This window comes from Pyrus communis, chromosome 8 (genome assembly GCF_963583255.1).
Source record: "Pyrus communis chromosome 8, drPyrComm1.1, whole genome shotgun sequence".
Taxonomy (NCBI): domain Eukaryota; kingdom Viridiplantae; phylum Streptophyta; class Magnoliopsida; order Rosales; family Rosaceae; genus Pyrus; species Pyrus communis.
This window is the reverse complement of record NC_084810.1, coordinates 16,971,844-17,043,932: the sequence shown is the minus strand read 5'-3', so window position 1 is coordinate 17,043,932 and position 72,089 is coordinate 16,971,844. Positions and strand designations below refer to the sequence as shown.

Here is a 72,089-nt window from a genome sequence, read left to right as displayed (position 1 = left end):
AGAGATTTTTCACAAAATGACCATAATGATTGATAGTAGACAAACTCACTCAATCTCAAAAAGCATTTTAGACTAAAAACACACCCACAACAATAAATTATAGAAATCCACTTCAAGTGCTCAAGTGGAGGGAGAAAATTTCCATCTCTCCACTTGTGCTTTTTAATTGATTCTCAATGTAAAATTCCTTTTAACAAAAAAAGATATTTAAGTTTGAGGTTTTTTTTTTTTTTTTTTTTCCCTTTCTTTCTAGTGTAATATTATTAAAACTAATGAAGAGCCTAATTTTAATCCTTAAACCAATAACCGCTCCAACTAGAAGTTGGTTTTCTAGAATTCACATATATTCCAAACTAAAAGTTGGATAAAATTGAAATCGTTCATATGTATTTCATTTCATATCATCATGATTAGCCAAGTCATGTTTCAACTAATGATTGTGAACTTACTAATACTTCTTTACAAATTAGTTATTGATGTACTCAATCTAGTAGTAGTGACAACTCCAATAGTTTTAGTTAGATGGGATTGCATCAATATTGTGATCCCATCCATATGATTTGGTACGAAAGTGAGCCAAATGACACGATATGTCCATGCATATATAATATGCATTTCGGCTATATTTAGCATCCGTGCATTTAGCCCCATTTGATAAGTTCTTAACCATTAGACTAAATCTAATGGATTTCAATCAGTCCATATCAACATAATTGTATTAGAATAAAACACACAATTTACACCGTATCATTCACTCGTCTCTTGTTCCCTGTTCTTTTCCTCACCCTTCCCTACCTAGTACCTCCTGCTTATTTTCCTGTTTACAATTTTCGACTTCATATCTCATTTGACAAACCAAAAGTTTTCCAATTTCCCCAACCCCCATTTTTTTCCAATCTCAGTTTCATAGCCCAAAGTGCCACTTCTTTTTTTGTTCTTGAAATAATTGTTGCAAGGAAATATGATAAAACAAAGGAGCGAGAAAGATGAACTGAAAAAAAAGAAGAAGAAAAGGAGGTGACAATTTGAAGTGGTGGAAAGGGAGTAGGATTCTCTCCCCTCCTATTCTCATCCTCTTCCCTCCCCTCCTCTCACATATTGTTTTTTGTCTTATTATCTCTATAAAAAAATCAATATAAGATGTTGACGTGGCTAAACCGTAACTATTCAAATAGGAGGGAAGAGAAGAGAAGAGAAATTAGGAGAGGAGAGAATCCTCCTCCGGTGGAAAGATATAGGGAAGAAAGGGATTGTCCATGAGTCATGATTGTTTGGTTTTTAAAACGGTGACATGACTATTCAATGGTTAACGTTGGTTTTTAATGAATCTAATGGAGGCCATGATCTATTCATAGGTTTACGAATATGATGAAAAATCGCAGGAGATTGGGAAGGATGATGAAACTGACAAAGAGGGAGAGACGGTGAGTGCTACTGTGAAAATGGTCGAATACAATTATTCTGCCGTGGATTGATTCAAATCCTGTAAAATAATTTAATGGTAAAGATTTTGCTAAATGCAACTAGATTAAATGTAGAGACTCGGAATACATATTGTATTTAGGATAGTCACTATCAAACATGCTTCATCCACTACATAACTACCTAGTGTATATTTCAAAAGGTAGAGGGGAAATTTTGGATATTTTAAAATAGGTTAAGTACGGATAGCTACTTAATTTTGTAAAACATTTCAAATAATTACTCATGTATAGAAAATTAGACATCCGTTATGTTACCAACATTAAGTTGATGCGAGTTTCACTCTCACGTCATTTGTAGAGCTCTAAATTCCTAAACCGACGCCGTTTTTAACTAGATAAATTTAGCATTTGTCTTGGTTAAGAGGGGAAAGAGAGATCATATAGATTGAATTATATGTTGGTGATATATAGTAATTGATATTAACAGTTATGCATGGGGTCCAACCCTTTTATTGCCCACGTACTCTTTGCTTCCAACCCTTAACAACCATACAAAACATGTCACATGTGGATATATATTGACGTGGTTGTTGTGTTCTCAAAAGCAAAGCTATCAGCCTTTCTATTCTACACCCTTCCACTACAGTCCAGTAAACTGGGGACATTTCTGCTTGGTCTGGTACTGCAAAGGAAACATCCATTAAGATCAAGGACCGGAAGGACGACAATGTGAAAAAGGAAGGGCAGAGCTATATACATCAACAAGAAAAGGATTTGGAAGATGGGTAACCCAATACATTTTTACGTATCTCTCTGTCTCTTTGTCATTGTCCATATGCGGAGAATAATTTGGCAACCATTTTCTTTGCAATTAGTCTTTTCTTTTCCGTACATTTTCTGGATTGTTGGTAAGGGAGATACTTCTGTCCCCTCATAAAAAAGTGGCATTGCAAAATTGAGTCCTGCGTTGATCTACCCACGGAATTTAAAGAACCCACATGCTTCACCGCTTGTGTGGGCCCCATTAATTCCTTTGAGTTTCATTCTTGCGAACGTACTCCCCAGGCGGGATACTTAACGCGTTAGCTACAACACTACACGGATCGATATGTACAACGCCTAATATCCATCGTTTATGGTTAGGACTACTAGGGTATCTAATCCTATTTGCTCCCCTAGCTTTCATCTCTCAGTGTCAGTGTCGGCCCAGCAGAGTGCTTTTGCCGTTGGTATTCTTTCCGATCTCTACGCATTTCACCGCTCCAACAAAAATTCCCTCTACCCCTACCGTACTCCTGCTTGGTAGTTTCCACCACTTGTCCAGGGCTGAGCCCTGGGATTTATACTATTGCTTGATTATTAGGAGAACTATCTTTGTCAATGACTGATCTGTTTTTTTTTTGTTGTTAATTAAGTATAGTAATAGCCTAAATAATTAAAGATGATATTGTAATTTACATTAACTCACCTTCTCTGCCACTCCTTTTTTTAATCTTGTTATGTAATAATAGGTTAAATAGGTAAGAGTTCTCTTAATAGACTTATAGTAAAGATAAAAGAAAACGCATGCATAATGGATCTTCCACACATGTATGGAAGTATATTAGGTTTCAACTCGTATTTGATTATGTATGAATGATGAGTGAATTTTTGTACGCATGTGGGGCTCTTTTTCATTGCTCGGGGTTTTTCCCAAATGGTTTATCGGAGTAAAGTTTTTTTTCTGAGCCCGACTCCACACATGTACCTTATATACGTTGTTGACGTATTTTGATTGAATGATATCCATTTTTGCTTTTAAAAATGTTATAAATCTCCTTATTAACTAACTTTTGATATGATGACAATTTTTTTTTCATAATGTTATCAAAATAGAAAGCCACGAGGTTAGATAAGATTTTGATTTTAGCCATTTGATTAGGTGTTAGAGTGCTTAAATATTAAACGTTGTTAATCACTTGAACTAACTTAACCCAAAAGAGAAAACAAAAAATAATCATAAGCATTATAGATGATAAGTGAGCTAGTGAGTGAGCGGCAGAAGAACGTGAATGTTCACGTATTCAAGGACCCATGCATGCAAAGAGGTAAGCAGATGTGCCATTACGAGAAAAACAAGATGCATGCAGAAAAAGCTGTGGGGTTTGGCCTGCCTCAAAACTAAATTAATCGAGGCCAGCATGTGGATTTCATAATGTGTACTACTTGAAAACCTAATAAATTATGAGACCATGTTATGATTGCTCATTAAAAAAAAGTCATGTAGTTCCAATTTTTATTGTCAAATATATGCAACTAACTTCAAAGACATAATAGCATGTTAATATAATGAGAAAAATAATTTTCACACTCATTTTTTCTTTCTATGTACTTTTTTTGTTTTTGTTATTCTTTGATTTATTTACTCTAACGTTTGAAAAGAAAATAAGTGCAAAGGAACAACAGGGATGAGAAATCCCGACCCAATAACTAATAAGCTAAGAGGTTGTAATGTGATGGTCAACACTAAGCCGACATTATAACCTTATCGAAGGGTGACGTTACAACACCAACTTAATGATGAAAGCCATAATAAGGAATTAACAATGTAAATAAACTTGAACCAAATGTTCTTTATTAAATTCAAATGTCAACTACCCTGCAAATCATAAGCAAACCCCCTACTTGGAGACACAGGTCAAGAGATATAATCTCATTAATATCACATCATTCCAGCTCAAACAGTATTTCATACAACAATTAACACAATGTAGTACAATGCTATGCATAATCAAAAGTATGATCATGCAATTATTACAACTAGATAAAATAAACAGAAAAGATCATCACCCAAGTCTATAGGTGAAAGCTTTACTACCAAGTCTACTCATCTCCTTGAGCGGATCAAGTTTATCTAGTCAAAATCATTTGAACATACTAACCTCCGTTTTGAAATCACATATATGGTCAAAAACTACATAATAGTAATACTACCATAATACTTATAAAATTCATATCACTACGCTCGTCATATAAAAAAAGTAATTCAATCAAACTCACAATATAAATCAAACAGTATAGCAAGCAGGTAAAGTAATATCTACCTGATCGATGACTAGCGTCTAATAGCGTATCTAGCCTGTGAAATCCCGTTCCCGGATTTCACTGTTATAATCTACATATTTGTATTATTGAGATTTTATATTAATTTATTTGAAATTAGATTTCAATAAACTAGTAACAAGGAGTGAAGTTTGGAAAATTATTATTTACTCGTTGACCTTTTGAAGTCACAAGTAACATTTTTGAATAGATCTCGAACCCACGAACGCATAGGCGAAAGCTGTTTGTAAGTTCGAATTATAACGGTATAGTTACGGACGTTTAAAATTGTGAACTATAGATTGTGGGAATTATTTAATTCCCGCATGTGGGTTAAAGGTTGAGTTAGTTTAATAAAAAGGGAACCAATCAGATTTTTAAAAAGGGAGAAACAGCCCAATCAGAGGAAAGCAAGGAGGGGGAAAGGAGAGAGACCCGAGTTGGGTCATTTTTGACCCGCGAAACTCCAATTTTGACCCGGCCATATCTCCTTCATCCGAACTCCGTTTGGGTGATCTTGGTGTCCATGGAAAGCCCTTGATGAGCCCTATATCTTTGTAGTGTTAGATTTCCCAATTTCTTTCCCATTTTTCCATTTTGAAGCCACAAACCCATGGGTCTTCCGGCGGTTTTATCCCTTTTCCCGGTGGTTCCGGCAAGTTTCACCGTCCATGACCACCACCAAAAGACTCCCCTCAACCCCAGGAACAAAGCCCAAGCGGTGTTGGAGGCGTCGGGGTTCGATTGGAAGCCGAATTTGAAGCACACCCACCTTAGGGTTTCGGCGGTTCGTGGCCAGTTTGGGGTGTTTTCCGGCCAAATTGGCCTAGGCCGCAGGTATAAAGTTTACTATACTCATTGAAATCTTCATTTCTGTAAAATTTGGTAATTTTTGGAAATAGTTGGATTTTTCCGGCAAGTCGGGGCGGCCGACCGCCACCCACGGCGGCGTGTGGCCAGGGGGCCGTCGATGTCATTCTTAGGCTAAATTAGATGCCTTGAGCTCAGTTTTGGTAATTGTATGACATAAGTTGATGGTTGAAACCTAAATTCTCTACGATACATTAATTGGTAAAACTGCGAATCGACGATCCGACCGTTGGATTGTCACCAAACTTTAACATATGTGATATGGTTATTATCTTAATTTCTTATATTAGTATCATTTGCGAATATGAATTGGTATTATAATTATGATTTCTATTGAAATGTGAATTTTATATATTTAGCCATAGACCTATGCTAATTAACTATGATTTGGCTTGTGTATTGATGTTGTGATATATATATATATATATATATATATGTATGTGTGTGTGTGTGTGTGTGTGTGTGTGTGTGTGTGTGTGTGTGTGTGAGAGATTAACATTTTAATAATGTGAATGATAATTATGATGAATGTTATAACAATTACGGGATCTAAATATTGTTTGATAATTATTTGGATATGCTTGCCAACTGAATACCTATGTGAACTTGGCATTACTACTTAGCATGAGATGAAGATGGAAGTCAGGAGATGAGTTGGGTTCTTTATTAGATTTTTAGTAGAATTAGTAATTAAAGGAATTCCTTGTGTTGTGCTTCATATAGCTGGATGCTGGTTGATATGTGGAATCAATAGTAGGTATGTGTATAATTATGTTTAATGTGTGTGATGATGAGATTACACCACGTAGTTGTGGTACATGGGTGGTCCTGCTTGGTATATCCGTGATGGGGGACCATATGTATTTAAGGGTGATCATGCTTGGTATATCCGCTATAGGTGATCACTGCCTACACGACGAGTTTATGCCTATGGTCTTGCTTGGTATATCCATGATGGGGGACCATATGCATTCTAGAGGTGATGATGATTGGTTGTACATGGTACATTTTTAGGCGATCATATTTGGTTTGGTTCTGTTGAGTGGTCCGAAACCTGAGGTTGTTGGATTTCGTAGAGTGGTCTGAAATGAGAAGTAGGCTTGGCCTAACTGTGTCACTCTAGCCTTAGTTATATATATATATATATATATATATATATATATATATATATATATATATATATTTGTGTCAATGATTTCGAGAATCTTATGAATTCAGTTAAAAAAGATGTTGGACGTCTGAGTGACTCCTTCGGGATTTTTATGATTCGATTATGATTTGATAAGGTATGAATTTATAAGATATGAGAATGATGGTTATTACTTTGATCAAATTAATTAATTAATGCAGCTAGAGAATGGTTTTGTGTTTCGTCGGCTCTTAAATATGATGCGTGTTGTGAATTGCGATATCATGATGAGACATAATGATTTATATGTTGGATGAGAGAGAATTCATGTTTTCATGGGGATTGGTTATGTAACATGATGAGTCCAGGAATTACATGTTGTCAAGTTATATTGAATGATGGAGGAACACTATGCTTTTCTGTTTGAACTTAGTGGAATAAACGTCTGATTTTGTGTTAATGAACTACGAATGTCTTGATCCCTATTTGAGGGTACGTAGGCAGTCTAACGAGGAGGTTAGATGCAGCCATAAGGTAAACGAAAGATTTCTTTGCAATTTGATTCTCGAATTGTGATTGCCATATTCCTGAGACGGGATATGTGAGTTATACGAGTATTTGGGTGACGTCACGTGTCGATCCTGGACGTATATCGGGATCGGGGTGTGACATAGCCTCTACTAGAAATATCGGTATCTACAATAGTTCTACAGTCATAGTTAACTATACAATATTTATGATGACTGTTGGGGGACTTTTAGGTCAAGGTGGACTTGGGCTTTGAGAACGTCATTTTGTCTCCCTTGGTACGGATTCGTAACAAGTCCGGGGATATCTCGAAAGAGTTAGCTTGTTAGCTTGTCTTAAAAAATACCCCGGTAACATCAACGACTCGAAGATAGCATGATTGATCAAGATAATGACTTGCTCAAGCGAAGCGTGGTGTGGAAGCTAGAAGATTATTAGTTTACATGAGAAAGAAAGGGTTTGCATGGTTGCATGACATTCATAGTTGCATGATTTGGACTTTCCTGGGGTGATAGTAAGGCTTCTAATGACTAAGATCTTCAATAAAAGGCTGTAAAAATTACTAAGGTTGCATGGATGATGATGCTTGAGGCTTAGAGTGTGTTTTTGGGCTAGATGGAACTCTCTGGGCTTATTTGCTGGGTGGTTCTCTCCCTTGTGTTCTCTTCTATCTATCTCTGTGTTACTCTACGTGTTCTTTCATTCTAATGGCTTCTCTTATTCCTTTTAAGATGAAGGGTTCTTTTATAGGCTTCAAAGGAATCTTCCTTTATGGCTTGGTTTTCCCCTCTTTTCTCCCCAAGCCTCATATTATTCCCTTTTTGGTGTAAGATAACTGCACTGCTGATATCTTCAATTTGCTTCTTCCCGAGATGTGTCTTTCCCAAGACGGCCTTTCGCAGACTCTACTTCTGGTAGTGCGACTCATGGCTTTCGCGTGTTGGTTATCTATGCAGGCTGGGAAGGGAAAGTCAGCATTAAATGCCTAACTTGCTGGGCTTAACATGCATTTAATGCAAGAATCTAGTTTAATCCTAACTAAGGGAGTTGGTTTGTTAGAGAAAGGGGCAAACTAGGCTATTTCTCTCTCAATGATGTTTGCATAAAATACAAAGGGCTTGGATCTTTGGGCCCCCAAGCAACCTAAAATCTTCCATGACCCTGATTCCACATAGGCCCGATAATCTTCCATAACCATCCACACCACAATCCACTTAATAAGCCACAAATACGTGACTTAGGCTTAGCATGAATAATGACTAAGGAAGCATGGCATGATGAGTAGGCATGAGCATGGCGTGAATATCCGGCTTAATCACCGTGACATGGCATGTTGATAAATATATTCCTTGTCAATCCTGCACCTTGGCATGTATTTGTGCTTGATTGTAGGCTTTGCATGACAATTGAGCCTTGAGACTTAGTTGGATTGGTTTGTGACATATTTGGGCCCCAACAATGACCATGTGGTGAAAATAAATTATCATAGTCTCAAGATATCAATTAGAATCCGAATAGATCTAAGTCTCCTAAAAAACTAAACAATTATAGTAATATGCATTAACATATAAATAGTTTACTTTAAAATGTTAAGTTTTGAAGGGATCCACTCACAAGTAAGCTGAGTGTCCTTCCTCATTAGGCTTCTTGCATGATTCACCCTTTTTATGAACATAATTTCAAAACTACTATTTAGAAACAAAATTTGCACAAACGCAGGGCGCCACACGATTTAGAACACCAAAAAACCCATGGGTAGGTCACGGGTCCTGTACGCTCCACCATGCGCCGCCGTGCTTCTGCCACGTGCCACCTCACGTCGCATCACTGGTGTCACACACTGCCGTCTCGGTTCGGCGAGTAAGTGTCACACTAGCTGCTATTGGTGCCATATCAACTAGTTAAAACAAAGTTAACGGAATATACCTTCTCCATCGGTATGCCGTTAGAGCTAATGGTTTCTCTACAATCGCTAGTCGTCGAAGCCGCGCCAGAAATTGTAGAATCCCAAGTTATCGTCCCCGAATCAAAATGAGTCAGAATCAACGCATTTTTTTTACCAGAAATTATGTCAAAATCTCACAAATGGATTAGAAACTCACCACAAACGAATTTGGGACAATTAAGGGATGAATCCACCTCCTATTCAACTGAAACTCATTGTGTTTCGTCGCCGAATTCTAAAAACGAAGACAGTGAGCATGCATGTAAATTCCATATGTTTTCTAGCTCGAAATCCACATGCAAATGAAGGATTAGTTACCTAGGATTGGTTCCAACTGAGTTGAGCACCACTAGTCACGAACTCGACAGAGTTTGGCTGAAGTGCTCGTCGGAAACTGGAAAACATGCATAGTAAGTTGTAGAATCCGAATACAGTCATCACTATTACAACCATTACTGTCATCACCATAGCCATTACATTTATGACCATGGTCAAAGACTCAAATTAAACCCTGGATTGACTGAACTGCTTGAACCAGAATTCCGGGAACCCCGTTTTGAAGGCGTCGTTTCATTCATCTTTTCCATCGTGTTTTGTATGTATTTATAAGGCATATTATGATGTTCTGATCTCTAATGGGGAAGGGTGGATGTGCGGAGATGTGTGGAGAGTCGAAGAAGGAAACGAGGTGCGGGGAGTTGAAAAGAAAATAATTTTTTATTTTTATTAATTTTTAAAAATTTTTAATATCCATGTGGCGTCCAATCATTGTCTATGTGGGCACCACGACATCAAATAACGGAGGTTCTGATGGACAACTTAATAGATGTATGAAAGTGTCCCATAATTATGACTTTAGGTACTAGACTGAAACGAAAAAAACTTGATGTATGAAATATTGAAAACCAAGAAACTTCATGCAAATGAAGGATTAGTTACCTAGGATTGGTTCCAACTGAGTCGAGCACCACCAGTCACGAACTCGATAGAGTTTGGCTGAAGCTGCTCGTCGGAAACTGGAAAACATGCATAGTAAGTTGCAGAATCCGAATACAGTCATCACTATTACAACCATTCCAGTCATCACCATAGTCATTACATTTATGACCATAGTCAAATACTCAAATAAACCCTGGACCGACTAAACTGCCTGAACCAGAATTCCAGGAACCCAGTTTTGAAGGCGTTGTTTCATTCATCTTTTCCATCGTGTTTTGTATGTATTTATGAGGCATATTATGATGTTCTGATCTCTAATGAGGAAGGGTGGATGTGCGGGGATGTGTGGAGAGTCGAAGAGGGAAACAAGGTGCGGGGAGTTGAAAAGAAAATAATTTTTTATTTTTATTAATTTTTTAAAATTTTTAATATCCATGTGGCGTCCAATCATTGTCTATGTGGGCACCACGACATCAAGTAACGGAGGTTTTGATGAACAACTTAACAGATGTATGAAAGTGTCTCATAATTATGACTTTATGTACTAGACTAAAATGAAAAAAACTTTATGTATGAAATGTTGAAAACCAAGAAACTTCATGGTAGTAAACTAAGATTAAGGCTATCTTTTATATGTGTTGACAAATCAATGATCTTGCATGGGTTTATAAGTAGATTGAGCTATTATCTGTATTAACTATTCATTTTATGATGAAACTTTAATTTTTTTCAATATGTTTAATTAAATTAAAAGAAATAATATATATCTGCTAGCTGAATGACAAAACAAACATGAACCAACGGAACCCACCAATAACTAAGGTTGCTCGGAGTTAGATAATCCATCAAATGTTGATTAAGTGTGGAACCCATCTTGGGCACAACGTGATTACTCAAGTTCATCAACATTTGGTTGGGGCATCGAACTAACCATAATAGTATTAGTGCTAATAATATAATAAGACAATATGCACCCTTCATTTTTATAAACCGAACAATTGGATTATACAAAGTGTACTGTCGCCGACATGGTTGACAACAGTCAAGTCAAGACATATTTTTATGGATTTTTCAGTTTGAAATCTTCTTTTGGTCGGAATAATGAGGGATGACCAACGTGTTTAACAGGCAACTGGGGTTTTTTATTTTTCTTATGTGTTAAACAGGCTAAAATGATTTATTAATTATTCCAATTTACTTTTTGTTAAAATAATCAAGAAAGTTTAATTAGATGGCCGATTCCATGCATTTTGAAAAATGTGCTATTTGTTAATACCAGAAAACTCATTTTTTAACAAGCATTTATAGGGCCGGTTTGTAAATGTTTCTTTAGAAAACGCTTATGTTTAGAAAATTTTCAATTGTAGTGCTTCTATTAGAAGCACTGAGAAATTTTTGATAAAAATGTAAGTGATTCTTGGAAGATCACTTGAATTGCTTTTTAAATAAAGCACATAATTGATAGTTCTTCCAATTTTAAACACATAAACACTTATAACATTTTATGTTAAACGTGGTCAAGATCGTTTTTGATGATCCAAAATTACTCTTAATTATTTTAAATATACTTTCAACCATGCTCATGAAAAAGAGAAGGGTGGTTGAAAAGGTATTTGAATTGAAGCCTTCAATTGCTTTAGAACAAAGAAGACTCGATCTATTTAATTACCAAAAAAGCTAAATCTACCTATGATAAAGTGACAAATTTGGAATTAAAAACTCACTCAAGTGTTGATTTGAGGCAAACTTAATAAGATATAACCCCACTATTATACAACTACATTTTTCAAGATTTCGGTTCACACATAGATTTCATGAGCCAAATGCACCTATCTAAAAGGTAGAATTTTAATATCTTTTAAGTCCATCAAGGGCGTGACTTCATTCTCTTTCTTTCATGAATTCAATACTATTTGGTTTTTACTTTTTCGTGATGCCAGCTAACTTCAATCTCAAATCTCCTATATTAATTTGCCATTGTTATATCAATGTGAGTAGAGCTGATAATATCTCTTAATCTAATATTAAACTACATAAAAATAATGGTTTTCAAATCAACCTGTTAACGAGTTAGGTCATTATCGAATAACCCATTAGGCATGATAATTTCTCGCATGACTTGTTAATCCGACACGACCCATTAAGATAATAAAGTTGAAATGATACGATTCATTAAGATAATAAGTATGACACGAAACGACACAACATGACAAACATAACATTTTTGTCATGCCTAATTGTCAGTAGCTAGTGAGTTTTTACACTCACATGTAGATTCGTTTTCTGTGCTCTTCTTTTTATTTAATATTCTTAAATTTTCTTTTGATTTGTTTGATTTTAAGACTCTAATTCCTGTACCAATTAACTAAATACTATATCCTAGAAAGAACTTGTTTGTATCATAATGGCCGACTATATATATCTTCCATAAAAGTGAGATTCATGTTAAATATATCTGTACACGTAAGTTTTACTTTCATATAACAATGTTATAAAACCATAAAATGAATATGATTACTCATAATCTAGTACTTGTAACTCTTGTTTAACTTTCTTCTTAGAAATTTTAGGTTACAATTTTTTAATGAAAGCAAAGATATACTTAGAAATTTTAGGTTACAATTTTTTAATGAAAGCGAAGATATTCAGACTTAGGCTAATTTATCTTTCAAACAATGGAAAAAACAGATGTCACTAAATTTCTAGGGATTTTATTTAGAAAAGAGTACATAAACTTTACACTCATGGACTTATCAACATTTTATGAGCTTTTTTCTTTTCAAGTTTTTTAAAACAAATTACAACTATGATCCTAGATGGATTCTATTTCTAAAGATGTCAAACTTTAGCTTATATAAATTAAAAAGCTTGGACTTTGTGGATTACTGATGCTGGGAGTTGATTGGTCCATATCTAAAGGTTATGCATAATATAATCTTGCTAGTTATGCCTTTGCTTTTGATCGTGTCCTTAAATCTGAATTTTTTTAGAAATCACCGTTATCTCTTTTTTACGCATGCCACCAATACAATAACGGAAAGAGGGTTCGTCCGTCTAGAGTAAAACCTTAATTTTGAATTATTCTATTTGTTGACACATCTTTGTCAGACAATTACATTATTTTTCTAATTACTATTATTTCAACAAATGTATGGTGAAAAATGCATGATGAGATGTAGTATCTCCATCCAAATGGAAGCAAACACGACCTTCCTCCAATAATTTCAACCATATTTTCTTTCCTACATAAATTGATAGTTTATTTTTCTAATATCACAACTCTAAAGGGGCCCACTCAAAAACACCACTGAGATCCTTCCAAAAGGAAGCCATCCAAACGGTGCCGTATCCCATCTGAGTGACGACACAAACGGCGCCGTCTCCATCTCGGGCTTGCTCCCCACTTCCCATTAAATTTAAGATTTGGTTGGAAGGTTTCGTAAAACGACCGGCAGAAACGGACACGTGACACATGACACGTGCCGACCCCTGGCGGGCTCCTCTCAAATTTTTTAGACGTTGGCGTTACGGCAAATATTTATGGCGGAATGCCTCCCAACCGTGACGTGTTTCCATTTATTCTTCGTAATTTCGCCGCTCTTCCCCCCTTCTCTCTCTCTCTGTCTCTCTCTGTGAAACTTGCACTCTCTCTCTCTAAAATCCTCTCTCTCTCTGTTACTTTCTACACAGCTAGGGTTTTCGTTTCCTTTACTCCCAAATCTCAGAGAGCTTCACCGGTAAGTTTTTCACTCCTCAAAATTTCCCCAGTGTTTTTATTTAAATCCTCGCGGTTTCATGTTCTGCTCGGTGATTTCGTCGGTTTTGATTTGATTTGTAATGCCGATTTAGTATTCGATTCAAATTTTTGTTTGGTTCCGAGAAAGTTTAGGGAAAATGATGGAAAATGGATGTGTAAATCTGGGGGTTTGGCTGTTAGGTGTGGTAAAATTAAGGTTGACTAAGTCTAATTGTGATGTTGGGATGTTAGTGGGGTTCCAAATGGTGAGGAATAGGGGATTCCACGCCTTAGTTTCTTGTCCGTTTGTGCATTTTCTCGAAGACCAAACAGAGGATTGAGGAGTTGTTGGATTTTGATTTCGGTGATTTCGGAGTTTTGGATTTTTGACAAGTTTTTGTTTGTTAAATTTTTGTGCTTTTACGTTTTGAGGTAAATTATTTAAGCGTTTTTTTTTGAACAGATTGATGGTAATTTGGAGGTAAATTATTGATTTTGATTTTGTCTTTGTTTTCTGAAAGCAGTTAGGGTGAAGGAATCTGTCACAGCTGTGATGGTTTATTGAAGGAATTGGATAATTTAATGGTGGTTAGATTGGATGTCTGTTTTATCATCTTTATGTTGGCAATGATGACAGAGACGATGACTACGAGCTTCGCTAATCTCTTCTGAATTTGGTGATCTGATTTTTTAAAAGAATCATCTGATTGTAATTCCTGTAAAGAATGCGCCTTTTAATGCATTTTATACAGATGGGTTGAAGGACGAATTTTTAGTTTCGATTTTCGAGAATGGCTATTGCTGGTCTACACAATGCTTCTGTGCTTGAGCCTTCTTTCCTTAGAGACTCTCAATCTCATACATCTGGATGGATACGTGATGAAGGGAGGGTGAGTACCCGTGCATCCTCCCTACTACAAAGGTGGCGGGAGCTTGAGGATGAGCATGTGGTGAGTCGTGCCCAAGAGAGAGTTAGTGAGAGGTTGCTTGTACAAAGGAGTGATAGGTTGATCGATGAGATCTCGAGGGAAGACACTACTGAAGACCACGGTAGTTACCACGCAGGTGATTTGGAGGATGTGAGTGTGGGTGAGAGTGAGTGCGGATTATGGTCCCGGGGTCAAATTGGGTCATCAAATGAACATGAGGAGTGCAGTAATATTAGCAGTGAGCATTCTGATTTTGGGGAGGTTGAAAGGGGGAGGGTGAGGCAAGTTTTTAGGGAATGGATGAATTGTGGTGTGGCTGAATATACGTCAAATGGTTCTCATATGAATAACAGTTCAAGGGCAGAGTGGCTCGGTGAAACTGAACAGGAGAGGGTGAGAATTGTAAGGGAGTGGGTACGAATTAACAGTCAGCAGAGAGGTGCTTCGGGTGACAATAGAGGAGAACAACCTGCTGAAATTGGTAATCAAATTGAAAGAGTTCGTGATGGATTGATTGTTAACCAAACTGAAGGCAGGTCTGAGCATACACGAAGGGGAATTCGTAAGTTATGTGGTAGACAGGCTATGCTGGATATGGTAAAGAAGGCTGAGAGGGAAAGACAAAGTGAACTTCAAGTCTTGTTGGAGCACCGGGCTGTATCACAGTTTGCTCACCGCAACCGCATTCAGGTTCATTGCTATAATGCTTTCCACATCTTCACTTGCTTGTTGAAAATGGGATTTTGAGTTAGTTTTACTTGAACTTACATTGTACTTTTTGTGAAAGTTTTTATGTACGATATTTGACTATCATTGGTTAATGTGAATACCCACACAAGCAATCTTTGAGACTAAAACCAATATGTTAGTGCTATGTTATAGAAGTGTAATAATGTGTTTTTATATTGATTTTAAACTTTAAGGCATGGAAAAAAATTTTGGGTGCTGGTATGCTAACATTGCTTTTCTTTTCTCTTGCAGTCATTACTTAAAGGAAGATTCTTACGAAATGCTAGAGTGATTGAGAATGAGAGACCTACTTCCTTGGCTGAAAATGAATTAGGCTTATTGAGACAAAGGCACACAGTCTCTGGTCTTAGGTATTGTTGCCCTGCTTTAATTTGAAAAATATTTATCCTTTTTTTTTTTTTTTTTCTTTGCAAAGTTATGCTCTAATTTGTTTTCCTAAGTTTTGCTTAACTTTTCATTCCACTTTTCTTTTTTGTTTGGGTTACATGAGATTTCTTTGTAAATTTTTTGCAATTAAATCGTTGGAATTGCATCGTCTTATAGTGATGGTTTGACCCATTGTGTCATTTGTAGTTTCTTTACGTTTGTGTCATCTTCTTCCAAGCTTGTTCATGGATGAATATTTGATATTTCTCCCAACCTCTTTTGAATCGTGAAATTGCTTTCGGTATAATTTGTTTAGTTTATGGGGGTTGAAGGGTGTTCCACAATAGAAAGATGATTGTGGCCTAAATTACATTAAGCAGTTTGTGAAGTTTTTATATTTTGATTATTTGGAAGATGCCAAACCATAGCTATTAGCTTGTGCTGGCAAGTTATCTCAATGGATTCTTTTTCTAAACCCCTCATCACCATTTCCGTATGATGTTGCCCCATAATTGCAGCTCATGCTGCTCTTCTGACTGGTAGTAAATTAGGAATTGATTATGGTTCTCGGACTTTGTCCCATTTAATTTTTTATTTATGAGGTTACATTAATGTATGTAGTATCGGATGTATATATAGTTTCACCCTTAGAGCATCTTTATATCTTTACTATAGACTGGTTGAGTAAATCCATTAGTGTATTTTTTTTTTTGTTTTTGTCATCGAACTTGTTAGTGAATCTTTATTTCATACGTTAATAGTGAATTTAGTTCTTTATTTGTTTTTCTCTTCTTGTATTGAAAAAAAATTCTCATTGATATTTTGAAATCTATTATTTGAGTAGGGACGGTTTTTGCTCCAGATTGGATAGTTCTGTATCCGGTCAAGTAAGCAGCAGCCACTCTGAGACATCCTCTAGTGTTTCTAATGGTAGTAGAAATGGGGATGGTCAAGCAAACAACCCGCATGAGGTCCTAGCTGGGTCTTCTAAACAATCTGCTGCTAATGACGAGGCAAGTGAGGACCGAGAACGTGATAGCTGTGGAATATCAGATTTCAGGGATTTGGGTGGCAACACCATTCAAGATATAGATTCAGAAGAATCTAATGCTCCTGTAGAGGGTTGGCAACACCATTCAAGAAACTGGCAATGCTCAAGTATCACTGAATTTATCGAAAGGAGGGATGTTACTGATTATAACATGATTGGGGACTTTCAAGCAACCACTTCTGTTGAGCAGCCCCAAGAAATTTTGCAAAATGATGCTGGTGGACACAGTAACATGCAAAAAGTCAGTCATATATCTAATGAGCAGTCTCAGCCAAGTGGGGAGGCAAGTTTAATAGGTGAACGGTCTGATCATATATATAATTTACTAGACAGTGTGCCTGGGGATGTAAATTTTCAAGAATTTACTTCCCACGTACAACAGTGGCAGGATCGAGTTTCAGAACAAGCTGAAAGGGACTGGCAACAACCTGTTGTTGCGTATAACGACTTGAGAGAAAATGTTGGGGAAGATACAACTGGGGATCAGCAGGAAACAACTGCTTATGAATGGTCCCAGGAGTTGCTGGAGAGCGAAGATAGAGAAAACAGTCATCTTGAAGAAGTTCCTGAAGTGTGGCACGAGGAAAGTGGTTTTCAGGAGGCTGTTCAAAGTTGGTTAGAAGAGCCATCGGACCAGGATGTTGATCCGGTCAGGCAGACTGACACATTTTATTTTCCGGATGATGATAATGCTCCTGGCACCGAGCTAAGGGAACTCCTAAGCAGGTATGAAATGTTATTAATTTATGAATATGCCTTTGGCTTCTGATGGATCTGTTTTTCTAATGGAAATCTTTTTAATGTTGCAGGAGAAGGGTCTCTAATCTTCTTAGTAGTGGTTTCCGTCAGAATCTAGATCGACTGTTACAATCATATGTAGAAAGGCAAAGTCACGCTGCCATTGACTGGGAGCTGGATGATACATCACCTTCTCCTGAACCTGCAGAACAGGATCTAGAGCAGACTGGTGCATATCAAAATGGGGGTCAAGTGGATGCTGTTGAGAGTCATAGTCCTAGTACTGCTCTACGATCACAGCAAATACCTTCCTTGCCACTTTGGGACCAGGAGTCACACTCTGATCATTGGCCACAGCATGACATGCATCAACGTAACGGAATTGTGCGTTCCCATAATGCTTCTCACTTTAAAATTTATGATCTGGTATCATGACACTAATATTTGTGATGCCTTCCTTTTGTTATTCAACTGACAGATTGCTTACTGATGCAGGATTGGGAGATAATTAACGATATGAGGATTGACATGGCCAGGCTACACCAGAGGATGAATAACTTGCAAAGAATGATGGAGGCCTGCATGGATATGCAACTTGAGTTGCAGCGCTCGATAAGACAAGAAGTTTCTGATGCCCTGAATAGATCAGCTGGTTCACAAGGTTTGTCTACAATACTTTGACCACCTCGCAATTAGTTTTACTTTTGTAGTTTTCAACACCTAATAATATTTATAGATGGAATTTTTGTCTAAGATAAAGATGTATGTATAACGCGTTTCTTTTGCATTGGAGTACCATGTGATTTCACTCTTGGATGCGCTACGGGCTTTCCTCGCATTGACTTTGAAAGTTGCCTTGCTTTGCAGGGGTGTGTGAAGACGGTCTGCTAGAAGATGGGTCTAAATGGGATCATGTAAGGAAAGGAATTTGCTGTATATGTTGTGAAAGCAACATCGATTCTTTATTGTACAGGTAAAACTCCAAAATGTGTACCTTCGTGGTTCAAATTATTTCTGCATGTGGAGATTCTAACACCGTTTTCCGATTTCTGTTGATTTCTTCTCGCAGATGTGGCCACATGTGCGCATGTTCAAAATGTGCTACTCAATTGGTTGAGAGTAGCGGAAAATGTCCGATGTGTAGAGCACCCGCGATTGAGGTGATTCGTGTTTATTCCGTGTTGTAATTTAAAAAAACAACGTTGAATTAACAAAATATATATATATAGGAACCATACGTTTTTGCTGCCAGCCCACCGATCTCGTTTTCTCTCGGTTTTTTGTTCCTTCCTTGTGGCATGGTGTCTTGTATGTTGAACGTATGATTGATATCACACATGCTTTCTTTGATTTATAATAATCGAAACTTAAAACTTCTCACTTACTACCAAAGAAGAAGAAAGACTTTTCACTTATCATTGAAGGATATATTATTAGAACCATAATATAAATTGCGTATTAGTAGAAAAGAAATCTACTTTAAAGTTAAAGGTGACATGCTCATGAATATACTAAACAAGACCTTTGAGACATTATTCGCATTTCAAAAAGTTCTTTTAACCGAAATAAGGAGTGCATAATGATTTTTTTGTAGTGATAATTATAATTTCGTTTTGCAAGTTAAAAATCCACTACGGGCCAATATTTGAAAACAAAGAGTAATGCTATTCATATCATATTTTTGTATCACATTTTCATACCATCTTAGAAGGCATTTAATATGGACAACCACATCATTTGAATTAATCAGATTTTTAAATTTAGTTTATTATTTAATAAACTAATAATTAAAAAAAACTAGTTAATTAAATTATGATTGTGGTATACGAGGAGTATTTCTTTTTCATTTCTTTGAGTTTTGCAAATTTTTCAAATGATGTAACAGTTCACATCAGATGCCATCTAAAATGGTATAGAAATATTGTATGAAAACCTGATATGAATATCATTACTCAGAAATGACCGGACTGACTGAGTCTATACGAATTTCAAGACCGGAACGAATATGCATGGCAATTGGACAATTTTTAAACACGTATCCAAAACCGAGATCCACCTTCGCCGGACCGTGATTAAAATGGGTGCTTCTATATTAAAAATGGGTTTAATGGCTAAATTAAATTCACCTTTGAAGTTGAATATAGAACTTAAGATATCTTACTCATAAATGAAGATGACTACTGTTAGATTGTAATGATATTACAATTAACAAAAAACGAAAATTTAACAAGAAAACAGTCATTCATTCATAACCAAAACAGATAGATCATTTTCACACACCATCACTATACATGGTTAATTATCTATGCCCTACAACGCACAAACTAATAAACCACTTTGCAAAACAGAAACTAATTAAAAACAAACACATTTAAGTAACACGAAGTTCTAATTAAATAATCAAGACTTGGACGACCCTCCTCCATATGATACATAGGTGCTCACTGCCTTGGTCCCCTCGGCCATGGCATGCCTCCCAAGCTCCCCGGGCAAAACTAGCCTCACCGCCCCTTGAATCTCCCTCGACGACAACGTCTTCCTCGCTGTATACGTAGTCAGCCTCGCCGCCTCATCAGCCAGCCTCTCAAACATGTCGTACATCAAGTTATTCAACACCGTCATGGCCTTGGACGACACTCCCATCCCAGGATGCACCTGCTTCAAAACCTTATACACATATATCTTGTACTCTTCTCTTCCCCTACTGCTCTTCTCTCTCCTCTTCCCTCCTTTCACCTCGCTTTTCTTCTCTCCTTTCTTCGGGGCTTGCTCTTCGGTTTTCGTCAAATCTTCCGCGTCCTTGTTCTCTCCTCCTCCTAGGGTTTTTTCCTCCTCACTCTTCTGCTCTTGTTCCTTCGGTGATTTCTCTGCTTCTTGTGGACCAGGAGTCGTAGGATTTTCTTGTGCCTCTTTATCGACTTGGACATCAGCGTTTTGGGTTTTTAGGGTCTGGTTTTCTGCCTGGGTTTCGATGGGAATAACACTAGTCTTGAGCGGCTCTTTCCCAACTGAAACTTCTACATTTTGGTTTTGATTTGATTCGTTGGTTTCAATGGAAATAGTCTTCAGTGGCTGATCTTTTTGTTGTTTCTTCCTTGTGGTTTTAACCACTGAAACTTCAACCGTTTCTTTAACGACTTGCTTGGTGGTCTTCACCACCATCTTCGCCGAGCGCTTTGGAGCCATTTTTGACACTGCTGTGTTAACCTCTTTCCCTCTCAGAAAATTTATTTGAAAATGGAGATAATCTGCACAAGATTTGTTGTTGCAATTAAATATCTGCATGGAGCAGTTAAATATCTGCATGGAGCAGATAATAACTGTATTGGTGGTTTTACTGGACGTTGACATGTGGCGGACAGGTGTTGAGTGGTTTCTGAACCTAATGGCTACGTGGGTAAAAGTGAAATGGTAAGCACTAAGCACATGAGGCTTCCGGATAAAGCTTCAGATTTCACTTCCCTTCATGGCACTTTCCACCTTTGAACTTTAGTTAGCGGTGGACGCAAAAGTTGGTACAATAATAGCAAAAGAAACCGATATGGCAAGATAATGGTAAGCGTGTTTTACATAAATTCTTTTCAAAACATAAGATTGAATGGATAATGTTTGTGTCATTTACCAATCTTTATACATTATAATCGAAATAATTTATTTTTTTATCATCACTTAAAGATAGATATGCAAAAAATTACTTAATTTAGAATATTTTTTAGTTATTTATATACATACAATAAATAGACAGTTTATCATGAGAATACTGCTTGTTATTAAAATTATTGATAGGTTAACCTAAATGATCTTCAAATTGAACAACTTTTACAGATGTAATTTTTAAATGATGATAAAAAGTATAAATGATATGTGTTCGGACGATAAAAGTTTGTTAATCGTATGCAAGGGGACAAATAAATCCTTAGACATAAATATTATCCTTGTTTTTATTGGCTTTTTTATTTATTTATTTATTTTTTTTTTTTTGTCAAACGATAAATTATGTTAGAATAGGTCTTAAATTAGCCACCGATAAGGTTCGAACCCATGCTATCATGCGAGGATTCAACACATTTCCACCACTGTGGTAAATATTATCTTTGTGGAAATTAATATACGGGCAAAGACATGGAAAAAAAAAAATACGGGAAAAGACATGGAATAAACACATCCTTGTTGAAATTAATATGCGGGCAAAGACATGGGAAAAAGAGAACATGAAATCAATATTTTTCGATCTAATATTGTAAAAACATTTATGGGAAAAAACTTACCTATAATTAGACCGATACGGCAGGATAACAGTAAACATGTTTACATAAAAATCCTCCTGAAATATATGGTTGTAATTTCAACATGAAATGAATTGTCAAAGGCCCAAAATTGCGTACATTGAAATGCAAGTCTTGAATTGACAAAAAAAAAAGCAAATGCGGGACTTAGAAGATGTTAGGGCTTCCATGTGCTCCCAACGACCATTTTAAGTTGTAAGTATACGAAAATGTTAATTATTCCAGATTGCATATGTTTAACAGGATCTATCTTCACACTCTTTCATCGCGTAAGACTTTGTAATTCAAGGTTATTCGGTAAGGTTGATATTTTTGAAGTGTTATTTGTGGTTAAGAATTGTAATTTCAAAGTACATGTGCTTGTATGAGTCGACATTCTTATTTAATGATTCCTTTGTTCTTTGTTTTAATTAATAGGAGTCTAGCAGGTTTTATTTGTCGACGTGAATCGTTATTTGTGGGATAGTGCTCTAGGTGTAAACTAGTTTCTTCTAAATTTTCTTCATGATATATATAATGATTGTCGTTCAAGTGTGTCTTGTTTTTGGTCACTAATTATCTCTCCATCTCCCTGCAGAGAACGAAGACAAATTAGAGGAAGCCCTTATCTTTTTGGAGTCACTCTCCCTGCGAAACACACACACACACACACAAATAGGATCCAAAGCTCTATATACCTTCCGCCAACCCTTGCTTACACGTTACTTTATTATTCCAAATTTCTTTTGGCCAGTACTATTATATGGTTCCAAATATTTGGCCCAAATGGTCGCCTGACTCGCCTGGAAGCAGGATCAAACCAACACAGTAATAGCCTCTGTGTGGGAGAGAAGAAATTATTATGTCCTACTCATGAGAAGTGCATTTGCGTTCCACTTCTTGTTAGTGTGTGAAGGAAAGTTGAGTTTTCAAGTTCTAATATAGGGAATTGCATGTTATATATACTCTTTATAAGGACAAGGTTCATTTTTTCTCCTATGTGAAATTCTTATATATGTACTCTCAACGTGTGCTTCCTTATATCGGGTAGGAGAACATAAGAAATTTTCCTCCTCTAGTATTCCCTTGTAGGAAGGTCACTTACAATAGAAAATCGAATGACACCATTACCATCCCAAATAAAGTTTTTCTTTCTGCCGCAAGGAGAAGCCTTTGATTAATGGCTTCAAATGGACTGCTCTCTGGTAAGTCCATTTGAATGGAAAATGGGGGATTAGATGGAGGGAACCTCTGCTAATAATGGAATACATTGATTTGTGGCACTTCTTCTCCTTATTTAGCTTTCAAGTGGGAGAGGACTTCCATAGAGTGAGCCCTTCGATCGCGGTGCTCATCTTACCATCTGACGCAGTCCAACTTATCCCTGCTAACCCACAACTAAAGCACCATGACTCTTTGATTCCGAAATGCGGCCGAGGGCATTCCATCGGAAAGGACACATCACACACCCTAACTCCACGAAGGGATGGATGGAATAGACAGGCACAAACCGTTGACCCTAATCTTACCAAGATATAAAGGTATTCAATCCAGAATGGGCACAGAAACTGTTCAGGAAGTGAATAAAGCAGAAATATACACATTCATTAGTCTTGGACTTAACCCCAGAGGAGAAAGAACCACCTCCGCTTGTCCTAGAGCTAGCCTCAGAGGAAGAAGTTTATGTTAACCATACCACTAGGACAGGAAGGGTCTATCAACCGCCTCATTTGCAAGGCTAAGAAGAGCAAGAATCTATTATGCCTTTCGCTCAGTTATGAGCCAGTAATAGAACAGGAATTTGACTGGATTGAGACTCGCGGTGCTTACACCTCTAAAGTCAGCCTCGCTCAACAATTCCTCGAGACCAAAGCAAAAGTTCTCTTTCGATCCCAAGGAGTTAATTACCTATTATAGTTGGCTATTCCAATGACAGAGAGATTAGGGGAATATACTGACCGAGAAGAGAGAGTCAGACCCTAAATGCTTACGGGACAGAGAGGAGATACGCTAGTGAGATGCGCAGGTGTATGAGCTCTGAGATGTGTAGGTAGAAAGAGAAGAAGCCGTTCCAACTGGTCCTATAATCCTAGGGTAGTAGTCAATCCGATGTAGCTAATCCGACCGGTATTAGTAGACGAGTACAAATGAATATAGTAGCCCTATACAATAGACGGCAGTTCCATTAGAAATTATATGTCAAAAGTAACCTACCGGTTACCAAGGCCTATTAGTTTACAAAGTCAACATCGGAGAGTATTCTTAACAGCTGTACTAATGCCGTTCGCCTTGACTTTAGTCATGTAGAGCATTCTCTTTTGGCATAGGAGCCTTCTAGGCCTACTGACTCTTATCTAAAAGGGCATATCGAGATCCCTTAGCCCACAAAGCCCTTGACTTTCCTTCTCTGCTTCGCACCATCGTTACACTCACCCTTCGTTACCCAGCCCATCGCTAACGCTCAGCCTCGTCTTTTGATTTGACCTATTTCCCTCTTTCTCTATTTAGGATAGAAAGCAGAAGGTCGCAAGTGAAGCTTCTGGAGAGAGCAATGAAAGAGTGAGACTTGGACCCATAACATTGACACAGGGAGAATCAATTGCTTGGTTTCCCACAGGCAGAAAAGGACTTGGCCTGGATGTAAGCTGTAAAATGAAAATGGTTGTATCCAAAAGGGCAGCTAAGCTAGCAATCCGAACAAGAAGATCTTCCCGTGGACTCAACAGGATTCACGAATCTGATCAACTATTTACATTAAGTAAAGTTGGAATAGATCCCAGACTTCATAGGGAGATAGCCACCACTACTACTACTACTTTAGAAAAGACCGAATGGCGTGCCTTATACCTGTAAAATGGTGGGGAGACCGGAATCGCTTTTGTCGCTCCGGATTTCCTCTTGGCCGAAAGGGTCGAGGCAGGAAGGAGAACGCTATATATACACCTCTTTGTACCTGGGACTAGACATAATAGCTTGAGAAAGGCTTGGGAAAGTACGTTGTGTATTTTATAGCACACGAGATAGGCTTGGCTTAGAGCCTACACCAATCTATCTGTTCTATCTGTAATAGTTCGATCTGTCTTCCTGAGATGAGAATTTGTTTTGAAATAGCTAGATTAGATTAGAACTGGCCGCCTTGGCTTATTGTGTGATTTTTGAGCAGGAGCGAGCAGAGCGAGCTGTCTTTGGCACAATCTGTACTGTAGCCGGGAAAGCCTGTAAACAGGAGTCAAGCTGTTCACAAGCAGTGGTTATGAGCCGTATCTCGCATCTAAAGCCAATCCATTTACAAGTGAAATCTTGCCCAACTCCAACTACAAGGAAAGAAAGGGGTGAGGTGCTCATTCTGTATAAATTGGGTCTCTCGGAACCATGGGCGGCGAAAACTAGGATGGAATCATAGGTAAGGGATGACATAACTGGGCAGTAGGAATGGCAGATCCGTTTTTTTCCCAACATTATGAACTCTTCAACTTGTAGTCCACCAAGAGGCTAAATCCTCTCCTGAGTTCCGTCTGAGCCCAGGTTTGTAAACCAGCCATTCAATGGAAGACTTTGTCTTCTTATTTATGTTCCGCATTAGGGTCCTTCACCTTCAACGAGTGCTATTTCTGCCCTTGTCGGCCTAAGGACTGCGCCAATCTCGATGAAAGTCGAACCATGGAAACCATTTGAACAAGAGTAGCGGAACACTTTCCCTTCCTTTTACCGCTCTGTGGTACTGCTTGTTCGTGAATAAGAGAGAGCAGCATTTCTTTGGGCACCCTTTTCGTACAGAAAATGCGAGCGTTGCGCTCAGACCAAATGTACCAAATCGCAGCAGCAAATACCAGTCTAGTAGCTGTGCCCTCAATCTCCTCAACTGACCAAACTTCAGAGATATGTTGAAGATAGTCTGTAGGTTGAGAATGCCCCTGAAGAGAGATTTTTCATTTTTGGGGAACCGATTCCGATTCTCTGTAACAGAGAACACAGTCGCAGTCGTAACCAAGGCCCAGTTTAGCAAGGAAGTCCTTCGTCTTTAATCGCCCTTAGATAGCCTGTGCACGCATGCATCGGCCGGGAACCAGATGTTTTTTCGGCCAGAATAAGGAGGTAGCAGGAGGAGTTAAGGCCTTGTAGGCTGACTGGATGGTGAAGAGGCCATTAGACGTAAGGGTCCAGATTCTTTCGTCGTTTGAGGGAAAAGAAAGATTCCAAGAATAGTGGAAGACCAAAAATCCGAGACAGTAGGAGCGCATCACCCAAGCTGAGATCAACAATCGCACGCCCCCCATATGTGTCAACTAATCTGACATTTGAAAGCCAGGTATCATACTAGAATTTAGTGATCGATCCATCACCAATGACATGTAAAATGAATAGCTTTGCTTTGGGGATCAGCTTGCATATATTCTTCCACACAGGAGAACAGCCAGTTGGAAGGAAATAGTCCCATATCGATTTGGATTTGATATATCTAGCTTTGATCCAGTCGATCCATATGGAACTGGGGTTGTAGGCCAGCAGCCAAACTTGCTTGAGAAGGCAGGCTTCATTCCATCGCCTAAGGCTCTAGATGCCCAATCAACCCTCTTTTTTTGGTTGACAGATGGATGGTCTCCCAGCTAACTGTATGTATTGACCTGCGATCCCTAAGCTAAAGGAATTTTCGAAGCATTCTCTCAATAGCATCAATGCTTCTATAAGAGAGCAGAAAGGAGCACATCCTATTATCTAACTACGCTGTTTACGATGATCAGAGTCTATGTGGCCTATGCTTTCTGCTGCCCTTCCTATCTGGCGGAGCAAGACATTGTTCGGTTCTTTAGTAACCTTATCCACTCTAGGGCAAAATACTTTTTCAAAGCCCATAGACCAAAGGACTACCTTCAAGAAAAGCTAATTCTTTTTCTTTTGTATGAGAAGCGACTTCCTCCTCTAATAAAATTAAAACTATGCAAAGACGGATGCTTCAAAAGGGCCTCACTCTCCTAAGACTTAGCAAACGGTCATGTGATCGCTTAATTCGTCGATCATCTAGAGTCGATTTCCCCAGAATAAAGCGTATTTACAGAATGACTTCTGGTCCCTCTATTTTCTCGCATAACCAATGGTTGGTTAGGCTTTGCTGCAATTGCTATGTTTTATTTTCTTTTCTTTTTCCATGAGCTCCGGCTAATTTAGCAAATGTAGGACCAGAGGGGCCTATATAAATGAGAATGGAATTATTGGTAGACATCTTGATGAAGAAAAGTCGGCTTACCGTGCATCGACGTCAGCCGCAGGCTCCCGTCAGGATGGCAACCTGCACATGCGGGAGTCGCTAGGGTGCCCTTTTTTGGTCGGACTGAATCTCTCCCCACCTTTTCTGCCCGCGGTCTCAATCCCCCGTACTTTGCAAGACCGTGGTTCATCCTCTATCCGACAGAGTGGCGCATCCATGGATGCAAGTGTGTCAGCAGGAAGTCTACTTTGAAAAAATGTCTCCGGGGTCACAATCCAGGCCAAAGGGGGGGCGTCCGTCTATCTATTACGTCCTCTTTCTTGCGCTTCTCCTTCTCCCTTGGCCATAGGACGTCCTCTTTTAGCTTTTCTTTGGCTAGTGCTGATGCTGATTCTGCAACAGTGTGAGTCCCTCCGGTAGGTTTACTTCCTCCTGGTGCCCCAGTAGGGCTACAAGTGGCTTTGCAACTTTCCGCGACTTAACTCATTTTCTCGTGTTCGGCTTAGCTGAGTAAGCGAAGGATCTATCTACACTTTGGCCCTCCGAAAATCGGTTGACTGGAGCGTGGTGCGATCGTAGCTCTCATTGTCGAAATGAAAAATGAGCAAAAGGCGAATGAATGTACGATCATTGCGTCTTGCCTTTTCGTCGAAGGGCATTTGCGGATAGTTAACCTTTCTTTCTAATTCTAATTGGGATAAGTATGCGCGGCAAGTGCTTCTCTCTTTTCCTGTTCCCGAACGGGAGGCACCCCTGTTAAATTCGGGTTTTTGCACCCTTATCCCCTGAGATATGAGCGGCCGGGTTCGCCAGAAGTGCGCGACTGTGAATAACGTTGCTTCCATCCCCTTCCTTATAGGACCTGCTGTTAGCTCTAAAAGGTCGAATAGCAGCCAATGGGTCGGGTTCGTAGTAGCACAGGGTGTAGTGTCTCCTCATTGATGCAGGGGAGAAATGGAACACTTAGTTCCTTTAAATTAAAACTCGCCATTCAATTTCCTAACGCCTTGGGTCATGTGAGCATCTGGGCATGCACGAACTTACCGCCTGAACAGGTTTACCGTGCTACGTCCCATTGGGGCAATGGTCGCCGGACTGCCCTGGACTCTCCTAACAGTCTTCTCTATGCTATAGCTAGAGAGATGAGCCTAAACGTTAGGATGGTATGACGGAGCAATCCCTGCCTCAGGAGGCGGATCGAATACCACCTCTGAATCGTTCGCAACAAGGTAGCGGGAACCTCCAGCTGGATCGAATAGTTATATTTTTTTTCATTTATAAGTAGGAGGTTGTTAGGTTTGATTTTCATAAATAGTGAGTTTGATACCACTATACGTACCCCTAACAATTGAGACACATATACAGAAAACCATAACAAAGAATTAACAAGTTTCCGTGAAAATAAAAAACAAGGAACAAGAAAGAAAACCTTGCTATTGCATTTACTATAAAAAAAAAAAAAGAAAAAAAAAAAAAGGTTTGTAGCCAGTCTAAACCATAAAAATCAACATCTATCATAATTGATCCTTATATTAACTCATGGAATTAAGAAAAACATTAATTAGCAAAGGAAATAATGAACAATAATATATATACAGGGAGAGAGTCTGCAATCTAGAAATACTCTAAGGTTTAAAATATACTGGTACATCTCTTCTTAACTCTAGAACTAGGAGATTCAAAGCAAGAGCGAAAGAATGACTCTACCTCTTCACGCCCAGTGGTTTCAAAGAATTCCAGTCGTGCCAATTTCCTCTTACGTAAGAAAACATTTCCGTGTGCTTGTTTTCTTGGTGTGGCTGGGCAGCTTTGAATGGTAGATATCTTGTGATCATACGAGGCTGGCGTTCGACAGAAGTCTTCCTGTCGATCATTTGGTAACTCATGAGCGATTGGTTCAGTACTATCTTCTTTTTCGAAACCTTTAGGAGGTTGATCGTGAAATTTTGATCGAAGTTGGTGATGATGATCACCAGATATTTTATGATCTTCAGCCATGGACATATAACTAGCTACTCTGGCGAAATAGGCACTCTGAATATAGAAAGAGATGAAGAGAATATGACATTTTTTTTGGGGTTAAGTTGTAGAAAGAGGTGGAGAGAATTTGACAATTTGATCTGTTTGTATCTTATATTGTAAAAACCTAGGTGTCTACTGCCAACAGCACCTTCATGGGTTGTATTCTTCTCTACATAACCCTGAAAGAGTACTCTGCGAGAACCTCGGTTTGGAATATGCTATATAATTTTCAGAGATACGGGCCCAGGACCCCAACTTCCAACAACATTGATAGTGTCTCCAATTTGGTAATTACTATCTGCCCAATTTGTCAGGTTTGTGGTTTTATGTCTTAGTTGGAGTGAGGTTATGATATTCAAACTCTTCTTTTTTCAGAGATACGGCCGACGTAAGATATTTCAACACGCTTCCTCATGTTAGATCCAATTAGTGGGTCACACGTGAGAGATTCATACATTGACAACCACGTATAGCCAAGGGGAGACTCACCTCACACGCTGGGCCAAGGGACTCACCATCATCGCATGGGGCTAAGGGGACCCACCAATCACGTGGCCATACCGACTCGCTCTCTGGCTCTAATACCAAATAGTACATGACCTTATACAAGGAAAAGCATAAGGTCACGTAGAGTGGAGTAAAAAAATACTCAAACGCTTTGGCTTAAATATAACTAATGATAAAGACTTTCACAATACAGGTACACCATTTTCTAATGTTGTACAAATAATACAATAATATAAGTAAGTTTTACGGCACATAACATTGTACTATTAACATGAGACACCATATTAATATACTTGTCTCATATAAATTGCTTAATAAAATTTAACACCATATTAAAATACTCATCCTATATAAATTGCTTTATAGAATTTATCTCCTTTCTCGCTGCCTCTTCTTATGTAACTCCTATTTAATAGATTTCAGAATTACCCAAATTTATTCTTGTTGAGCTGCATTCTGATGATGTGATAGATTCCATGAAGTAATCCTTTTCCCACACAGTTGTGACCTCAGAACTTGCTCTATATCCGATCATTTCTTTATCACTGTTTCTCTCCTCCTTGTCTGTATGCACAACAACGTGCTTAACCGCATTGGATACCATCTTGGACGTTGGACACGGAATAACATATGTCATTGGAATTGAATCAACAATTATCCATTTGATAACCATTTTTAGTTTTCAACTTTTGTTTTTACTTTTGTGAAAATCGAAAATTGAAATTTTGTTCGGTAGCTTCTTTCATTATTCAACTTAAAAAAAAAAAAAAAAAAAATTGAACAAGTGGCCCTCTCCATCAGCACGTCTTGAGTTCGAACCCTGTCGGCTTTCTAACTTAATATCTAATATAATAAATTTATCGTTTAACAAAAAAAAAAAAAAAAAAATTTGAATACTTAATCCGGCGGTCAAATGGGGTATTTGGTAGTTTCTCAAACTTTAAATTCGTTAGTTTCCAAAAAAAAAAAAAAAAAAAAAAAAAAAAAAAAACTTTAAGTTCATTCTGAATACTTAATCCCTCTGAAGTGATGAGAGTATGTCATGTCTTAGAGAAAAATTAGAGGACAAAGCAGTGACGGATTCAAAAATCTAATATCATGGAATTGCAATGTAAATTGTTTATATTATTTAAAGATCCAAATAGCATGCGATTGCGTAATTTATTCTTTAATATCTTGAATGAGGCATTTCGTCGAGTTGTTAGAATTCGTTATTTTCCGCCCTTTGTTGTGTGCCTGTAGATAGATACCGACAACGTTAGATTGTTGATATCTGTTTACACTCGATAAGTGTCAAGGCATGCTATCGATATCTTTCATCAGATGTTATGACATTGTCGATATCTGTCAAAATCTACAAGGGCATGTCGTTGATATTTGTCAATAGCTGCCAAGGCGTGCTGTTGAATCATGTCGAGCACCTGCTGAGTCTGTCGAGCAAACATTTCATTGAACATTTGGTGGGCATTTATGGGTCCAAAATCAGACAGACCTATGGTTCTTAGAGGACCTTTCCAGCTCCGTACGGTCCCGGACCCAGTGGGTCTCCTAATGGATCCACACTTGGGTCAAGTAAGCATTTTAATGTTTTAATCTTAATTTTTAATATCAAATCCAAGGATACATGACCATAAATTCCTAGTCACCCGATTAACAAGGGAACAAGACTAATAGATATTTAAAATACTTCAAGTGGCGGTTACATTTCCGAAGAATGTAAAAAAGAAGTGAAGGTTATATAACTTAAGAATTATAACAAAACTTATGGGAATGTAAACATATGCATTTTAGAATATAACTGTGTATAATGAAATCTACTAAATGTCGTAGCCATTGGAAATGGATGTAAGAACTTTATCAAAGTTGATGACATTTTTTCTCTTTAGAAAATTAGAGTACCAATGAGCAGAGAGTTTAGGTTGTCTTTTCAAATCAGGGTCTTCCAAATCCACATAGTAAAGGCCATAGCTCGATTCATAGCCGTCTAACAGCTCAAGAGAATCCAAGAAGGACAATGTGAAATAACCTCTTGAGTTTGATCCATTCCTTCCAAAGTAACACAGGATAATTAGTATTTTAGACGTAGTACTTTCCTATGGTGAAAAATATAGCTGGTTTGACTATCCCTATATTTACATAAACACTTGCATTAAACATTTTCATTTGGACTCGTCCAGTTAGCTTTGCAACATGGAGAGGTCACAAGATAAATCATATATACCTTATAGCTTCAAGCAAAGATTGGATGTGCCCTTGCAAATATTTCACCCGCCCCCAGTCCTCCAAAGATGAATTGCGTCGAGTCCGTTGACCTAATGTTTAATACAGATAAAGAAGGAAAATGATAAGCAGCTAATGCAAACTAGTGCATGGAAAGAGCCAAAAGTTAAGCTCTAGTACCAGGAAATATAATGTACAGTTTGAAACAAAATACGCGCAACGCATGCATGGTCTGTAGATATGGGGAAATCTTAAATAAAACTTATTTGATAACACTACACATTCAAATAGCACTCCTTGGGTTAAAATTTAAACCCTGTACTATCCATTTACAGAAAAAAAAATCACCACATGGTTGATGCAGAGAGATACTTTCCACGCAACAAAAAAACCGAGAGAGAGAGAGAGAGAGAGAGAGAGAGAGAGAGAGAGAGAGAGAGAGAGAGAGAGAGAGAGAGAAGATACCATTTTCCTGGATATATATAGGAGGATTGCCATAATTTTCCTTGATATATTCCAACAGTTCTTGCAGGCCTCAGGGAGTTATTGGAAACTGATTCAAACAACACGATCACTAGTGCTCTGAAATTAATCCATAAGTAGCATTGAGCCGGTTCTACTTTATATTATGTTCAAGATTTTACCTCAAATGTTGTTGTACCATTTTCCAGTGCTGCAAATGCAATCAAACAAACTTTTGTAAGCTCAAAGGATTGCAGCTAAGCATCTAAACAAGAATAAACTCTCATAAGTTCACGAACTAGCTGTTAGACATGAGTCCATAGTACAATGCATCAGTAATTATCTTTAAATATTCTCTTTGTAATTTACCACGTATAGGGCTCTTATTGATAATGTATTATAAAACTTGTATACATTGATGAATGAAAGCAAGCAATTCCAACATTTCCTCTACCTGTCAATTATCTTTTCACACATTTTATCGACTTATTAATGACATGTTATGGACACATCGGTCATTAAACTAAGGAGCAGACATCATGCATAAAGAATTTCACTACATACGTATATGTATAAGAAAAAACATACGGGATATCTTTGTTGCTGAGTCTGCCATAAAGTCTCTGGTTTCCATCTTTAGAGTGCTGGAGCAGTCTTTGATGTTTAATGTGAGATAATAATTCAATCCAATGAAGTCAAATGAACCCCTGACACTTCGGGACTCAAGACTAGTAAAAACAGGAATTCTGGAGCCTACTATCTTTTTCATTACATCAGGGTAATCTCCAAACACCAAGGGATTCAAAACCCAACAAAAGGAAGCAGACACATTGGAATTACAGGTAGCTAAAACGGCATTATGTTTTGGACAAGTGAGAAATATATATAGATGAAAAGATGAGTGCTCAACATCTGACTTACCAACCAAAATAGAAGTCCATGGCTCTTTGGGTAGCAAGTTCATCTTCAATAGTTTTTGTTAGAGGAACAAACCAATAGGAAAAAACATTGATTCCTATATATCCATGCTGCTTGTCCTGCATATCTCAAAAATTTCTCTGATCAACCTATATATTTTTTTCATGAAAAGTCTAAGTTTATATAGGAACCTCATGTTACATTAATACTGGTATTGATATACAACTTGCTATAAATAGAAGGGGGTGTTGGTATTTTGTTTTATGAGTTTGAGAAATCATATTTTAAGGGAATTTGTGAGACGTGCATCTAATTTATGAGTGTTTTTATTGTGTATTACTAATTATCACAAAGATAAAAGTTCTCGAAACCCTTGACAGCAAAGAGTTTGAGAATTACCTGGTACATTTTCTTGTACAATCTAGCAGCTGATGCATGAGCTAACAAGGTATAATGAGCTGCCATGTATGGCTCTGTTGAGGAATTACCCCTAGAACAATTGACACCAAATGGAGCTGAACATCGTGTGGTGGAAGAAATCCAACATCGTAACCCCCAAGTGTAAAAACATTAGGCTCATTCATAGTAGTCCAATGCAAAACTCTATCCCCAAAATTTTTGAAGCACGCATCTGCATATGCAGTGAAGTCTTTTCTGCATCCACAAAAGTGTTCCATCACGATCATCATGGATCCCCCATTTCTGCATGTCCCAGTTAATACTCACCAATAAAAGTTAGGAACTTACACAATTTTTCGACTTACCCATCCTCCATACTCATCATCAAGTGCCTGCAGGAGATCACTTTGGTGTAAAGTAACATGTGGTTCGATTCCTGGTTTAAACAAACAAATTAATTTATTATCAACATTAGGATTTGTTGATCTCTATAGCTACTCACTTATTGATAGTATAAGCAAGGAAATTGTGGTTCATAATTTAGATAGATTGTTACCATGGCTGATCAGTTCATCAATAAGATTGTTGTAATATTGTACACCCTTTGGATTGACAGGTCCTCTCCCATCTGAGAGAAACAAACCAAATATTGATTAAGTGCGTCAAAAGCTAAGAACAATAAATCATTACTTCTTTTGTTTAATCTGAGTTACAATTCGTTGATCATGCATACTTGGGATAAGTCTGGACCATGAGATGGAAAATCTATATGCCTCCAAACCAGTATCCACCATTAGTTGGACATCTTCCTGAAATGGTTTGAATGAACCTGATCATGCATAAACCATACTTCAACAATAATCCATGATATAATGATGCGTAGTATAAAACAACAACATCATATTTCTAATTAGTATGATATTGGTTTCTGCAAACAAAAGAACTACTAGTCCCAAATCGTCTAAACAAAAATTGAACTGGATCTTGCAGAGTATAGACCTTGTATTTGTGATATTGATCACACACTACATCTCCAGTAGCTCCATCATAATTACCTGAAATTTTGGGAGTAAAGCAGAATTAATAAAGATCTTGATACATGTAAGTGATTGTGCAAGTTCGAACAATCAACAATGTCTAATTCAATTATGGTTTAGTTGGTTTTAAGTGATAATGATCAATTGTTTAACCCTCAACGAGTCAACATAAACATGCATTCTTTTTGTTGGCGTATAACTCTTCAGCTGAGACTTGGAGGCAAAGAAAGAATTCAAACCTTTAGTTTAATATTTGTTTCAGGTTTAAACTAGAGTCGTTGGATCATAGTCCATGTAGCTATCCTTGCTTGTGTCTAGCTTAAGTGATAGAATATAACGAGTGGCATCATCTCATAGGGTGATAGCAATTAAGGGCTGAGGTTTAGTTTGTTTATTATGAGTGAAGGATCTCCCTTCCTCTTCCATGTATAACGGTAACAACCTCACATGTTTGTTGTGAGGAATATTGCAATCAATTCCATCATCCTTATTTGAAATTCTCTCTGCCATTTTCTGGTTTTCTTAGACCTTCATCAAGATTTCGTAGAAGCTTATCAAATATTTCCATACTCGAGCATGGCCTCAGAGCTAGGTTGCATCGTCTATATTGGGCATGAAATCTGTGAAAATTACCTGTATGTGATTGAGTTGTGTTTTGAGCTCAAATCAAATCTGGAAACTTTGCGATCTCTTGAATCTAAAGTCTAACATGGTTGGATCAAGTACTGCTAAGCTTATTGCTCCATTTTTCAATGAAGAAAACTACGAGTTTTGGAGGATTCGTATGACGACTATATTGAAGTCGTGTGGTCTATGGGAGATGATTGAAAATGGGTTTGAACCTCAAGATCCGAATGATACTATGGCTGTGCTCGATGAAATGAAGAAGGAAACAATGGAGTTGGTGTCATTCAGTGAGACCTTGATGAAAGATGCTCATGCGCTTGGAATGATCCAAGGAGTAGTCTCGGATCAAATGTTCCCCAGAATTGTGAATGAAGAAACATCCAAACGAGCTTGAGATGTCTTGAAGAGTGAATTCAGAGGAGACAAACAAGTAAGAAGTGTAAAATTGCAAGGGTTACGTAGAGATTTTGAGTATACTCGTATGAAGAAAAATGAATCTCTATCTGTGCATCTCGCTAGATTATTTGACATTACTAATCAAATGAGAAGCCATGGAGATGAATTATCTAGGGAGAGAATTGTGCATAAATTGTTAAATAGTCTTTCTAAAACATATGATGCAATTTAATATGTGATTGAGCATTCTAAGAATCTCGAAACCCTTGAGGTTCAAGATGTTGTTGTTTCACTTAAGGGATTTAAGCAAAGACTTGATGTACATGTTGAAACCTCTACTGAGAGAGCATTTGTTAGCCTAAATGTTGCAGCTAAGGGTCCTAAAAGTGATGAATTTTCTAGGAATCATACATTTCAAAAGAATTGGAAACCAAGAGGGAGAAATTGGGACCACAGGCCTAACTTTATTCCTAGACAAAACAACGCTCAGAGAAATTGGGATCATAAGCCTAATTTTGCTCCTAGACAAAACAATGTTCAGGGAGTCCCTGATTGCAAATGGTGTGATAGGCTTCACTATGGGAAATGGTGGTATGAAGGTAAACCAAAATGCACATGTTGTGGTAAACCAGGTCATGTTGTGGAGGATTGTCATGGAAACAAAGCAATACAAAAGGATAATTATGCAAGGCAAATGGGTGAAACAGGAAACATGATCATTGTTCTATGCCTGCAATACTGTGATAGATGTGACAATGAATAATTCTTGGTATTGATAGTGGTTATAGCAACCACATGATAGGTGATGAGAGATTGCTTGTGAATATATAGAGAAATTTGTCTTCAAAGGTGAAAGTGGGCACATGAGAAATTGTCAAAGTTGAAGGAAAATGAACCTTGGTAATTGAAACCATGTTAAAAAGAAAACATGTTCAATAAGTTATGATGGTACCTAGACTTGAAGAAAATCTTCTTAATGTAGGTCAAATGATGGAACATGGTTATTACTTGGTGTTTGGAGGAGATGTTGTGAATGGATTTGATGGATGGTCACTGGACAATCTAGTGGTTAGAGTGCAAATGACCATTAATAGATGCTTTCCATTGACAATGATGCCTACAAATCAGTTTGTGCTAAGAGCAAGTGTCACACATTGCTCTTAGGTATGGCATAAGAGATTGGGTCACTTGAATGAGAGAAGTCTTAGATTACTTGAAGAACAAGAGATGGTGCGTGGATTGCCCTATTTGGAAATGTTAACTAGTGTATGTGAATGATGCATGATGGGAACACAACATAGGGACTCATTCCCTTCTGAGTCAGCTTGGAGAGCTAAATATCCACTGGAAATGATCCACACAGATATCTATGGACCAATGCAAGTTGATTCTCATTTTGGAAATAAATATTTTCTGTTGTTCACATATGACTGCATTAGAATGACATACGTGTACTTTCTGAGATATAAGTCTGGTGCACTTGAGTGTTTTAAAAAGTTCAAGGCAATGACAGAATTACAATGTGGTTATAAGGTGAAATGTCTTAGAAGTGATAGAGGAGGAGAATTCCTTTATGTAGAATTTGATAAGTATTGCAGTGCTCTAGGAATCTAGACACAGTTGACTATAGCCTACACTCCCCATCAAAATGGAGTGTCAGAGAGGAAGAATAGAACTGTGGTGGAAAAGGCAAAGTCAATGATGCATGAGAAGAACCTTCTATATGTGATTTGGGCAGAAGCAGTGAACACTGTTGTTTACTTGCTTAACATATGTCCTTCCAAAGCTTTGGGAAAAATAACTCCATTTGAGGCCATATAGTAGGAGAAAGCCAGGGATATCTCACTTGAAGATCTTTGGCTCTCTTAGCTAGGTGCACATCCCTTCTAATCTCTGACAAAAGTTGGAAGAAAACAATCATAAATGCATCTTTGTAGGCTATGGTACTCGTGAAAAAGGGTACATATTATTTGATCCGATTTCAAAGAAGATCATTCTATCAAGAGATGTTACATTTGATGAGAATGCTTCTTGGGATTGGAACTGCACTACAAACAATGAAGCAAGATTTTCAGTTCTCATTGAGCATAAATGCTACTGAGATATGTGACATTGGCAAGTGTACTCAATCTAATCAATCCACTACTTCTCAAAGTGAAAGTATGATTGAAATACCTAAAGTATATGATGATACACCTAAGAAGTGAAGAAGTGTAAATGAAATCATGGCTTAATGCAATATGTGCATTGTTGAACCTGAAAGTTATGATGATGCAGCCAAGGATGACTCATGAAGGACTGCAATGAAAGCTGAATTAGAAATGATAGATAAGAAGAATACATGGCAGTTAATTGAGAGACCATTTGATAAGCCAATCATTGGTGTCAAATGGGTCTATAAAACCAAACTCAATTTGGATGGTACAGTGCAGAAGAATAAGGCTAGATTAGTGGTTAAAGGTTATTCACAAAAGCCTGGAATTGACTACAATGAGACTTTTGCTCATGTGGCAAGATTGGATACCATAAAAACCTTGATTGCACTTGCTGCACAGAAGGAATGAAGTTTGTAACCAACTGGATGTGAAATCAGCCTTTCTCAATGGAGTTTTGAAAGAGGAAGTGTATGTTGAGCAACCACAGGGTTTTGTGAAAGAAAATGAAGAGACTAAGGTGTATAAACTAAACAAGGCATTGTATGGTTTAAAGTAGGCACCAAGGGCCTGGTATGATGAGATAGCTTACTTCAACAATGTAGGCTTCAAGAAAAGTTCAAGTGAGGCAACCTTGTATGTTAAAACAAGTGAGGACTTAGATTTGGGTTTGTTACATTGTTTCCTTGGAATGGGTGTACTACAAACTGAGAAAAACATTTTCATACATCAAAAGAAGTATGCACAGAAGTTGATTGAGAAATTTGGGTTAAAAGACTATAAAACTATTGCTACTCCAGTTGTTGTGACTGAGAAACTAACAAGGTTGATGGTAGTGAAGCTAGAAATGAGGGTGAATACAGAAAACTAGTGGGGAGCCAACTATACTTGACAACAACTAGATCAGATATAATGCTTGCAGCAAGCTTGCTGGCAAGATTCATGCATAATCCTACTAAGAAGCACATGGGAACAACAAAGAGGGTGTTGAGATACATTCAAGGAACAATTGATTTTGGAATTGCCTTTGAAAAGGGAAAAGAAACTACTCTAATTGGTTACTGTGATAGTGACTCAGCTGAAAGTGAGGATAATATGAGAAGCACTTCAGGTTATGCATTTACACCGGGATCTTGTTGTTTTCATGGGCATCAATCACGCAAAGCACTGTGGCATTGTCCACAACAGAAGCAGAATATGTAAGTGCTATAGAAGCCACTTCTCAAGCAAAATGGCTGAGATTTGTACTTGAAGATTTTGAAGAAGAACAAGTGGAAGGGACACAGATTATGTGTGACAACACATTAGCCATTGCTATGGCTAAGAATCCTGTCTTTCACCAAAAGACAAGACATATCAACAGAAAGTTTCATTTCATCCGAGAAACAATTCAAGCCAAGGAGATTGAACTGTGTACTACAAGACAGACGAGCAAATTGCAGACATTCTTACTAAAGCTTTGCCTAAAGATCGATTTGCCTATTTAAGAGAGCTTCTGGAAGTCAAGTCAGCTAAAGGATTAGAAGGGAGTGTTGGCGTATAACCCTTCAGCTGAGACTTGGAGGCAAAGAAAGATTTCAAACTTTTAGTTTAATATTTGTTTCAGGTTTAAATTAGAGTTGTTGGATCATAGTCCATGTGGCTGTCCTTGCTTGTATCTAACTTAAGCGATGGATTATAATAAGTGACATAATCTCAGAAGGTGATAGCAATTAAGCGCTGAGATTTAGTTTGGTTTTTATGAGTGAAGGATCTCCCTTCCTCTTCCATGTATAACGGTAACAACCTCATGTGTTTGTTGTGAGGAATATTGCAATCAATTCCATCATCCTTCTCTGAAATTCTCTTTGCCATTTTCCAGTTTTCTCATACCTTCATCAAGTTTTCATAGAAACTTATCAAATATTTCCATACTCTTTAACACTTTTACTTAGTTCACAATGATAAGAAATGTCACATGGTTTCCAAATTACTGAGAAAATCACATCTGATCAGTAAATCAAGCTTGTCAATAGTTTTCAATAGTCAAATTCCAAATGCAATTAATATTTTACTTGCAAGTGTTGGGTTTTTGTTCTCCTCCCTAATTTCGTTGATTATTCTGCCCTTATTTTCAACGCTCATTTTACTTATATTAACACTAAATGCTTCGCCTCATATGACAAATTTATTGACTCGTTCAGAAGAAATTTACACATTAGTTTCTCAAAAAAATAATTACACATTAGTGATTTTGGAATTTTAAAAGTTGGTAGAAGCCCTTGGTGATTTTCTTATTTTCAAATGTATTTCTCTATTAGTGATTTTCTTATTTTTCAAATTAAAGAAAACATTTTTTTTTTATTTTTTTATTTTTTATTTTTTGCCAAATGCTTTGGAAGTGAGTTTGGTAAAACATTAATCACTCTCAAATAGGCTGTAAGCTCTAGTTATATAACAATTTTCAACTAACCAAAACTAATCATATGAAAAGATGTCTGTACTTTAACTGTGGACAGTCCAGTAGTACAATTGTTTAAAGGGAGTCTTAATGAAATACTTCTGGTACTATTCACTTTTAACGTTAAGGATATTTTTAACCTAGAAAGTCACTTATAGTACTATTCACTTACACTTTTATTCTGTTATTTTGATTAAAACTCAAAATTTTCAAACCATTTTCATTAGTTTTCCTTTGTTTAAATTTAAAATTGTTCACCTAGTCAGTACAACATCCTAAAGTTGCAACACTCTAACCTATTAAATTCTATTTGGATGCACTACATTCACACTTGCTAACTAACTCTCTAATAGGTGGATCGTATAGTTTATTGTGAGATCCACCTGTGCTAATATTATGTGTTTAAATATCAATATTCTAATTTAGTTAACCACACATAGCCTCAATAAGCAAAGGAAGAGGATTCTCTCCCCTCCTAATCTCTCTTCCCTTCCCTCACCTCCTACTTGAATGGTTACGGTTAAGCCACGTCAACATCTTATATTGATTTTTTTCTTTTTATAAAAACAATAAGACAAAACACAAAGTGTAAGAGGAGGGAAGGGAAGGGGATGATAATAGGAGGGAAGATAATTCTAATCCATAAGGAAAACCAGGTCTTCACCTTTCACAATTTATAGAATAGAAATGAAAACAGTAAATAAGTAAAAATAGTAAATAATGAAAACAGTAAATAATTAACCACTCTAGACTTATGAACCGTTGGTTCTTGATTTTGTATTTTCGGACAAAGATTTAATAGTTAAAAAATTTGAAGTATCCCCCCATACTCCGGAACAAGATACAAAATCCATAATATTATATGGATAGTGTGATGTAAAAATAGTGGAAGCTAACCAGCATGAGCATATGTGTCCAAGATGCTTGGGGTCCTTCCGTCTTGGTCCGCAGCACCTTCCACCTATTCATGTGGAATTAGTTTTGAACCAAGCCCATTCCATCACTTTTTTTTATTTTTATTTCATTTGATGCGGAGCACTACTAGTAATACATACAAAAGCATATATAGAGGCTTATATTATTGACCAACATATCTAACTAATTATATCTTATTATCCCATACATACATACAATGTATGTATGTATGTATGTATGTATGGACATATATGAATACATGTATACATAAGAAGAAGAACCTGATAAGCAGAGGAGGAAGCACCAAACACGAAGCCTGGAGGGAAGTCATCTCTGCTATATTTATCAGCGCATAAAGAAAGCTTTATGAGAAGAAAACACAGAAAAAATGAAACTCTCAGCATGAGTAATAACACAAGCCCGCAGCAAGAACTCGGAAGGGAAGGAGTTTCAAAAGGCAAAAGTTACAAAGAGATTTGAGTGGACACCCTTTAATTTGTTATCCGCACTTTAGAGCAAATTGTAGACTCCAGATCCTTGTTTATTATCTTTTCTATTGTATGGTTGTTGAGTTGAGTCAGGTCTGTATGAGTGGTTCGAAATAGCCAACAAGAAGAAACACAGACAGATGGGGATAATACTTGGCTCCTGACCGGTCAGGACGCAGCATACTGAATTTTTGAGGTGGACCAATAATATTGAAGCAGCTGGCACTTTAAGCAATTTTTGATTATTAACCAAACACCCGCTATTTCCCTAACCAAACACTCCAAGCACTCAGCTTCTCGCTTAACAAGAAGACAAGCAGACACCCCATCCATAAGTGTCAACCGACCACCTTGGCCTCGTCGGATCACCCATCGTCCGCGAGCTCGAAGCCCAAGGCTGCACAAAACTCGTCCTCCGTACTCAGGTCGAGCGCGACCTCACTTGCCAAAACCGCTTTACCACCACGCCGCTGCAAAATTCGGGTATATGGGTTCGTGTTTAAAGTCGTCGCCGTAGATTTCATCGCTGTAATCTCGCTGCAATCTCACTGAGATCTCAATGCGATGTGGAGTCGACGCTTGGAGGAGGGACAAAAAATGATATCAACGAAGGGAAGCTTGTAGAAGAAGCCAATCTAGATAGCATGGGAGATGGAGGGAGCTAAGGTGTTCTTGTTCTCACGGATTCAGAGGGAGGCGGAGCAAGAAGGTTTCTGTTTGGTCACGGGTTTAAAGAAAAAATTGGATGTTTGGTTACAATGATATCAAAGTTTTGAAAGAAAACTGAATGTGTTTTAAATTTAGATATTTGTTGATTTGCTATTTTGAATTTGTATACGGCTTTCAATTTCTCTCTTCAACTTTAATTTTAATCATTATTTCTTTGAACTTTTTTAATTAGCTTTTTTTTTTTTTTTTTTTGAACTTGAGTTTTTAATAAAATTACCCAAATAATGGATAGACAATTTCAAAATTCATTTCTATTGATTTTTAATTTTAGGAACAAAAGTTATGTATTATGCAAATGTCAAGTACCATTTGGCTAAAAAACCAATTTCAGAATTACGCAAATTTATTCTTGTTGAGCTGCATTCTGATGATGTGATGGATTACATGAAGTAATAATCCTTTTCCCACACAATTGTGACCCCAAAACTTGCTCTATATCCGATCATTTCTTTATCACTGTATCTCTCCTCCTTGTCTGTATGCACAACAACGTGCTTAACCGCATTGGATACCATCTTGGACGTTGGACAAGGAATAACATATGCCACTGGAATTGAATCAACAATTTACCATTTGATAACCATTTTTAATTTTCCGCTTTTGTTTTTACTTCTCTAAAAATCGAATATTAAAATTTTCTTCGGTAACTACTTTCATTATTTAACCTAAAAATTTTTTTTTGAGCAAGTGGCCCTCTTCATCACCACAGTTTGAGTTCGAACTTTGTCAGCTCTCTAACTTAACATCTAATCTAATAAATTTATCGTTTAACTAAAAAAAAAAAAATTGACTACTTAATCCGACAGTCAAACGGGTTATTTGGTAGTTTCTCAAACTTTAAATTCATTAGTTTCCAAAAGAAAAAAAAAACTTAAATTCATTCTGAATATTCAATCTCTCTGAAGTGAGAGTATGTCATGTCTTAAAGAAAAATTAGTGGATAAAGTAGTGGCGGATTCAAAATTCTAATATCATGAAATTGCAATGTAAATTGTTTACATTATTTAAAGACCGAAATAGCATGCGCATCGCGTAATTTATTCTTTGGTATCTTGAATGAGGCATTTCGTCGAGTTGTTAGAATTCGTCATTTTTTGCCCTATGTTACGTGCATGTTGATAGATACTGACAACTTTAGATTGTTGATATCTGTTTACACTCGATAAGTGTCAAGGCATGGTATCGGTATCTTTCATCAGATGTTATGACATTGTTGATATCTGTCAAAATCTACATAGGCATTGTTTTAAAATGCCTAATGGAAACTTGGATCAAAGAAGCATTTTAATGTTTTAATCTTAACCCTTGATATCAAATCCAAGGATACATGATCATAAATTCCTAGTCACCCGATTAACAAGAGAACAAGACTAATAGATATTTAAAATACTTCAAGTGGCGTTTACATTTCCAAAGAAAGTAAAAAAGAAGTGAAGGTTACATAACTTAAGAATTATAACAAAACTTATGGGAATGTAAACATATGCATTTTAGAATATAACTGTGTATAATGAAATCTACTGAATGTCGTAACCATTGGAAATGGATGTAAGAACTTCATCAAAGTTGATGACATTTTTTCTCTTTAGAAAATTAGAGTACCAATGAGCAGAGAGTTTAGGTTGTCTTTTCAAATCAGGGTCTTCCAAATCCACATAGTAAAGGCCGTAGCTCGATTCATAGCCGTCTAACAGCTCAAGAGAATCCAAGAAGGACCATGTGAAATAACCTCTTGAGTTTGATCCATTCCTTCCAAAGTAACACAGGATAATTAGTATTTTGGACGTAGTATTTTCCTATGGTGAAAAATATAGCTAGTTTGACTATCCCTATATTTACATAAACACTTGCATTAAACATTTTCATTTGGACTCGTCCAGTTAGCTTTGCAACATGGAGAGGTCCACAAGATAAACCATATATACCTTATAGCTTCAAGCAAAGATTGGATGTGCCCTTGCAAATATTTTACCCGCCCCCAGTCCTCCAAAGATGAATTGCGTCGAGTCCGTTGACCTAATGTTTAATACAGATAAAGAAGGAAAATGATAAGCAGCTAATGCAAACTAGTGCATGGAAAGAGCCAAAAGTTAAGCTCTAGTACCAGGAAACATAATGTAAAGTTTGAAGCAAAATACGCGCAACACATGCATGGTCCGTAGATATGGGGAAATCTTAAATAAAACTTATTTGACAGTCTCTTAATTGAAGCTCCCTCTATATATCGACATTTCCCTATCATGTTATATAACACTACACATTCAAATAGCACTGCTTGGGTTAATTTTTAAACCCTGTACTATCCATTTACAGAAAAAAAAAATCACCACATCGACATGGATGATGCGCAGAGATACTATCCACGCAACAAAAAACACGAGAGAGAGAGATAGAGATACCATTTTCGTGGATATATATAGGAGGATTGCCATAATTTTCCTTGATATATTCCAACAGTTCTTGCAGGCCCCAGGGAGTCATTGGAAACTGATTCAAACAACACGATCACTAGTGCTCTGAAATTAATCCATAAGTAGTATTGAGCCGGTTCTACTTTATATTATGTTCAAGATTTTACCTCAAATGTTGTTGTACCATTTTCCAGTGCTGCGAATGCAATTAAACAAACTTTTGTAAGCTCAAAGGATTGCAGCTAAGCATCTAAACAAGAATAAACTCTCATAAGTTCACAAGCTAGGTGTTAGACATGAGTCCATTGTACAATGTATCAGTAATTATCTTACAATATTCTCTTTGTAATTTACCATGTATAGGACTCTTGTTGATAACGTATTATAAAACTTGTATACGTTGATGAATGAAAGCAAGCAATTCCAACATTTCCTCTACCTGTCAATTATCTTTTCACACATTTTATCGACTTATTAATGACATGTTATGGACACATCGGTCATTAAACTAAGGAGCAGACATCATGCAGAAAGAATTTCACTACATACATATATGTACAAGAAAAAACTTACGAGATATCTTTACTGCTGAGTCTGCCATAAAGTCTCTGGCTTCCATCTTTAGAGTGCTGGAGTAGTCCTTGATGTTTAATGTGTTATAATAATTCAATCCAATGAAGTCAAATGAACCCCTGACACTTTGGGACTCAAGACTAGTAAAAACAGGAATTCTAGAGCCTACTATCTTTTTCATTACATCAGGGTAATCTCCAAACACCAAGGGATTCAAAACCCTACAAAAGGAAACAGACACATTGGAATTACAGGTAGCTAAAACGGCATTATGTTTTGGACAAGTGAAAAATATATATAGATGAAAAGATGAGTGCTCAACATCTGACTTACCAACCAAAATAGAAGTCCATGGCTCTTTGGGTAGCAAGTTCATCTTCAATAGTTTTTGTTAGAGGAACAAACCAATAGGCAAAAACATTGATTCCTATATATCCATGCTGCTTGTCCTGCATATCTCAAAAATTTCTCTGATCAACCTATATATTTTTTCATGAAAAGTCTAAGTTTATATAGGAACCTCATGTTACATTATTACATTAATACTGGTATTGATATACAACTTGCTATAAATAGAAGGAGGTGTTGGTATTTTGTTTTATGAGTTTGATAAATCATATTTTAAGGGAATTTGTGAGACGTGCATCTAACTTATGAGTGTTTTTATTGTGTATTACTAATTATCACAATGATAAAAGTTCTTGAAGCCCTGGATAGGGAAGAGTTTTAGAATTACCTGGTACATTTTCTTGTACAATCTAGCAGCTGATGCATGAGCTAACAAGGTATAATGAGCTGCCATGTATGGCTCTGTTGAGGAATTACCCCTAGAACAATTGACACCAAATGGAGTTGAACATCGTTGTGGTGGAAGAAATCCAATGTCATAACCCCCAAGTATAAAAACATTAGGCTCATTCATAGTAGTCCAATACAAAACTCTATCCCCGAAATTTTTGAAGCACGCATCTGCATATGCAGTGAAGTCTTTTCTGCATCCACAAAAGTGTTTCACCACTATCATCATGGATTCCCCATTTCTGCATGTCCCATTTAAAACTCACCAATAAAAGTTAGGAAGTTACACAATTTTTTGATTTACCCATCCTCCATACTCATCATCAAGTGCCTGCGGGAGATCACTGTGGTGTAAAGTAACATGTGGTTCGATTCCTGGTTTAAACAAACAAATTAATTTATTATCAACATTAGGATTTGTTGATCTCTATAGCTACTCAATTATTGATAATATAAGCAAGGAAACTGTGGTTCATAATTTAGATAGATTGTTACCATGGCTGATCAGTTCATCAATAAGATTGTTGTAATATTGTACACCCTTTGGATTGACAGGTCCTCTTCCATCTGAGAGAAAAAAACTGAATATTGATTAAGTGCGTCAAAAGCTAAGAACAATAAATCATTACTTCTTTTGTTTAATCTGAGTTACAATTCGTTGATCATGCATACTTGGGATAAGTCTGGACCATGAGATGGAAAATCTATATGCCTCCAAACCAATATCCACCATTAGTTGGACATCTTCCTGAAATGGTTTAAATGAACTTGATCACGCATAAACCATACTCTAACTATAATCCATGATATAATGATGCGTAGTATAAAACAACAGCAACATATTTCTAATTAGTATGATATTGATTTCTGCAATACAAAAGAACTACTAGTCCCAAATCGTCTAAACAAAAATTGAACTGGATCTTGCAGAGTATAGACCTTGTATTTGTGATACTGATCACACGCTACATCTCCAGTAGCTCCATCATATTTACCTGAAATTTTGGGAGTAAAGCAGTGAATTAATAAAGATCTTGATACATGTAAGTGATTGTGCAAGCTCAAACAATGAACAATGTCTAATTCAATTATGGTTTAGTTGGTTTTAAGTGATAATGATCAATTGTTTAACCCTCAACGAGTTAACATAAACATGCATTGTTTTTGTTGGTGTATAACCCTTCAGCTGAGACTTGGAGGCAAAGAAAGAATTCAAACCTTTAGTTTAATATTTGTTTCATGTTTAAACTAGAGTCGTTGGATCATAGTCCATATGGCTATCCTTGCTTGTATCTAGCTTAAGTGATAGAATATAACAAGTGGCATCATCTCATAGGGTGATAGCAATTAAGGGCTGAGATTTAGTTTGTTTTTTTATGAGTGAAGGATCTCCCTTCGTCTTCCATGTATAACGGTAACAACCTCACATGTTTGTTGTGAGGAATATTGCAATCAATTCCATCATCCTTATTTGAAATTCTCTCTGCCATTTTCTGATTTTCTCAGACCTTCATCAAGCTTTCATAGAAGCTTATCAGATATTTCCATACTTCAGCATGGCCTCAGAGCCAGGTAGCATCGTCTAAACTGGGCATGAAATCTGTGAAAATTACTTGTATGTGATTGAGCTGCATTTTAAGCTCAAATCAAATCTGGAAACTTTGCAATCTCTTGAATCCAAAGTCTAACATGGTTGGATCAAGTACCGCTGAGCTTATTGCTCCAGTTTTCAGTGGAGAAAACTACGAGTTTTGGAGGATTTGTATGACGACTATATTGAAATTGTATGGTCTATGGGAGTTGGTGGAAAATGGGTTTAAATCTCCAGATCTGAAGGATACTAAGGCTGTGCTCGATGAAACGAAGAAGGAAACAATGGAGTTGGTGTCATTCGGTGAGACCTTGATGAAAGATGCTCATGCGCTTGGAATGATCCAAGGAAGAGTCTCGGATCAAATCTTCCCCAAAATTGTGAATGAAGAAACATCCAAATGAGCTTGGGATGTCTTGAAGAGTGAATTCAAAGGAGACAAACAAGTAAGAAATGTAAAATTGCAAGGGTTACATAGAGATTTTGAGTATACTCGTATGAAGGAAAATGAATCTCTATCTGTGCATCTTGCTAGATTAATTGACATTACTAATCAAATGAGAAGCTATGAAGATGAATTATCTAGGGAGAGAAATGTGCAGAAATTGTTAATTAGTCTTCCTAAGACATATGATGCAATTTAATATGTGATTGAGCATTATAAGAATCTCGAAACCCTTGAGGTTCAAGAAGTCGTTGCTTCACTCAAGGGATTTGAGCAAAGACTTGATGTACATGCTGAAACCTTTACTAAGAGAGCATTTGCTAGCCTAAATGTTGCAACTAAGGGTCCTAAAAGTGGTGGATTCTCTAGAAATCATACGTTTCAAAAGAATTGGAAACCAAGAGGGAGAAATTGGGATCACATGCCTAACTTTGCTCTTAGACAAAACAATGCTCAGAGAAATTGGGATCATATGCCTAATTTTGCTCCTAGACAAAACAATGCTTAAGGAGTCCCTGATTGCAAATTGTGTGATAGGTTTCACTATGGGGAATGGTGGTATAAAGGTAAACAAAAGTGCACATGTTGGGGTAAACCAGGTCATGCTGTAAAAGATTGTCATGAAAACAAAGCAATACAAAAGGCTAATTATGCAAGGCAAATGGGGGAAACATGATCACTGTTCGATGCCTGCAATGCTGTGACATATGTGATAGTGAATAATTCCCGGTATATTGATAGTGGTTGTAGCAACCACATGACAGGTGATGAGAGATTGCTTGTGAATATATAGAGAAATTTGTCTTCAAAGGTGAAAATGGGCACATGAGAAATTGTCAAAGTTGAAGGAAACGGAACCTTGGTAATTGAAACCAAGTTAAGAAAAAAACATATTCAATAAGTTATGTTGGTACCTACACTTGAAGAAAATATTCTTAATGTAGGTCAAATGATGGAACATGGTTATTACTTGGTGTTTGGAGGAGATGTTGTGAATGTATTTGATGGATGGTCACTGGACAATCTAGTGGTTAGAGTGCAAATGACCAGTAATAGATGCTTTGCATTGACAATGATGTCTGCAAATCAGTTTGTGCTAAGAGCAAGCGTAACATTGCTCTCAGGTATGACATAAGAGATTGGGCTACTTGAATGAGAGAAGTCTCAGATTACTTGAAGAACAAGAGATGTTGCATGGATTGCCCTATTTGGAAATGTCAACTAGTGTATGTGAAGGTTGCATGATGGGAAAACAACATAGGGAATTGATCCACACAGATATCTATGGACCAATGTAGGTTGATTCTCATTCTGGAAATAAATATTTTCTGTTGTTCACATATAACTGCACTAGAATGACATGGGTGTACTTTCTGAGATATAAGTCAGGTGCACTTGAGTGTTTTAAAAAGTTCAAGGCAATGACAGAATTACAATGTGCTTATAAGGTGAAATGTTTCAGAAGTGATAGAGGAGGAGAATTCTTTTCTGCAGAATTTGTTAAGTATTGCAGTGCTCTAGGAATCCAGGGACAGTTGACTATGGCCTACACTCCCTAGCAAAAGGGAGTGTCAGAGAGGAAGAATAGAACTATGGTGGAAATGGAGTGTCAAAGTCAGTGATGCATGAGAAGAATCTTTCATATGTGATTTAGGCAGAAGCAGTGAACACTGCTGTTTACTTGCTTAACATATGTCCTTCCAAAGCTTTGGGAAAAATAACTCTATTTGAGGCATATAGTACCAGAAAACCAGGGACAGCTCACTTGAAGATCTCTGGCTCTCTTAGCTAAGTGCACATCCCTTCTAATCTCTGACAAAAGTTGGAAGAAAACAATCATAAATGTATCTTTGTAGGCTATGGTGCTAGTGAAAAGGGGTACAGATTATTTGTTCCGATTTCAAAGAAGGTCATTCTATCAAGAGATGTAACATTTGCTGAGAATGCTTCTTGGGATTGGAACTGCACTACAAACAATGAAGCAAGATTTTCAGTTCTCATTTATCATCAAAATGCTACTGAGATCTGTGACATTGGTAAGTGTGCTCAATCTGATCAATGCACTACTTCTCAAAGTGAAAGTATGACTGAAAAACCTCAAGTATATGATGATACACCTCAGAAGTGAAAAAGTGTAAATGAAATCATGGCTCAGTGCAATATGTGCATTGTTGAACCTGAAAGTTATGATGATGCAGCTAATGATGACTCATGGAAGACTGCAATGAAAGCTGAATTAGAAATGATAGATAAGAACAATACATGGCAGCTAATTGAGAGACCATTTGATAAGACAATCATTGGTGTCAAATGGGTCTATAAAACCAAAATCAATTTCGATGGTACAGTGCAGAAGAATAAGGCTAGATTAATGGCTAAAGGCTACTCACAAAAGCCTGGAATTGACTACAATGAGACTTTTTCTCCTGTGGAAAAATTGGATACCATAAGAACCTTGATTGCACTTGCTGCACAAAAGGAATGAAGTTTGTACCAACTGGATGTGAAATCAGCCTTTCTCAATGGAGTTCTGAAGGAGGAAGTGTATGTTGAGCAAGTATAGGGTTTTGTGAAAGAAAATGAAGAGACTAAGGTGTATAAACTGAACAAGGCATTGTATGGTTTGAAGTAGGCACCAAAGGCTTGGTATGATGAGTTAGATGCCTACTTCAACAATGCAAGCTTCAAGAAAAGTTCAAGTTAGGTAACCTTGTATGTTAAAACAAGCGAGGACTCAGATTTGGGTTTGTTACATTGTTTCCTTAGAATGGGTGTACTACAAACTGAGAAAAACATTTTCATACATCAAAAGAAGTATGCAGAGAAGTTGATTGAGAAATTTGGGTTAAAAGACTATAAAACTGTTGCTACTCCAGTTGTTGTGACTGAGAAACTAAGCAAGGTTGATGGTAGTGAAGTTGGAAACGTGCGTGAATACAGAAAACTAGTGGGGAGCCAACTGACAACAACCAGACCAGATATAATGTTTGTAGCAAGCTTACTGGCAAGATTCATGCATAATCCTACTAAGAAGCATATGGGAACAACAAAGAGGGTGTTGAGATACATTCAAGGAACAATTGATTTTGGAATTGCCTTTGAAAAGGGAAAAACAACTATTATAATTGGTTACTGTGATAGTGACTCGGCTGGAAGTGAGGATGATATGAGAAGCATTTCAGGTTATGCATTTACACTGGAATCTGGTCTGTTTTTATGGGCATCAATCAAGCAAAGCACTATGGCATTGTCCACAGCAGAAGCAGAATATGTAAGTGCTGTAGAAGCCACTTCTCATGCAAAATGGCTAAGATTTGTACTTGAAGATTTTGGAGAATAACAAGTAGAAGGGACACAAATTATGTGTGACAACACATCAGCCATTGCTATGGCTAAGAATTCTGTCTTTCACCAAAAGACAAGATATGTCAGCAGAAAGTTTCATTTCATCCGAGAAGAAATTCAAGCCAAGGAGATTGAACTGTGTACTGCAAGATAGATGAGCAAACTGCAGACATTCTTACTAAAGCTTTGCCTAAAGGTTGATTTGCCTATTTAAAAGAGCTTCTGGGAGTCAAGTCAACTAAAGGATTAGAAGGGAGTGTTGGCATATAACCCTTCAGCTAAGACTTGGAGACAAAAAAGGAATTCAAACCTTTAGTTTAATATTTGTTTCATGTTTAAACTAGAGTCGTTGGATCATAGTTCATGTGGCTGTCCTTGCTTGTATCTAGCTTAAGTGATGGAATCATCTCAGAAGGTGATAGCAATTAAGGGCTTAGATTTAGTTTGTTTTTTATAAGTGAAGGATCTCCCTTCCTATTCCATGTATAACGGTAACAACCTCATATGTTTGTTGTGAGGAATATTGCAATCAATTCCATCATCCTTCTCTGAAATTCTCTCTGCCATTTTCTAATTTTCTCAAACCTTCATCAAGCTTTAATAGAAGCTTATCAAATATTCTCATACTCTTTAACACTTTTTACTTAGTTCACAATGATAAGAAATGTCACCTGGTTTCCAAATTACTGAGAAAATCACATTTGATCAGTAAATCAAGCTTGTCAATAGTTTTCAATAGTCAAATTCCAAATGCAATTAACATTTTACTTGCAAGTGTTGGGTTTGTGTTCCCCCTAATTTCGTTGATTATTCTGCCCCTATTTTCAACACTCATTTTACTTAGATTAGCACTAAATGCTTCGCCTCATATGACAAATTTATTGACTCATTCAGAAGAAATTTACACATTAGTTTCTCAAAAAAAAAAAAAATTACACATTAGTGATTTTGGTATTTTAAAAGTTGGTAGAAGCCCTTGGTGATTTTCTTATTTTCAAATTAAAGAAAAGATTTTTTTTTTTTTTTTTTTTTGCCAAATGATATGGAAGTGAGTTTGGTAAAACCTTAATCACTCTCAAATAGATTGTAACCTCTAGTTATATAACAATTTTCAACTAACCTAAACTAATCATGTGAAAAGATGTATGTACTCTAACTACGGACTGTCCCGTAGTACAATTGTTTAAAGGGAGTCTTAATGAAACATTTCTGGTATTGTTTACTTTTAACGTTAAGGATATTTTTAGCCTAGAAAGTCACTCCTGGTACATTCACTTACACCTTTATTTTGTCATTTTGATTAAAACTTAAAGTTTTCAAACCCTTTTCATTAGTTTTTCTTTGTTTAAATCTAAAACTGTTCACCTAGTCAATACAACATCCTAAAGTTGCAATACTCTAACCTAATCAACTCTATTTGGATGCACTACATTCACACTTGCTAACTAACTCTCTAGTAGGTGGATCGTATAGTTTACTGTGAGATCCACCTATGCTAATTTTATGTGTTTAAATATCATTATTCTAATCTAGTTAACCACACATAGCCTCAATAAGCAAAGGAAGAGGATTATCTCCTCCTCTTCCCTTCCCTTCTACTTGAATAGTTACGGTTAAACCACGTTAACATCTTATATTGATTTCTTTATAAAGACAATAAGACAAAAAAAACAAAGTGTGAGAGGAGGGAAGAGAAGAGGATGAGAATAGGAAAGGAAAGAATCCTACTCCATAAGGAAAATCAGGTCTTCACCTTTCACAAGTTATAAATTAGAAATGAAAACAGTAAATAAGTAAAAATAGTAAATAATGAAAACAGTAAATAATTAACCACTCTAGACTTATGAACCGTTAGTTCTTGATTTTGTGTTTTTGGACAAAGATTTAATAATTAAAAATTTTGAAGTATCCCACCATACTCCGGAACAAGATAAAAAATCCATAATATTATATGGAAAGTGTGATATAAAAATAGTGGAAGCTAACCAGCATGAGTATATGTGTCCAAGATGCTTGCGGTCCTTCCGTCTTGGTCTGCAGCACCTTCCACCTATTCATGTAGAATTAGTTTCGAACCATCACTTTTTTATTTTTTATTCCAATTGATGCGTAGCACTACTAGTAATATATACAAAAGCATATATAGAGGCTTATATTATTGGCCAATATATCTAACTAATTATATCTTATTAACCCATACATACATACAACTTGTATGTATGTATGTATGGACATATATGAATACATGTATGCATAAGAAGAAGAACCTGATAAGCAGAGGAGGAAGCACCAAACACGAAGCCTGGAGGGAAGTCATCTCTGCTATATTTATCAGCGCATAAAGAAAGCCTTATGAGAAGAAAACACAGAAAAAATGAAACTCTCAGCATGAGTAATAACACAAGCCCGCAGCAAGAACTCAGAAGGGAAGGAGTTTCAAAAGGCAAAAGTTACAAAGAGATTTGAGTGGACGCCCTTTAATTTGTTATCCGCACTTTAGAGCAAATCGTAGACTCCAGATCTTTCTTTATTATCTTTTCTATTGTGTGGTTATTGAGTATACTCCTAGTCTTGTATGAGTGGTTCGGAATACACAGACAGATTGGGATAATACTTGGGTGCTGACCGGTCGGGACGCAGCATACTGACTTTTTGAGGTGGACCAATAATATTGAACCAGCTGGTACTTTAAGCAATTTTTTATTATTAACCAAACGCTCCAAATTTCCTCTTCTTCACTATCCAGACACTCATCTTCTCTCTCCCAAGAAGACAAGCAGACACCCCATCCATAAGTGTCAACCGACCACCGTGGCCCCGTCGGATCATCCATCGTCCGCGAGCTCCAAGCCCAGGGCTGCACCAAACTCGTCCTCCGTACTCAGGTCGAGCGCGACCTCAATCGCCAAGCCGCTTCACCACCACGCCGCTGCAAAATTCTGAGATATGGGTTCGAGTTTAAAGTCGCCGCCGTAGATTTCATCGCTGTAATCTCACTGCGATCGCAAAGCGATGTGGAGTCGACGCTTGGATGAGGGATAAAAAAATGATATCAACGAATGGAAGCTTGGAGGAGGGTGGCTGGGGCTGAAGAAGAAGCCAATCTAGATAGCATGGGAGATGGAGGGAGAAGGTTGTCTTGTTCTCACGGATTCAGAGGGAGGTGGAGGAAGAAGGTTTCTGTTTGTTCATGGGTTTAAAGAAAAAATTGGATGTTTGGTTATAATGTTATCAAAGTTTTAAATTATTGGACCAGTAATGTTATTCTTAGCATAATTTTATGCCATATTTTTTTATCATCTTAGGTGTCAGATGAGTTAGACAACATTTTAAAATTAAATACTAATTAATTTAGATGATGTAGATATTTACATCAGATATCATCTAAGATGATATATAATTATGGTATAAAAACATGATAAGAAAATCATTATTGTTATTGGACCATGCAGGAAGTGAGTAAAATTGGGTACTGACGGATCAGTACCAAAGTATTGTCCGACAGATTGCGAGGTTGAGAGAACTTCACCATTCACGAATGAGGAGGTCGGTGGAAAAGTTCCCGTTCCAGAAGAACTGGATTTCGCTGTTGAAAATTCAGAAGCACGTCCTGTTTACATCTAATTCTGGTTGAACATATGTTCAAGTTTTGATTTTTTTTAATTAAAATTTAGACACGTGTCTCACCGGAATTGAATGTAAGCAGGATTTTCTGTTGAATCCATTCCAGATTAGACTTGGATTTGAGCTTGAGATTAGGACCATAATTATAAATATTAATTTATTTATCAATAGAAAAATTAAAAAATAATACTTACATTCTTATTTGGGATGAGCCCAATGCCCCATTTTCAAAAGAGTCCGTTTTTGCTCCCTAACCTAAAGCGATGTTTGTTTCTCTCTAAAATCGTGCCACATGTTTTTTTTTTTTTCCTCATGATTAATCAATGCATTTAATTAAATCTTTATGGAAAAAACTGCAGGGGTGGCGTGGAGGCCTTTTGAGTAGTGCAGGAAAAGAATTGCTAGTTAAGACCGTGGCTCAGGCATTACCAATGTATATATACTATGCAGTGTTTTCTTCTTCCAAAATCTTTTTGTGAGGAATATGATGATAGCCAAGTTTTGGTGGAGAGGAGAACCCGGAAGCGCAAAATTTATTGGGTGAACTGGCGAACCTTATGTAAATCAAAAGAGGAAGGGGTTTTGGGTTTCAGAGATCTCTATGCTTTTAACATCGCTCTTCTTGCGAAACAGTCGTGGAGATTTATCATGCAGCCTCATTCGTTATCTTTCACTCTTTTCAAAGCACGGTACTTTCCTTCTGTTGGAGAACAATTCATAAATAAACAAAAATAACAGAAATAATCAGAACTTGAAATTCTAATATTTTATTTACCAAATATACTTGATGTGCAGAATGAAATTATACAATAAATACATAAACTAATATAAAAATATCAATGATACTAACTTGATCACAGAAGGTAGAGGCTAGCGTAAAAGCTATGTCCTTCGAACAGTATTTTCGTCCCACTCTTGTGCTTGTGGTTCTACAACGTCTGCTCGACCAGGATACAACTACCAAATTCTACAACCCGCATTGGATTATAGAACTCTAGCGAATTGCTTTGTGTGTTTACTCTCTGGAAATTTTGTATGGAAGATAAGGAGGAAGAAAAGATGATACTCAATTGGATACTGTGATTACAAATATATAGGCTGTTTCACACCCTTTCAAATACCTGTTCAGTGTATTTGAAAGCACACAACTCTTTCTAATAGCTGTATCTTTTAATCAAAAAGTACAACTCTTTCTAACAGCTGTGTCTTTTAATCAAAACGTTTTTTAATTAATAAATTAATTAAAAAACTTAATCCGAAAATTAAAATTAATGAATCTGATTAATTTTAAATTCCAAGGCCCAAGGCCCTTGTCTTGATTAATTAATATTAATTGTATTTAGGCTATATTATATTCAAGCCTAATCCACACAACCAACTCTTTCTAATAGCTGTATCTTTTAATCAAAAAGTACAACTCTTTCTAACAGCTGTGTCTTTTAATCAAAACGTTTTTTAATTAATAAATTAATTAAAAAACTTAATCCGAAAATTAAAATTAATGAATCTGATTAATTTTAAATTCCAAGGCCCAAGGCCCTTGTCTTGATTAATTAATATTAATTGTATTTAGGCTATATTATATTCAAGCCTAATCCACACAACCATAAGATCCAAGCCTTCAATCTATATCCAAATGGTCCAAGTTCTAATTACTAAGAAAAGGAATAAGCCTATATAAAAGCTTGTGAAAAAATACTATTGACCAATGTGGGACAAGAGGGTCTCAAATTTTAACACCTTCCACAGATTTCTTGAATGCATCGGTGAAGATAAACACATCGTTTGTATGGCGTAGTATTGCAACCGCTCATCCAGTGATCTCTAAAGGTCTAAGTTGGCAAGTGGGAGATGGTTCGTGTATAAAAGTTTGGGGCGATAATTGGTTGCCGAGAGAGAATTCTTTCAAAGTTTTCACTCCCCCTCAATTTCCGCAACTCCTTGAGGCTACGGTGGAGAGTTTGTTTTTGGATGGGACACGAATTTGGGACAAAAACCTGCTTTATCGATTGTTTAGCTTAGAAGAAGTGGAAGTTATTCAGAGCATCCCTTTCAGTATTCGACGTATATCTGATAGACAAGTTTGGCATTACGAACGGAATGTTTTTTTCTCAGTGAAGGTGCTTATTACTTGGCAAAGAGAGAGGTGGATGCTTGAACGTCGGGTTCGAATTCCCAAGATTCGTTCATCTGGAAGGGACTATGTAATGTCTGTGTTCCTGGTAAGGTAAAACTATGTGTTTGGCGGGGGTGCTTGGATTCTCAACCTACTGGAACAAAACTTGCTAGAAAACGTATTGTCAAGTAAACAAAGTGTTTGTTTTGCTCCGGGCAGCCAAAAACTGTCGAGTATGTGTAAAGAGATTGCTCAATGGCAGTGTGGTTCGCTAGTTTGGGCATTAGAGGCCGACATAATTCATGAGTATGTTTCAGAGATTGGGTAACTAAGCTTGCTCAATGCTCATGATTCCTCCAAGTTGACTTTTGGCTTGGTGTTGACAGCTATATGGAGCATTTGGAGAGCTCGTAATGATCTTTTGTGGAAAGGCACAATCACTCATCCGCATGATGTGGCCTTGAGAGCCGAGGAATGGATGCTTGCTTTTAGGCACCATCACTCCCCTAGCTAAATGGTATCGATGCAAACCATACAAAAGTGGTCTCCTCCTGACACATGTTTCTTAAAGTGTAACTTCGATGGTGCTTGGGATGAGAGATCGAGGGAAGGTGGCGTTGGGGTGATTATTCGCAATTGTAGAGGCGAATTTTTGGCGGGTCTTGCAGCTGTTGAGGAAGACGTCGGTTCGGCGCTGCAAGCAGAGCTCTTGGCAACTTGCTCAGTAAATAGTTTCATGCAGCTCGGGGATCTTTTCGAAGGGGATTCCAGCTTGACCCTTGCGGCAATGAATGGGGAGGGTGATGATCACTCCATTTTGGGTCCTATCGTCAATGATAATCGTGTTCTCCTGCGAAGTTTTGTTCATGCAATGACAAACTTCATTCGACGTGAGGGGAACGGTGCTGCCCATCGTTTGGCTCGGGCGGGTTTGCGAGGAACAGGGGAGTCGATCTAGGCTGAGACCCCACCAGATATGCTTGCTGACATCTTGATTGAGGAGAGTTCTCATCGCAACCTTAGTTCACGTTGATGTAACTTTAATGCTTTATGAGGATAGCTAACTATAGTTAAGTTGTTTTGTGTGTGACACTCTTTTTCCTTTGACCAGGTTGAAATCACCGGTAAAGTTTTTTATTGAGGCCCTTTTTGGCAAACTATCCTCTTGCTTTGTACGTTTTCTCCTCTTTAATGAATATCGTATTTCTTTTTTTTTTTAAAATTAAATCTTTATGTAAAAGAAAAATAACTCAATGAAATAAAAAAATTAAACTTACTATGAAGAGAAATACCACTAGATCTTCATCAATGTTGTATTAAACTACTTTGAATCTTATCGTTGCAATGATCTGGGGTGAGCTGAAGATCTGGGTTGTGGTGTGGGTCTGATAATATTGTTAATTAGGACGCCATTCACTTAAAGAATCCATGCGCTTCGAATGGTAAGTTTAATTGCTAATTTATTTAATTTTATGATTAGTAAGATGGGGAAAAGCGGAAGAGGAAGAAGCCCGAGACTTCACTTAGAGGGGTGACATCCGCATTTAATCCTTCAAGCTCCTCAGCATCCACTCTAGGAAAGAGATTAAAAATTGGTATGAAAACTCCCACAGTCCACTTCTTACTAAAAAGACCTTTCAAATAAGAAAGAGCAGTAGCCCGTGAATCACTTTTATCAGTCTTCCAATTTCCCTCATCATCATTAAGGCCTTACGAAAAGCATTTAAAAAGTTAAATTTTCCCTCCTCAATTAGTTTTTCCTTCGGCAACGAACATTTCTTAACCATTTGGACATGTGGTGATCAGATTGAGTTGGGGGTGAGCAAAAACTAACTCTTTATAAATAACTTATCTTCATCCTAAAAATTTCATCATCATAACTGTTTAATTTGTTGATCTTCATTTGAATATCATCACTACAATAAAAATATTTAAATCAGAGATTGTTTAGTCATCTTAATATATCACATAAATCAGCGGTGCATGCACCAAATAATACATTTGAATGACTAAATTAACAATCTCTGATTCGATTGATTTTTTCTCAAGGAAAACTAATGAAAATGGCTTGAAAACTTTGAGTTTTAACGATAATAACAAAATAAAGGTAAAGTGAATAGTACCAGGATTGACTTTTTAATGTAAAAATATGATTTTTCGTTAAAGTGAATAATACCATGAACTTTTCGTTAAAGTTCTCTTTTTCTAAAGGTAATTTTTGAGTAAAAACTAAGAAATTTAATAATTTTGATATATTTAAACCAGAGATTGTTTAGTCATCTTAACATATCACATAAATTAGCGATGTAGACACCAAATAATATATTCATAATGAACCTTTGACTTATTTGATATATTTGAATGACTAAATTAACAATCTCTGATTCGATTGATTTTTTCTAAAGCTAATTTTTGAATGAAAACTAAGAAATTGAATAATTTCAAGTAGAAATTTTCACGATGAAGATACGCTATTTGCAATCACAAAATTAAATGTAAACCCAAAAGCATTAGGATTTAATAGAAACAAACATAGCGTGTGCAATTATTTGTTTTTCCATTTAGGTGCTTTTTAAAATGGCCCATGAGTTTCTAATTTTGTCAGATTCTACTCTGAAGTTTTGAAGTTGTATCAATTTACACCTTATTTTGTGTCTTTGAATATCTAATCCGTCATTAAATAGATTATTTTTTGGGGAGCTTTATCAGGCATAGCTATAATAATATGCATGGAACCGGATCCCCGAGCAAATCACATGAGCTGTTTAAATTTGATCCAACAGCTACAAACAGGGTGCCGCTCTAAATGTTTTAATAATTGCAGCCGTTGGCTAAAATTTCAACGGCCTGTATGATAAGCTTAGGAAGGGATCTGGTTCCAATATGTATATTTGGGATGGGTGTATTCCTCAACAAGCCATGAATGCTCTTTTTTATGACTCTAGAGGTCTCGGGTGTTTCCGAGGCTACTCTTTAAATTAAAATTATTTTACCTCAAAAAAAGAGAGGGAGAGAGAGAATGTGGCTTTTTTTTTTTGGGGCCGGGGGGGGGGGGGGGGGGGGCGCGGGGTAGGGGTGGGTTTGGAAATTAGAAACATGCTTTGATAATATGTGGGTGAGGACAAAAAAGCAAATTTTTTTTTTTGTCCGGATTACTTTAAGGCACATGATTTTTCTTTCTAATATTTTCTTTCAATTATGCATGAAAGAGTATAATAGTATTTTCCTTAATTTTTTGTCAAAAAATAGTGTTCTATTAAGATGTAGTGTAGTATTGATTTGTCCATAAAAGCCATATTTATGTGTATAAATTAAACAAAAATGTTCTCGTAGTCACTAGGTGAGCTAAGAATGCATGGTCACCTATCATTGCATTTGATATTAAGGGTAAAGAATCAATGGATATATTAATGTTTTAATCTTAACTTTTGATATCAAATCTAACAATAAAGCGAATAAGTGACCTTGAATACTTATTTAACATGTGACCAAAAAAAAATAAATATATTCATAAATAAAATGCTTGAATTCACGATCACATTTCCAACAAAAAAGGAAAAAAAAAGAAAAAAAAAAGTGATTGTGACATAATAACTTTAATAATTTAAAAGGGAATGCAAACATTGCATCGGAATGTAAGGTGTATAATGAAATCTACTGAATGTAGTAACCGTTGGAAATGGATGTAAGAAATTCATCAAAGCTGATGACAATTTTTCTCTTCAGAAAATGAGAGTACCAATGAGCAGAGAGTTTAGGTTGTCTTTTTAAATCAGGGTCTTCCAAATCCACGTAGTATAGGCCGTAGCTTGATTTATAGCCGTCTAACAACTCAATGGAATCCAAGAAGGACCATACAAAATAACCTTTTGCGTTTGATCCATTCCTTCCAAAATCATATAGGATGAATTAGTAATTTAGAAGTATTATAATTACTAGTACTTCCACTGTGATATCTTGTAGGCTCCCATATTTACATATATATACACGGGCTTTTGACTATGATTCACTTTTGATATTTGGTTATTGAAATGATCTGTTTTTAGTCTGTTGCCATTATATTATCGTTGTATTCTCCATAGATGATCGATATGTTAGAGACATTCAATTTCAATCATTACAGCAACCAAATTGTCAAAAGCAAATCATTTTGGCTAATTGCCCTAAACACTTTTCTTACACACTTTCATTTGGACTTGTGCAGTTAGCTTTGCAATCAAGAGATCAAAATAAATTGTATATATATACCTTACAGCTGCAAGCAAAGATTGGATGTATCCGTCCAAATATTTCACCCTCGGCCAGTCCTCCAATGAGGAATTACGTCGAGTCGATTGACCTAATATATAGGGCCAGTTTTTTATTTTCAGATGATGATACAGATAAAAAGGAAAATGATAAAGCAGCTAATGCCAACTATTGCATGCAGAGGGCAAAGTTAAACCAGAGAGAGAGAGAGAGAGAGAGAGAGAGAGAGAGACCATTTTCATGGATATATAAAGGAGGATTTCCAAAATTTTGCTTGACATATTCCAACAGTCCTTGAAGGCCCCAGGGAGTTATTGGAAACTGATTCAAACAAGCGATCAATAGTGCTCTAAAATTAAACCCATAAGTAGTACTGAACCTACACCACTTTATATTTTGTGTTCAAGCTTTTACCTCAAACGGTGACGTATCATTTTGCAGTGCTGCGAATGCAATTCAAAGTTTTTTGTAAGCTCCAAGAATTATAGGTATATCTAGATATGATCGACGAAATGTTGACATTTTATTGACACATCGGTCATAACAAGGGCAGACAATTGAGAGAATTTCACTACATACATACATATAAGAAAAACCTTACCCAACATCAGTACTGCTGAGTCTGCCGTATAGTCTCTGATTTCCATCTTTAAAATGCTGGTGTAGTCCTTGACGTAGAATGTGGAATAATGATTCACTCCAATGAAGTCAAATGAACCCATGACACTTCGGGACTCGAGACTAGTAAAAACAGGAAGTCTAGAGCCTGCAATCTTTTTCATTACATCAGGGTAATCTCCAAACACCAAGGGATTCAAAAACCTAAAAAACGAAATAGACTCATGGGAATTACAGGTACCTAAAATGGCATCAAGTTTCGGACAAGCAAGAAATATATATGGATGAAGAGGGATGAGTGCCCAACATCTGACTTACCAACCAAAATAGAAGTCCATGGCTCTTTGGGTAGCAAGTTCATCTTCACTAGTTTTTGTTAAGGGAACAAACCAAAAGCCATAAATGTTGATTCCTATATATCCATGCTGCCTGTCCTGTATATGCCGAAAATTTATCACACTGATTGGCCTATATTTTTTTTTTCATTAAAAGTCTAATTTTATTAAGAAACTTATGTGTTACATATATTGTTACTAGTAGTCTTGATTCTTATTTTTGTAGTTTTTAAGTTTTATTTTCTTTGGGCTTATTGTTTGTTCATGTTGGCTAGCACTACAAAGAATTAGTACAAAGGGAGTGGAAACAAATATTGCAGAGTTAGTACAAAAGAAATAGTAGTTTTCTTTCTTCTTAATTTGCTCTTTTTGTCTCTAATTTTTGTCTCTTAATTTGTGAGACATCAAACTTATCAAGAGTACTATGTTTCTAAGGACGGATCGAAGACTTAATAAGTTGATTGTATATTATAAATTATCACAAAGATAAGAATTTTTGAAGTCCGACAGTGACAAGTTTGACAATTACCTTGTATACTTTCTTGTACAATCTAGCAGCTGATGCATGAGATAACAAGATATTATGAGTTGCCATGTACGGTTCTGTTGAGGAGTTACCCCTAGAACAGTTGACACCAAATGGAGCTGAACATCGTTGTGGTGGAAGAAATCCAAGATCGTACCCCACAAGTACAAAAGCGTTAGGCTCATTCATAGTAGTCCAATGCAAAACTCTATCCCCAAAATTTTTGAAGCACACATCTGCATATGCGGTGAAGTCTTTTCTGCATCCACAAAATTGTTCCATATGATCATCTCAAATCCCATTTCTGCATCTCCCATTTAAAACTCACCAATAAAAGTTAGGAACTTACACAATTTTTCGACTAACCCATCCTCCATACTCATCTTCAAGTGCTTGTGGGAGATCACTATGGTGTAAAGTAACATGTGGTTCGATTCCTGGTTTAAACAAACAACTTAATTTATTATCAACACTAGGAAATGTAGATCTTTATAGCTACTCAATTACTGATCGTATAAGCAAGGAAACTGTGGTATGATAGATTGTTACCATGGCTGATTAGTTCATCAATAAGATTGTTGTAATATTGTACACCCTTTGGATTAATAGGTCCTCTTCCATCTAAGAGAAACAAGCCGAATATTGATCAAGTGCATGAAAAACTAAGAACAAGACATCTTTGCTTGTTTTGTTTAATCTGAGTTACAATTCAATGATCATACATACTTGGGATAAGTCTTGACCATGAGATGGAAAATCTATATGCCTCCAAACCAGTATCCACCATTAGTTGGACATCTTCCTGAAATGATATGAATAAACTTGGTCAAGAATAAACCGTATTTGAACTATAATCCATGATATATATGATGCATACGTATCTAATAACATCAGCATATTCCTAATTGGTATGATATTGATTTCTACAACACAAAAAACTACTAGTTCTGAATGGTCTAAACAAAAATTGAACTAGATTGTGTCGAGTATAGACCTTATATTTGTGATACTGATCACACGCTACATCTCCCGTAGCTCCATCAAAATGACCTGAAGATTTGGGACTAAAGCAGTGAGCTAATAAAGCTCTCGATACATGTAAGTTAACGTGCAAATTCAAACAGTAAACGGTATATAATTCAATTATTGATTAGTTGGTTCTAATTGACAATGATCAATTGTTTAACCCTCAATGAGTCGACATAAACATGTGTTCTTTTTACTTAGTTCACAATGATAAGAAGTGTCACCTGGTTTCCAAATTACTAAGAAAATTATATCTGATCAGTAAATCAAGCTTGTCAATAGTTTTCAATAGTCAAATTCCAATTGTGATTAACATTTTACTTGTAAGTGTCGAATTTTTGTTCTCCTCCCTAATTTCCTTGATTATTCTTCCCCTATTTTCAACTTCAATTTTACTTATATTAGCACTCAAATGCTTTCCTCCTATAAAAAATTTGTTGACTCAAACATAGGCGCTCTATGGAAGTTTTTTTGTTTTTGTTTTTGTTAAACGATAGATTTGTTAGATTATGGAGCTAACAGGGTTTGAACCACGCCATGGGGCAAAGGCAACACTCATCTCCACCACCGTGGTAGAGGGCCATTTGTCGCTCAATGCAAGTTAACTAAGGCTCACTTGTTAGTGTTTCTGTTGGAGTTTGATTGTTGTTTTTGAAATCTAAGAAATGAATGAAAATGAAGGATTTGGATTCTTCTGAGTTCTTCCTAGAGAGAATGAGTGCTCAAAGAGGAAAGGAAAACAAATTTTTCATTCTATGCTTCAAACAAAGTGTGTGAGCAATATGACTGTTAGACATAGAGTGAGGAGAGCATCTCTCTCGCATTAGACATAGAGTGAGGAGAGCATCTCTCTCGCTTTTATATCAACAAATTCTAACCATTCAAAACAATCTAGCCCATGAGGTGTTACACTTGTAATGAGTTATGACTCACAACTACATCAGTTAAGTGATGCAAATGGACTATGACCCATTGGCTCACAATACATCAACTAACAAAATAAAACTTATTTCTTCTATTCTAAGAAATCTGTAATGCGGTTTAAACATCAATGCCCTTTCTAAACTCTTTGTAGATTTCACTCTAAGAACTTCCCTTAAGTAAACCAATCAATGCTTTGGCAATACTTTAGTAAGGATATCAACCATCTGCTCTTCAGTTCTACGGTACTCTAATTCAATATATTATTGTTGTATAGCATCTCGATTGAAGTGGAACTTCTTGTCAATGTGCCTAGTGTTCTGATGGAAGATATAGTTCTTGGTAATAGCAATAAGAGATGTGGAGTATTCAATGAGGAATCAACAAATGTTACATCCCTTGATAAAATGACCTTTTTGGTAATTAGATTATACAATTTATAGCCCTGCTCACATGTGATGTAGCCAACAAATATACATTTGTATGGAAGACATAATTCTAGGTAATAGCAATTAGAGATGTGGAGTATTCAATGAGGAATCAACAAATGCTACATCTCTTGATAAAATGACCTCCTTGGTAATTGGATTGTGCAATCTATAGCCCTGCTCACTTATGCTATAGCCAACAAATATACATTTGTGACTGTTTCTCTCTAGTTTATGTCTCATGCTCGAAGGAATATGCATATAGCGCAGAGAACCAAAAATCTTGAGACGAGCAATTCCTAGTTTCCTGCCATTATAAGCTTCAAATGGAGTCATCATGTCTAGTGCCTTTGTGGGACACTTTTTGAGAAGATAAACAACAATGTTCACTTCATCTGCCCAAAATTGATATGGAAGATCTTTCCCGTGCATCATTGATTTGACCATTTCCACCACAGTTCTATTTTTCATTTCAACCACTCCATTTTGTTGTGGAGTGTACGCCATTGTCAACTGTTTTTGTATTCCTGACTCATTGTAGAATTTCACTTGTATAGACATCAACTCTCCATCTCTACCACTTCTTAGGCATTTTAGTTTGTGACCACACTGCAATTCTGTCATTGCCTTAAATTTCTGGAAGCATTCAGAGGCACGTGACTTGTATCTCAAAAAATACACCCAAATCATTCTTGTATAGTCATATATGAATGGAAGAAAATAGTTGTTTCCAGAATTTAATTCAACCTACACCCAAAATTTGATTCAACATGTATTGGCTCATAGATGTCAGTGTGAACTAATTCTAGAGGAAACTTAGCTCTCCAAGTGAACTCAGTTGGGGAAGCATTTCTATGTTGCTTCCCACTCATACAACCTTCACATACACCATTAGATTCCTCCAAGTGTGGCAACCCATGCACCATTTATTGTTCTTAAAGCAGCCTAAGACTACTATCATTCAGGTGCCTCAATCTCTTGAGCCAAGTTTGAGAACAATGAGTTATACTAACTCCCAATGTGACTTGATCTGTTGGCATCATTGTCAATGTGAAACATCTATTCCTAGTCATTTTCACCTTGACTACTAAATTGTCCAATGAGAAACTATCAAACACATTGACAACACCTCATCCAAATAGCAAATATCTATGCTCCATCATTTGATCAAGACTGAGACGGTTTTCTTCTAAACTAGGAACCAATATTACTTCCTGCCAAGCTTTTATTCAATCACTGGTGTACCTTTTCCAGCAACATTTACAATCTCTCTAATTCCCATTTTCACCTTGGAAGAGACGTTTCTCTGCAAATTAATCAGAAGCCTTTCATTTGTCATATGATTGCTACATCCACTGTAGATGTACCAAGAGTTGTTTACCTTCACCTCAGCCATAGCATTACCCATGTAGAATCCTATCTATTGAAGTTGATTGGCATAATTCACCTTCTACATTCCTTTGTTTCCATTTCAATATCTTGGGATATGACCAAACTTCCCACAAATTGTGCACTTGGGTTTACCTTCAAACCAACATTTTCAATAGCACAGTTTATCACAATGTTTGCAGGGAGTTTTGCTTGTGTCCTCCACATTTTGCTTTGAACCAAAGTTTGGCTTGTTATCCCACTTCTTTCCCTCTCTTTTCCAATCCTTCTTAAACTTCTGATGTCCAGTGAATCCATGACGTTTGGATTGCTTGGAAGCAATATTTAAACTAGTTAATGCTCTCTCAATTTTGTTTTTAGCATGCCTATCCAAACATTGCTCAAATATTTTTAAAAATGCTATAACTTATTGAACCTCAAGGGTATCAAAATCCTTTGAGTGTTCAATTATTGAGCAAATGGAATCATAACTCCTAGGCAAGCTAATTAACAATTTCTGCACAATTCATTGCCTGGACAATTCCTCTCCATAACTTTTCTTTTGATTTAATAGATCAAACAATCTAGTAAGGTAAACAGACAAGGATTCATCATCAAGCATTCGAGTATATTCAAAATCTTGAGGTTTTACATTCCTTACTTGTTTATCTACTTTGAATTCTTGTTGCAGGATACCCCAAGCTCCCTTCGAGGTTTCTTAAAATCTTGGGGTATAGTTGATTTGAAATAGCTCCTTAGATCAAACCAAGAGCTCTTGCATCTCTCATCAAGATCTCGTTCCTTGAAGCTTTCTCTGCAACAATGGGATTGATTTTCTTTGCTTCTTCAGTGAGTTTCTCATTCTCCTTATTTGAATCTGGTACTTCAAATCCTTTTTCAATGAAAGCCAAGAGTCCATTGGACTTAAGTATAGTCCTCATATGGATTCTCCGGAACTCATAGTTTTCACCACTGAAAATTGGCACGCGAAAGCTCAGCTCTACTCGATCCAACCATGCTAAGTTTAGACGATTGAACATGGCTCCGAGGCCATGTTAGAGTTTGATTTTTTTTTTTTTTTTTGAAATCTGAGAAATGAAGGAAAATGAAGGATTATGAAATATTTAGATTCTTGGAAGTTCTTCAACGAGAGAATGGGATCTTAGATAGGAAGGGAAAACCAATTTTTCATTCTAAGCTTCACACAAAGTGTGTATATGATCGTTAGACATAAGAGTGAGGAGAGCATCTCTCTCTCTTACATCAATAAACCATTCCAAACAATCTACCCTATGAGGTGATTACACTTGTCATGAGTTATGACTCACCAATACATCAATTAAGTGAAGCATTGCACATGGACTATAATCCAATGACTCACAATACATAACTAATAATAAAAAAAAATACCAAAAATTATTTCTTCCATTCTAAAATATCTGCAATGTTGTTTAAACGCCAACAGTTTCTTCAGAAAAAGATTTACACATTAGTTTCTCAAATAAATATACACATTGGTGACTTTGGTATTTTAAAGGTTGCAGTAGAGGCCCTTAGTGATATTCTTATTTCCAAATGTATTTCTCTATCAATGGTTTTTATTTAACTCAAAAGAACACTTTTAAAACCTTTTTTTTTTTTTTTTTTTTTGGTAACAACACTTTTTTAAACTTTTACCAAATGCTCTAGAAGTGATTTTGGTATATATATAATCTTAGTGCGATCTGTAAGTAGTACAATTGTTTAAATCTAAAATTGTTCACCTAGCATCATAAAGTTGCAATACTCAAACCTAACCAATTCTGTTTGGATACACTAAATTGGCACACTTACTAGCTAACTCTCTAATAGGAGGATCTTATAGTTGTATGTGAGATCTACCTGTATTAACTTTATGCGTTTAAATAGCATTATTCTAATATAATTATCAGCACGTAGCCTCAATATGCTAAACCAAGTGTTCACCTTTCACAAGTTGTAAACAAGAAATGAAGACCGTAAATAATTAACAAAAAATTTGATCTTGTTTCAGAGTAAGAGATACTCTAAATTTTTAAACCGTTAAATCTTAGTTTTATATTTTTTAATAAATATTTAATGATTGAAAAACCCAAATATTCCACCATATTCCAAATCACGATAAATAAATCCCTAATATTATATGGAAAGGGTAATGCTAAAGAAACTAAATTTTAGAAACTAAAGAACATAGAATTTGATTATTGGTTTATTACTTAAACATTAATAAACGTGCTCATTTCTATTGATAAAACATCATTTAGTTTGTAAATTGTCTCCCTAGCATTACCCTATAATGAAAAAGTGATATAAAAGTAGTAGAAGCTAACCGGCCTGGGCATATGTGTCCAAGATGCTTGGGGTCCTTCCGTCTTGGTCTGCAGCACCTTCCACCTATTCATGTAGAATTAGTTTTGAACCAACCCCATTCCATCAGTTTCTTCTCTTCTTTTTATTTATTTATTTATTTTTTTAAATTTTTTTTTTTTATTTTTTTTTTCAATTGAAGCGTAGGACTAGTAATACATACAAAACCATATATATAGGGGCTTATATTATTGTAAGATACTAAGATATATCTAATTAAAATTATTATTATCCCATACATTTTTATGCATGTATGTATGCACATATATGAATCCATGTATACATAAGAAGAAGAACCTGATAAGCAGAGGAGGAAGCACCAAACACGAAGCCTGGAGGGAAGTCATCTCTGCTATATTTATCAGCGCATAAAGAAAGCTTTATGAGAAGAAAACACAGAAAAAATGAAACTCTCAACATGAGTAATAACATAAGTCCGCGGCAAGAACTCAGGAGGGAAGGAGTTTCAAAGGGCAAAAGTTACAAAGAGATTTGAGCGGACACCCTTTAATTTGTTATCCGCAGTTTAGAGCGACTGGTAGACTCCAAATCCTCCTTTGTTGTCTTTTCTTTTGTATGGTTGTTGAGTTGATTCCAAGTCTTGTATGATTGGTTCGAAATAGCCAACAAGAAGACACACAGACAGATGGCGACGCTGAAATGAACTTCACCATTGACGAATGAGGAGGTCCATGGAAAAGTTGCCGTTCCACATTAGACTTGGATTTGAGCTTGGGATTAATGAGGACCATAATTATAGATATTAGTTTATTTATCAATAGAAAAACTAAAAGATAATAATTGCATTCTCTATGGAAAAGTTAGAAAAATAACCAAATTTTTTGGACTTTATAGAATTATAACCACTTTTTTAATTTATTATAATTATAACCAAAAGTTAATATAAAAGTACTAATACATCCTTAATGACTTAATTATTTGCAATCATGCCCTGGAATGGAGTCCAATTAGATTCTTGCAAGTTTGGCGTGAAATATATAATTTGCCTCTGGAAGCTTTTGTTGGAGATATGCCCTGAAAGTCAATCTTTGGAAGAAACCTTTCAGGACAATGTCTATGTATAGATAACTCTAATACAGTAAAAGGCAAAGCCACTCATTAGGATTATCTCAATATACAATATACGTCCAAAATAGTGAATCCATGGACAAGGGATCTATAGAAGAAGTAATCTAATGATGTTAGACTGCAGAAACCTTCTTCATATAACCATAATGTCCAAAAGGTTCATGGTCATAGGATTGTCAAAGGGACACTGACAATACATAGACCAGTACATACTATGTCCCCTTCAAATGGGAAGGATGGAAAGTCTCAACCATTCGTATAGTGACACTACGACAAGTATGTAGGTGCTCATTAAGGGAATGAGTTCATTGAACACAATCAAACGAGAGTACTTGCATGGAGGTCTACTCACATGTCAAGCTAGTAACTCTACTAGTTGGAATAATGTAAGTAATCCTTTGACCTGAGACATCATAGTTGTCTTGGGGATACGTTGTTGATCATTTGATAATGAGACATGACCACATCTCATCTTGGATGTGTTCTATGCATTGTTGGGGTCAATGATTTATTCTCAGATGCATGTGAATGATCAATAAGGGATCTCTAATCCTCGTTATGAGAGGAAGAATACTCTAAGATATGATTCGGGAATCTTTGGCCGAACTATCGAGCATAATGATAGAAGGTGTTCCTATACGACTCAATTGAATCATATAACTTGGTATAATCACATTAGGGGTTTGACATTAAGTATCCATACCCTAGTAATATGATTGTGAGTATTGTATTAGAGAATGATCGAATTACATTATAATTCCAACTGAATAGGTTCTCTGACCAAATTCTACATTACTTGGGTAGCCATGATATATGGTTAGATGTCACTCATGGCTTGTGGGTTCTTCTAGATGATTAATTAAGTAGTCATCAAAGAAGAAAAAGGAGAATTAAAAGTAAGTTTTAATTCACTAAGTAATTGGATAAATTCTAATAAATTGGATTGGTACCAATCACCTCACTACCTCGTTAATTAGAACCTAAAACGATTGTACACCGATACACTCTTGTGGTGAGGCAACTAAAGGATGATGGAATTAATTGATTGGATTAATTAAGTGCTATGATTAATTAGAAAGTCTAAAGAAATCATAAAAGCGATGAAAGATCGTTTCGAGCTTAAAGAAAAGTTCGGGTTCATTCGGGCCCATTGGGTCCTTTTATTCAAGCATAGGATGACTTGAAATGATAAAAACCCAAAGTCCAAACCAACACTAAGTGGCCGGCCAAAGATGAGGAAAGAAGAGAGAAAAAGAGTCAATTAGTTGACTTACTTCTTTTTCCTTTATAAAGGGAGTTTAATGAAAAAGTTTCATTAGGGCTTTTGTGTGTTCTTTTCAACGAAAGAAAAATAAGTCTATCTCTCTCCCTCTCTCTATACAGATAAGGCCGGCCACCAAGAAGGGAAATAGCTAATCATCTCTTCTCCTTTTGGTTATTCCAACATCCATCTCACTACACTAGTGGGTGTGGATCTTTAGAGGTCTTCTCGTTGGAGACTAGAGGAGAATCAAAGGAGTTCCAAATCTATCAAGGTGGAGGAAACAAGGAGGGAGGCTAGACTCAAGGAGTTCCAAGAACTAAGAGCTTGGCGGTGGTCCATCCTTGGTCTAAAGTCTAGATCAAGAGGTATAAAAGTCAACCTTTACTTTGTTCTTCAATATTTTGTTTAATGCATCATATATGAACCTATGCTTCTTGAAGGGGATTTGCATGACTATAGCTTTGATAATATGTGATAATATGCTTCCGTTGCTTATATATATATATATATAAATTTAGAATTGTATATGCATGCTAGTCACTATAAATCCCACTATTAATCTCAATACTTCCCTTCAGCTTTTGCATAGTGTTGAGATCCAAAAATGTCATGAGCAAGCCCAATCAAGCCTTGAAGCCCAATTGCCATGAGAGTCCTAAGTCAAGCCTAAAAACATGCAAGGGTATAGGATCAAGGAAGGAATATTCA

General features: G+C 36.6%; 5 protein-coding genes and 1 pseudogene across 5 annotated transcripts; 2 read left to right on the top strand and 4 right to left on the bottom strand.

Annotated features, from left to right (window-relative positions):
* The first annotated feature begins 13,511 nt into the window (after nucleotides 1-13,511).
* On the top strand, nucleotides 13,512-18,853 carry LOC137742407 (uncharacterized). The gene is made up of 8 exons (XM_068482265.1): nucleotides 13,512-13,657; nucleotides 14,181-15,271; nucleotides 15,563-15,681; nucleotides 16,542-17,474; nucleotides 17,558-17,870; nucleotides 17,982-18,147; nucleotides 18,354-18,459; nucleotides 18,556-18,853. The coding sequence occupies exons 2-8, from the start codon at nucleotides 14,444-14,446 to the stop codon at nucleotides 18,671-18,673; spliced, it is 2,583 nt and encodes an 860-aa protein (XP_068338366.1). The 5' UTR covers nucleotides 13,512-13,657; nucleotides 14,181-14,443; the 3' UTR covers nucleotides 18,674-18,853.
* An 880-nt stretch (nucleotides 18,854-19,733) lies between these two features.
* On the bottom strand, nucleotides 19,734-20,687 carry LOC137741536 (histone H2B.11-like). Its single transcript, XM_068481235.1, has one exon. The coding sequence runs from the start codon at nucleotides 20,670-20,672 to the stop codon at nucleotides 19,887-19,889; it is 786 nt and encodes a 261-aa protein (XP_068337336.1). The 5' UTR covers nucleotides 20,673-20,687; the 3' UTR covers nucleotides 19,734-19,886.
* A 10,457-nt stretch (nucleotides 20,688-31,144) lies between these two features.
* LOC137742398 (beta-glucosidase 11-like) lies at nucleotides 31,145-34,535 on the bottom strand (annotated as a pseudogene).
* Nucleotides 34,536-43,536: 9,001 nt separating this feature from the next.
* LOC137742770 (beta-glucosidase 11-like) lies at nucleotides 43,537-54,697 on the bottom strand. The gene is made up of 13 exons (XM_068482719.1): nucleotides 53,701-54,697; nucleotides 53,420-53,483; nucleotides 46,992-47,047; nucleotides 46,725-46,800; nucleotides 46,548-46,619; nucleotides 46,340-46,427; nucleotides 45,991-46,246; nucleotides 45,588-45,703; nucleotides 45,255-45,475; nucleotides 44,849-44,877; nucleotides 44,670-44,757; nucleotides 44,196-44,286; nucleotides 43,537-44,019 (listed from the first exon to the last, which is right to left on the bottom strand). Exons 1-13 carry the CDS (start codon nucleotides 53,821-53,823, stop codon nucleotides 43,788-43,790), a joined length of 1,512 nt encoding a protein of 503 aa, XP_068338820.1. The 5' UTR covers nucleotides 53,824-54,697; the 3' UTR covers nucleotides 43,537-43,787.
* Nucleotides 54,698-57,687: 2,990 nt separating this feature from the next.
* Nucleotides 57,688-58,131, top strand: LOC137743043 (uncharacterized). Its single transcript, XM_068482962.1, has one exon. The coding sequence runs from the start codon at nucleotides 57,688-57,690 to the stop codon at nucleotides 58,129-58,131; it is 444 nt and encodes a 147-aa protein (XP_068339063.1).
* A 2,547-nt stretch (nucleotides 58,132-60,678) lies between these two features.
* On the bottom strand, nucleotides 60,679-69,713 carry LOC137742769 (beta-glucosidase 11-like). Its single transcript, XM_068482718.1, has 13 exons — nucleotides 69,326-69,713; nucleotides 68,992-69,055; nucleotides 63,895-63,950; nucleotides 63,627-63,702; nucleotides 63,450-63,521; nucleotides 63,250-63,337; nucleotides 62,904-63,159; nucleotides 62,358-62,473; nucleotides 62,023-62,243; nucleotides 61,836-61,864; nucleotides 61,655-61,742; nucleotides 61,422-61,512; nucleotides 60,679-61,059 (listed from the first exon to the last, which is right to left on the bottom strand). Exons 1-13 carry the CDS (start codon nucleotides 69,458-69,460, stop codon nucleotides 60,828-60,830), a joined length of 1,524 nt encoding a protein of 507 aa, XP_068338819.1. The 5' UTR covers nucleotides 69,461-69,713; the 3' UTR covers nucleotides 60,679-60,827.
* Between the last annotated feature and the right edge of the window lie 2,376 nt (nucleotides 69,714-72,089).

Coding starts and splice junctions, on each gene's coding strand:
- LOC137742407 (XM_068482265.1), top strand. CDS start 14,444: ATGGCTATTGCTGGTCTACACAATGCTTCTGTGCTTGAGCCTTCTTTC. Junction 17,475..17,557: donor CTAAGGGAACTCCTAAGCAG/GTATGAAATGTT, acceptor TTAATGTTGCAG/GAGAAGGGTCTCTAATCTTC. Junction 18,460..18,555: donor ATCGATTCTTTATTGTACAG/GTAAAACTCCAA, acceptor TTCTTCTCGCAG/ATGTGGCCACATGTGCGCAT.
- LOC137741536 (XM_068481235.1), bottom strand. CDS start 20,672: ATGGCTCCAAAGCGCTCGGCGAAGATGGTGGTGAAGACCACCAAGCAA.
- LOC137742770 (XM_068482719.1), bottom strand. CDS start 53,823: ATGCTGAGAGTTTCATTTTTTCTGTGTTTTCTTCTCATAAGGCTTTCT. Junction 46,801..46,991: donor ATCAGTATCACAAATACAAG/GTCTATACTCTG, acceptor AAACCATTTCAG/GAAGATGTCCAACTAATGGT. Junction 46,620..46,724: donor ATGGTCCAGACTTATCCCAA/GTATGCATGATC, acceptor TTTTTCTCTCAG/ATGGAAGAGGACCTGTCAAT.
- LOC137743043 (XM_068482962.1), top strand. CDS start 57,688: ATGGTATCGATGCAAACCATACAAAAGTGGTCTCCTCCTGACACATGT.
- LOC137742769 (XM_068482718.1), bottom strand. CDS start 69,460: ATGTTATTACTCATGTTGAGAGTTTCATTTTTTCTGTGTTTTCTTCTC. Junction 63,160..63,249: donor TGGGTTAGTCGAAAAATTGT/GTAAGTTCCTAA, acceptor TTGTGGATGCAG/AAAAGACTTCACCGCATATG. Junction 61,865..62,022: donor CTCAGCAGTACTGATGTTGG/GTAAGGTTTTTC, acceptor TTGCATTCGCAG/CACTGCAAAATGATACGTCA.